This window comes from Cervus elaphus, chromosome 5 (assembly GCF_910594005.1).
Source record: "Cervus elaphus chromosome 5, mCerEla1.1, whole genome shotgun sequence".
NCBI lineage: Eukaryota > Metazoa > Chordata > Mammalia > Artiodactyla > Cervidae > Cervus > Cervus elaphus.
In genome coordinates this window covers 126,402,084-126,472,382 of record NC_057819.1, presented here as the reverse complement: position 1 = coordinate 126,472,382, position 70,299 = coordinate 126,402,084, and the positions used below count along the sequence as shown (strand labels likewise).

Sequence of the window (70,299 nt, the reverse complement as noted above, 5' to 3'; positions counted from 1 at the left end):
CTTGGGGGCTCATTGGTCAGAACTGGGTTACAAGCCCACCCCTAACCCAGTCCCTGGGAGAAGGACTGCCTTAGACTCGCCGGGTCTACCTGCTGGAGCTGGGGCAAAAGCCAGCTTCCCCTGAAGTCCCCTGCACATGGAGGACAGTGCGTGCCTGAACAGAACCTGGCTTTGGAAAGGAAGACGTGGTCAGCGGATGCTGGGGAGACAGTCTGCTGTAGCATATACTATTTTATTTACTTTTTAAAAATCACATTGATATTTAAAATTTTTAAATTACACTTGGACTTCCCTAGTGGTCCAGGGGTTAAGAATCCACCTGCCAATGCAGGGGACACAGATTCGATTCCTAGTCCGGAAGAATCCCACATGTTGCAGGCAACTAAACCCATGCACCATGACTACAGAGTCTGAGCCCTAGAGCCTGTGCCCACAGCAAGAGGAGCCGTGCAATGGGAGCCCGCAGACCACAACCCCCACTCTCTGCCACTAGAGAAAGCCCTCGAGCAGCAGAGAAGACCCAGCACAGCCAAGTATTAAATAAACAAATAAACGAAATAAATTACCCTTGTTGTGGTTAGAACCACGGCTGAGGAATTTGGCAGGAGCTATGTTGATGGGTCTCCTCTATTTATGAAAGCTTTCTGTGCAATCACGGCCTAAGCAGGAACAAAAGCCTTCTTCTCTTTCTGCTTCAGGGTATTGTTTTTTTCTAGGGACATCAAGAACTGAACAGATCCCAGCCAGTCATCATGGGGCTTGAATTTCCTTAGGTGTGTCTATCACTTGGGTCACACCAGCCAGACCACTGACTGGGGCTCCTTACTTTGCTAATAAAGTTCTTTTCTTAAAGTGTCATGACTCAAAATTAAGTTTTGTCTGTAACCATGAAGAGTCCTAAGCTTTTATCAGAAGTTATTTGATGTAGAGTTCTTAAACATCTAAAATTTTTAAAATTTATTTTATTGAAGTACAGGTGATTTACAATGTTGTGTAATCTTTGCGAAGTAGCAAAGTGATTCAGTTATATATATATGTGTGTGTGTGTGTGTATATATGTTCTTTTTCATATTATTTTCCATTATGATTTAATCACAGGGTATTGAATGTAGTTCCCTGTGCTGTATAGTAGGACTTTATTGTTTATCCATTCTATATATAATAGCTTTCATCTGTTAACCCCAAACTTCCAATCTATCCCTTTCCCACCCCCTTGGTGACCACAAGCCTGTTCTCTATGTCTATGAGTCTGTTTCTATTTTGTAGATAAGTTCATTTGTGCCATTATTTTAGAATTTACATATGAGTGATATCATATGATATTTGTCTTTCTCTGTCTGACTTACTTCACTTAATAAGATAATCTCTAGGTCCATCTATGTGGCTGCAAATGGCATTATCTCATTCTTTTATATGGTTGAGTAATATTTTATTTTATTGAGTAATATTATATATATATATATATACACACACACACACACACACAATGAATGGATTAAGAAGATGTGATCTTCTTAATCCATTCATGTCAGACTTCTTAAACATTTAAGGGCTTGGCCAAGATGAATGAAATGGTCCTGAAGATGACTTGGATTCCAGCATTGAAAGTCTGAGGGTGGGGATATGAGGAGCCACTTGTGGTTACCTCAGGTTTTCCTGCGTCCATAACTCCCTCAGCACTGCTTGCAGCAAGTCTGAACCAGCTGCAGAGACGTCATCGGTTCCTTTCAGGCTGTTGTACAGTAGCTAAACTGCTTAATGCAAGCGACACAGAAATTAAGACAGAGGGCTCAATGTCTTCTATCAGAGAACAAGCTTTGCTTTGTATCGAGACCCAAATTGACCTCAAAGTCTTTGCTGCTCGATGCATGAAAATAAGTAGTTGTAAAGAAAAAGCCAAGGAAAAGAAACTTTCCATTTTTTTCACCAAGTTAAGGGTACCTTTAATTTCATTCAGCATTGAACTTTACTGAGTTGTTTTTTTTTTTTTTTTTGCCTCCATTATGTCATGTTCTAGGCACTCAGGAGGTCGATGATTATAAATCTCAGAACAATGAGCGGATGGAAGAATAAATGGAACATTAAAAAGTCACACAGGTTACTCCCTCTGGCTATTTAAAGAATTTATGAGTCAAGCCTATTTGACTGCTGCAGAGGCCATATGGAAATACCTTAAGGCCAGATACATTCCTGGTTCATGGGCGCAGCAGAATGTCCTGGGATACACAGGTGCCTCTGTCCATCACGTGCTCCCACATGGCCAGTCGGACTACACCTGGACATCCACATGCCTACATGCTTAGGGGTGATGGGCTTTTCACTAAGACACCTGGGCATTCAGGTTTTGATCCTGGTGAGCTGGAAGAAAGAGCAAAAACACAAGAACTGGGGCTGAAGCAGAGAGAGGTTAATGCAAGGGAAATACTCCCGTGAGTTTTGGAGTCAATGTTAGGGTCACAGTCTGCCCTGGAAGTTACTTACCATGTGTGTGCCTTGGTGTTCCTACCTGCACAACGGGATCTTATGAGGACCTGTGATGTTGCATGTAACGTGCCTAGCACAACAAAGGAAGCTGTTATTAAACAATAACTAAATTAAATACAGCACCATATTCAATTACCATAGCAGGTGAGAGGTACTGCCCCCTGGATCCAAAGATCCGAATTCTCTGTAGAGATGAATCCAACAACCCTTCTATTACTTCCATTCCCCTGGGTGTGGAATAAGCCTAGGTCGCCAGCATCACAGGGGTTCCTAGGAGGCTCCCCTGAACTGTCCAGAGGCTGGTCTGCAGAAAAGCCCTTTGTGTTGCCAAACAGGTCCCAGGAAGCAAGTTCCTTTGCAGATGAACATGGTGAGCCTCTGAGCAAGGCCCAGCCCACATAGAGGCTGCCCTGGAGGCCCAAGGACAGCAGGGTCTTTGTTCTCTGACTCTATCAGAGCCTGGGCCCTAAACTGGACAGTAGTTCTACCTTGTCCTTCCTTTGGCCTCACTTTCCTTAGAGGCCACAACTGTTGGGGATCAGGCAAGAGCACATGCCCTTGGGGTCCTGGTGCACCCCCCCTACTCTGTGGGTTGCAAACACCTTCTTCTCACCTTTGGGCCGAAATGATGGTGGAAGGGGAGCGAGCAGTAAGTGTCCCCATCCCTCCAATGAGACTTCTGTTCTAGCCAACTGCAGAGGGTGGAATGGGGGTGTCCCTGAAAGATGTATCCAAGTCTCGACCCCAGGTAGCTGGGAGATGCCCTGATTTGGAAAAAGGGTCTTGGCAGATGCACTAGAGGGTCTGCAGGGGAGAGGCAATGGTCGTGGATTTTGTGGGGCCCTAGTAGCTCAGACGATAAAGAGTCTGCCTGTGGGAGACCCAGACTTGATCCCTGAGTTGAGAAGATCCACTGGAGGAGGGTGTGGCAACCCACTCCAGAATTCTTACCTGGAGAATAATTCTATGGACAGAGGAGCCTAGAGGGCTACAGTCCATAGGGTCGCAGAGAGTCAGACATGACTGAGCAACTAACACTTTCAACACTTAAATCCAATGACTAGAGTCCTCAGAGAAAAAGAAGAGACAGGCTTGACATTCGGAGAAATACAGGGGAAAGGCAGATGTAGAGACGGGAAGACACAGATGCAGCCCTAAGTTATGGAATGCCTGGGTCCCTGAGAAGCTGGAAGAGGTAGGACTCAGCTGCCCCTGGAGCCTCAGGAGGGACACAACTCTAGCTGGACCTTGATTTTCCTCCAGAACTTCTGGCCTCCAGATCTGGGAGAAAATAACTTTCTATTGTTTTAAGCCCCCAACCCTGTGGCAGTTTGTTATGACAGCCCCAGAAAACCAACACACCAGTGCCAGGTGCTTCCTGAGTCCATGTGGTGAACCTGCTGTGTGAAGTTCAGAGGTGTTGCTTGTGTCCTTCGGGAGTACAGAATGAGGGCAAGCAGGCTCCTGGTTTTGCATCGGAGTGGTTGCACCTTTCTGGGGAGCAGCAGAAGGCCAGCTGGTGTCCCGGAGGCAGCCAAGGGTCATGCCTTGGCCGGAGCACAGTGCCTGTCAGAGGTAACAGCAGGAGCAGGGCTGGCAGGCACGTCCCTGTTAGCATCAGTGATGCATTCACACTTTGGCGTTTGGTCCAGTGAGCTCTATGAGTCTGGAGGGTGGCAGGGACTGTTGCGTCCAGCCAAGCAAGATGATCATCTCTGCATGCATCCCCCGATCTCTTCAAGTCCGAGGTAATTTTAGCAAGTGGTTTCCCAAGAAAGACCCCTGTATTTTTCAGCATGTCTGTGTTTATGGCCATTCAAGAGAGGACTGTTCTTTTGAACAATACTCTTCATATTATTTTTCTATTTGGGGGAAACTGAAGATGGAGAAGTGTGTTAAAAAGTGTTAGTCACTTAGTCAGGTCTGATTCTTTGTGACCCCATGGACTGTAGCTCACCAGGCTCCTCTGTCCATGGAATTTCCCAAGCAGAAATACTGGAGTGGGTAGCCATTCCCTTTTCCAAGGGATCTTCCTGATCCAAGGACCAAACCCAGGTCTCCTGCATTGCAGGCAGATTCTTTACTGTCTGAGCCACCAGGGAAGCCTGGGGAGGGACTTCTCTAAATAATATAGGATGATGCTGGTAAGCAACCACAGTGGTAGGTAGGAAAACAATAATCTGTGCCTAGAGAATATTCCAGAGACAGAGCTGTGAAGGATGCCTGGCTGTGGGCAGCATTTGCAAACAGCCTAACCATTTCCAAAATGTTTTCACAAACATTTTCTTATCCAGGCTTAGCAACCCTGTGAGATATAGTTTTCTGACACCAAATTGCATCAACTTCCAATTAAAAAAAAAAAAAGTGTTTCTTTTTCCCCTTTAGAAAAGAAAAGTTGTTTTGGGCTACTGAGATGGCACAGAGAATCTGCCATGGTGGGAAGTGATGGGAGATGGATTTTCTGTGGGTGTGAAATGAGCAGAAGGGTGATTCTCAGCAGGATGTCACAGAATAACCTGGAGGCAAAGCTGTGAGATACCTGGCTGTGGGATACACCCCCGAATAAACACTCCCCCCACAGATAGGTGGTGCCTGCCAATGCAGGAGACATATGGGGCCCTGGTTCCACGAGTGGGTCGCGAAGATTCCCTGGAGCAAGGCATGGTAATCCACTCCAGTATTCTTGCTGGAGAATCCCATGGACAGAGGAGCCTGACGGGCCACAGTCCATAGGGTCGCAAAGAGTTGGACATGACTGAAGCGACTTAGCAGGCAAGCACACACCACAGACAAGAAGCTGTCAGGGGACAGGAGATTTGGGGGTCTGAAGTGGCCCTGTGTATCATCCACCTCAAGGAGGAAGTGGGGAGTTCTGACAGTGGGTCCTGACAGCGCCTGTCTCTTCCCTGTGCGGTCCAGTCTCCACCCACAGAACTGAAGGTAGAAATACTCTCATCCCTATTTAGCCCTGGGGAAAATGATTTACTAATCGGATTTGGGTGCTCTGCATCTTATCCTCACCGAGTCCCACTTTGTTCTGTGGCCTTTGGTCTGTCCCTTGTTAGCGCACCTTTCTGCGAGGTGACCCCACTCCACCCCAGCTGACCCGAAGTGGAGAAGCCGGGGGCAAGTTGCTGACTTGCTAATCTAAGTCCCCATCTAGTCTATGAAAGCACCACACAGCTGCACCCGGGTAGGAGAAGCAAGGACAATATTTTTTAAAAGAAACAAACCCAAAAGAAGTCTGATTGGGGTGCCTATTTTTATTCCTCTGAGCCGGAAGCTAAAAGGCCTCAGGTCATTGTTTCTTGTCCTAAATCTCATCGGATGAGCACTAGGTTTTCCAGGGCACACAGCTAAGCAATTCTCTTAAGCTAGGCTGCTTCTCTAAGCTCCACGTCCTCACTTGGTGACACAGCGGACAGCACAACAGGGGGAGGGGTTGAGCGCATCGCTCCCAAGGGTGCATCAGCTCAGCGTAGCGGCTGGAGAGACATGTTTAACACTCTCAGAATAAAGGCTTAATTTAAGACTCATCACTTCAACCCAACCAGTATTTAATAGGGTTCTGGAAAATGCAAAGTGCAGAGGCAGAAGAACATAAGTGGATGTGATCCCCAGAACCAAGCAACTTATAAGTGGAGGGGAGAAGCAGACCCAATTCTTTCACAAGCGCCTTTTTCCTTCCCCATTCCCACACCCCCCCTCCACTGGCTGCCACGCACAGCATATGGGATCTTAGTTCCCCCACCAAGGATGAAACCCGAGACCTCTGAATTGGAAGTGTCAAGTCTTAACCACTGGACCACCAGGGAAGTTTCATCAGTGCCTTATAATGAAAGTGCCAGGTGCTCAGACACAGAGGAGAAGAGGCAAAAGGAAAGGCTTTAGGGAGGGGTTACAGGGCTTACTCGATGGACACGAGTTTGCGTAAGCTCCAGGGGTTGGTGATGGACAGGGAAGGCTGGCATACTGCAGTGCATGGGGTCGAAAAGAGTTGGACACGAATAGGCGACTGAACTGAGCTGAGCAGAGCTTACTTAAACAGGCTGTCTTGTCACTGTTTACTTGTCAGTCCCATGCAGTAGGCTGAGCCCCTTGAAGGAAAATCTGTTTTTATAGAAAGGATCTTCCCACACTCCTGTGCTAAATATGGTGTCTGAATAAATTACGGGGCTGCATAAATGTTTGCTGAGTTAACAAAGGAATGAATAAGTAAGCAGATAAAGGGGAGATGAAAGTAAAATCATTCTGAACAAAAGAAAGATTTACAGAAGATCTCGGATGGCAGGCTTTGAAGATGAAATCTATCTCTGTTGCCACTGTTAGATTTTGAGCAAATGAGAGTCTGTGTGTGTGTGTGTGTGTTTGAAAGAGAAATTTGCCAGTAGCATGGAGAGTGTCTTGGAAGAGGGAAGACTTGGAGGAGGGAGAAGCCAATTAAGATACGGAGAGCTTTGCCTCTCCAGATTGAAATGAAATATTTTAGAAATATGTAAGGCCGGATGATAGCTTTTGCAGATCCGTCTTTTTGGCTTGAAGTTTTCCCAGGTTGGGAATGATGCAATGATATTAGCTCAAAACCATGGGATGGCTGCCAGTGCTCAATGAAGAAACTGTGCCTGTAGGGTAACCTATATTTTTTGTACTTTTCCAGGCCGGAAACTTTGCCAGATGGTCCACGTCAGGAGAAACTGTCAGGCGTTGCAAGGTTGCTTTTTACCCTTTTACTGCCAAATGAGAAAGTGATCTCTTCCAGAAGTGGGGGAGACTTGACATGTCCCAGGATCTGGCCAAGGTGGGCAGGGCATATGCCAAGGTGGGCAGGGCCACCAGAGAATCAGAGCCCTGTTGTGGTTTAGTCACTAAGTCGTGTCCAGCTCTTTTGCGACCCCATGTACTGTAACCCACCAGACTCCTTCGTCCACGGATTTCCCAGGCAAGAATACTGGGAGTGGGTTGCCATGTCCTCCTTCAGGGAACCTTCCCGACCCAGGGATCAAACCTGCATCTCCTGCCTTGGCAGGAGGATTCTTTACCACTGAGCCACCAGGAAAGCCTAAGTGCTCTCAGCACAGCCTAAATATTCCACTGACCTTGAGATTTAGTAACGTTCAAAGGAGTCGTTCAGACTTGCCTCCTGTTTATTTCACTGTTGCAGGCAAGAGGTTGGGCCTGAAATGTTAGCCAAGACAATCACTTGCCTCCCAGTGTCCTTTCTGCAATGACCCTTCCTTTAATCCATATCCCCAATCCTCTTAGGTGTCAGCAACTTCCTGATCTTTCCTTGAGATGACTCTTGATATAGTGCTAAGATGGATGGAGAAGATGTGGTCAGAGGGACCAGTAACTGTGCCCACAGCTCATGTTAGTCCTGTTGGGGAAGATGTAACGGGCCAGAGGGTCTGTGTCCAGGTTGTGGATGCCACAGCCTGTTGTCAGCCAGGGGTGACCACCAGGAATGGCAGTTTCAGACTCAGGCTCCTAGTGGGGACTCAGCTGAGCTACCCAAAGGAACCAGAGTGTCTTGCTGTGGATGCCAGAGCTCGGCCATCCTCTGTCTCCATTCCAAAGGCACCTGATAAATGGCCTATACAAAGCACCCATCAGGGCTTCCATCCACCAAGTAAGAGGGACACATACGCTCCTCAAGCCAGGGACTCAGTCAAGGTGTTTCAGAGACACTCATAATATGACCTTAGAGAGTCTGTCTGAGGAAGAGAGCCTGTGTGCACCGGAAGACAGGAGCAGCAGGATGGTCTTTGCTGGGGCACTGCTGCTGCGCCAGGCCTGTCCTTTGCTCTGCTTACACACACACACACATACAAACACACACACTACTGCACGCACACACACACTACTGCATGCACACAGCCTACTTCCAAGGAAGCATCTTTCAAGGAAGGATATTTGGTCTTCATCCTCTCCTCCTGCTCACCCCAGGTAGAGGATACATCATGACAATGGGAAAGCAGCAAGACAGAAGGAACCTATGTCCCTGATGATGAGACCAGAGGCCACCTGCATCCACATTCAGGTGGTCTTGGGGGAGTCGGCAGTTGACAGTGATCAGGGAGGTGTCATTCCCACCCTGGACTTTCCTGGACTTGATTCATGTTCGAGGGACACAGACTTCTATCTTGTCAAGGCACTTTTACTTTGGGCTTTTGGTCACTGGCAGCCAAATCTGATCCCGATATACTTTTCCACTGCTCACCTTTATGCCTCACCCAGCGTCTGACACATAATAAGAACACACTCCATGCACGTGTGTTAAAAGGACTGGATCTTTCTGCTTAACTCTGCAGCATGGTGTTCAGTGCTGTTTCTTATAGATTTTGGATATCTGCCCAATGGAACTGATTTTAAAACAATCAAACATACCATACCTTATGCATCTAGAGGAGTGTTACTCCCTTCCCAAGTCTATTCATCTTGGGAATCTGTTCATGTATCTTGATGATACTGCTTAAGGATACTGTTCATATATATATATATTTTTAAACTACCTTCTGTCACTGTACATGCACAAGGTTTCACTGGAGACTTATCCCTGGTTTTGCTCTTGGGATTGTGTGACCCAGAACTGGACACTGAGCCCTCTGGATCAAAAGACTGCTTCAGGAATTGGCATGTGATCTAGGTCAGGCCTGTGGGATCTTGCCCGACCAGGGATTGAACCTGTGTCCCCTGCTTTAGCAGGTGGATTGTTAACCACTGGGCCACCAGGGACGTTCACGTGAGGATTTCTACAGTTTGGATTTTCAAGAAAGTAATTTTATGTGTGAAAAAAATTTTCATTGAAGTATAAACATACATACAAAGCACACAAATTATAAGTGTATGGCTTAGTAAATTCCTCAGTCTCTTTTGATCTATAGTGTGGCCTTTATCCTATTTTTTTCCATTGTACTTTGATAAACAATATATTTGTCCTGCAGCATTCCCCATGATGAATGCTTGGCTGATAATTTCCCCCTTAGTATCATTTAACATGTTGCTCTGTTCTCTATTTCCTGTAAATTGGTGGTTGCATCTAGAGCCTTATCAGATGATGTCAATTCTGGGGTGAGACCATTTCATAAGTGCTATTGTTTACTGGGTTGTCTCTTTCTCCCAGCACCTTTTGAAGGTGGATGTGATTTTTACAAACAGGCAAAAGCCAGTTCCTAGATGAGTCTAGTAAGCAGGGTAGGTGATCATGTTGGAAAATGATGGTTTGAGTTGAAAAACAAGGTGTGATCAAGTAATGAATGATTTTCTTGTGTGACTGGTAAACTGGCCCTGAAGGGAATTCTAAAACAGTTTCAAAAATGTGCTCTGCCTTGGCAGCGTCAAATGCACAGCCACCCAGAGTGACTAATGGGAACGGAACAACAGTGACATTGATGGAGAAACTGTATGTTGGCTATAAAACCAGCCTTGTTGTGTGGGTGGACGTGCGTGCTGTCCCTCTCTAGTCATTAGCTCTTCTTAAGAACCCCCAGAGGTCTCAGTGTGTATCACACTTGTGCTTCGAAGTTGGAGCTCTCGCTGAAACTCCAGATCCACTTGGCTTAGTTCCATTGCACAGCCTGGACATGTTGACAAGATGCTGCTTGGTCCAACCCAGCCCCTCCCCAGCCCTGGTGTTTGCCTCATCTGCATTACTCGGCGAGAATGTGGTCCGGACGCTGCAGAAGTCAACAAAAAACGAGGAAGCTCGGAGAGCCTCCAGCGCCGCTCAGACCAAGGGCAGGGCCTCCGGGTAGGAGGCCTAGCCAGGGCCGTGGGCGCCGGCAAAGCCGGAAGGCCCCAGCTGTTCTGATGCCTCGCAGACTTCCCAGTTTCAAGTCAGCGGAACTCCCCCGGGTGCCGGCTCATCGCCGGCTTTTTTTTTGTCTCGGCCACCTCCGCTGGGCTACTCGCGGGCCCCGCCCCCTACTCGAGACACGCCCCCTGACGCAACCCTGGGCGGGGCCAGGCGCCTGTGGCCCTCAACGCTTCTGGGCGGACGCTGGTTCCGAGCTCCGCCCACGTCCGCCCGGCCCGGAGTCGGCGCCTGCGCAGTTCGGCTGAGTCCCGTTGTCAGCCCTTCCCCCCCTCCCTAGCAACCGTCCTCGCGCCCGCCTCCCCCCTTGGCCGCCTTCGCGCACGCGCTCCCCTTCCGGCCTCCTGGCCCCGCCCTCCCCGTCACCCGTAACAACCACTCGAGCCTCGCCGGGCCCCTCCCGCTCCCGCCCCCGCCGCCCCCCCGGCCCACTCCCCGGAACCGGCGGCGGAGCTGCTGCCGGCCGGCAGTGGAACGGCGACGGCGCCGCGGAGCCGCCGTCATGAGCGCCCTCGGCCGCCCCGCGTCCCCGGCCCGGCTTTTCTGACCAGAGGTAGGCGCGCGTCTCCGCGGCGGGCTTCGAGCGCGCCCCCCGGCCCGGCCCCTGCGGGCGGCGCAGGGCTCTCGCGGCCGGCTCTCCGCCTAGCCCACCCTTCCCCGGCCCCTCGGCTCCGCTCGGCTCGCCTCAGCTCCGCGACCCGGGTCGGGAGTGGGCCTTCCTCTTGCCCCGTCTCCCCCCCACCCCCGCCACGTGAGGCTCCTACAGTATTGGGTCGCCCCCTCCCCGCCCCCATCACCCCCGATCTTCCCACCCCGGAGACCCCCCTTTCCTGGGGGAAACGGAGTTTGGGTTCCCAGCCGGCCCCCCTGGTGCATCTCCCTGGCTCTCCCCCGGACTGGGGGCCCGAGAAACCGCCGCGCCGGGACTCCCCCCCCCCCCCCCGCGCCAGATGGAGCCGAGGGCCGGGCCGCCCCTCCAGCCTGCTTGGGGTGTACTCGTTGAGTCCGGCCATTGGCTAATTTTAAAGCACCGATTGTCATGCAATAGAGGGCTGCCCTGGTCCACGGTGCCGCTTGGCCGTTGTAACTCCAGATTCCCACGTAGAACGTTCGTTTGGACCAGAGCATCCGAAGCTGGGAACTGGCAGGAGTTCAGAAGCTCGGGAATTACCAGATTCTTGAGCGTAGTCGCTTCGGGTTCTGCCAGGCAGTGGAATCCCGAATAGGTGTTACGGAGTCTTAACCGCGCATTCCTCTTTTTTATTTTTTTAAACATTGTCTCCCCATCCCTACAATCCCCTTACATACCCAGTAAGTATCCTCTCCTTCTGTGGGAGATATCCTAAAATTAAATTTTTCTAGTTAAAAATTTAAAAGGTTATCGAATTCCTGCTGTGCACCAGCATTATCAGGTTGGCAAAACTAAACAGAACTCGATCCCAGCGCACCAGGACCTACCAGTCCCAGAATCAAGATTAATGACGGCATTCCAGTTGATTGTAGTGGATTCAGGAGTTTTGACTCTGAGTCTCCTGATTTTAGAGCTGGAAGTCTTAGAGTGTTGGATCTGAGTCCCGGCAAAGTCAAATGACTTGCTTCAGGTCGCCCCGAGTTACTCTAGCAGTTTTTCACACTGCCAGATATAGCTGTTTGCTGCCAGAACCTGGTCTTTCTGAGAGGTATGCGAAACATACCAGAGGAAGTTCCAGATCTGTTTAAATGTAATTAATATGGGTAGGAATCTTATGAAATAAAATATACCTTTGTAATTTTTTCTTTTGTTACAGCTAGACTTTGGGCTCCTTGAGGATATTCCGTTTTGTGCTTTTGAATATTCTCTCATTGTACTCAGCATAAAATAACTTTCTTAATGATTATCCTCAGCAGGACAGGTAGGCTCTTTGGATTTATTTTTCTTCCTCCCTTTTAAATAGGGAAGTGAAGTCCGTATAGAGGGCTCCAAATAAAAGTGTGTTTTTCAGAAAAATCCAGTTTAGGCTGGGGCCAGCCTCTGAATGTGCCCCTGGCAGAAGGATTCTTGACGGATGAAGTGGGCTTGAACACTTAGTTGATTGCGTCCTGGTATTACAGCTCTTTGAGGCTGAAAAAGTCAATGGAGCCTCTAGCCAGAGGGCTTTAAGAGTGTCTGCCATTTGAAGACTGGTCCCTGAAGTTGTTGTAGCCTGTGCAGTTAGAAAATGGAGATTGACAAGTTTCCCTTGAAAATAGCTTTTGAGGAGTATCCCATAATTTAAGAAACAGTAGTAGTTTTTTTTCCACTTGTATTTTTGTGTGTCCTGGGCTTAATATCTTGAAGTGCTACCATTTTTTTTTTGGCTTCTCATGGAAGTTGAAGAGAAAATGATTCAAGAACTAATTGTACGGGTTATTAGAATAATTGAATCATGGCATTTCACTTGCTGGAAAGGACCCAGGGCAGCCCCGGGAGAAGCGGTGAGGCTGGTAAGGTAACTGATCCTCCAGCCCTCAGACCAGCGCTCCTTCCCTGTCTCCACTTGGACTTTCTTCACCTTTTCTTCCTGCCTTCCTGTCTTCCCTTGCCCTTGTATAGTTAAGCATCATCTTTGGACTTGTGTGTGCATAGAATTGTGACCTATTGAGGTTCTTTAGACTGTAGTATGTTGTGTAAATGCAAATTTTTTCCCTATCATGGTTATTTATCACAAATGTTTGTGTTTTGCAGGTGTGAAAGGATTGCTGTTTTATTGCAATCATGGTGCAAAAATACCAGTCACCAGTGAGGGTGTATAAACACCCCTTTGAACTAATTATGGCTGTAAGTACTTTTCAGTTTACTCTCTGGCTTCTTATCTTCTTAGGTGTCCAAATTTGACTATCTGTTGCTCCGCTTTTACATATTCTGTTTTTATGCTTATGAACTTTAACAAGTTTGTGAAATTGTTTTTAAACTATAAGTCTCTGAAAATCAAAATCTGCATTTCTTTTTAAATTTATCTCAGGGTTATGTGTGAATTTCAGTCAATTCTCCTTTTGAAAATACAGAAGTGGGATTGTGACTAAATAATTCTTCCTCTGGATTTTGCTCTTTTTTTGTTTAAGTAGAAAAGGGATGTGAAGAGTGTGGTATTTTTCTTCTGCTGCTCATTTAGATTGAGGGTGAATTCACTATATGAAGCTGAGCACTGAAGGATGGAGCTTAATTTACAGGATTCTAAGGACTGTGCTGAAATGAGCTTCCTCCGCTAATATTAGATTCTTGAGTCATAATAGATTTCTACAAATGGGGTAATTAAAAGTCTTAATTTTCTTTGTTGTTAACCTAAAGAGATTGGCTCGAAATAATCATTTCATTAGAGGCCAAAAAAAAGAAAACCCCAGACAAACTTTTTCCAATCTCTTTTAGATTACTGTAAGGTACTCTTTCCCTTGGCTTCAGCTCATGTACTTTTTCAGCTGGTCAGAACTCTGGATCCAGTTTGACTTTATGGCATTTCTTACTGCGTTCTTTCAGTTTCTGAGTGAACAATTCTTTTTGCTAAGAGTTGGACATGACTTAGCAGCTGAACAGCAACAAATCCTTTCCCTTCCCTGTCTCTTTTGTGTTACTGTTAAGGTGTGATATGTGACTGAAGGATGCCTTGGTCATGAAATACACCCTGATGAAAGTGCCAGTCTGAACTAGAACCTTTCAGCCCAATGAGAGACCCTCAGCTCCTCCTGGTCCCGTGTAGTCAGCCCCTGTTTTGACTCTGACCGGAAATGATTTTCTGTGTCTGTTCTGTGTACAAAAACTCAAGTGTTTTTGCATCTGGCTGGCTGCTCAACATCGTTTGTGAGATTTATCCAGATCAATTTAGTTTTGGAAAACAAAACTCAAGTCCTCTCAAGGGAACAATTTAGATTTAGGGCGTCTGTTTCTTAAATTGAGGTGTAATTTACAGACAGTGAAATGATCACGTTAGGTTTACAGTTTGATCAGTGTTGACAGAGAGTGACATGGATCTCTGTCAAGATGCAGAACCATTCCCTCCTTTACCTCAGAAGGTTCCCTGGTGCCCCTTCTCTGTCAGGTGTGAGATTTGTGTGTGGGGGGGTGGTAATTTTTACTTCTGTATTTTCCTTCAGTTCTAGGACTGTTCACTGTTTTATGTTAATGGCTTACCGGGAAGGTTTGCTTCCTGTTTGCTGGGTCGGTCGTTTGGTCATAAAGAGCAGAGATCCACTGTGGCCTGAGAGGAGGGGATATTGTTGTTGGAACACACGCTGTGTGTGATGGGATCGTGCAGAAATCCAGGAATGTGAGCTTGCACGGGCTGAGCTCCAGGAACCTGGCTTGGGGAGAGGGGGTTGTTCCCAGAAGCAGTTGTCCCCGGAACTTCACCCTTCACCCCGGGACTCTGCCTTCACCACTGGCTGCTTCACGCTCTCCTACCTTCCCCTCTCCTGTGGTTTCAGCTCACATGCTTTTTCAGCTGGTCAGAACTCTGGCCCCAGTTTGACTTTGTGGCATTTCTTGTTGCCTTCTTTCAGTTTCTAAGTGAACAGTTCTTTTCGCATTTCCTAGTTCAGATTCTAGAGATACTTGATCTGATCCTCCCCGCCGCCCACTCCGGTCCCAGGATGCTGGCTGGCCTGTGGATTCCTTGTGGGGCTTGGTTCCCTGTCCCTTCCTGGTTGGCAGGGGCTGGTGGTGCTAGGAGATTAGTGTGGGGCAGTGGAGGACAGTGAGCCTGGGAGATGCCCCAGGGTGGAGGGGACAGGCGTGGGACTGGTGCCTTATGTTTTCTATTATGTTAAGGACGATTTTTAAATGTTGCTGCAACCCTGATCATTTGAGGCAAAAGCTAGTCTCTTAGGCAAACACTTGATAATAAAGAGGTATTTTGCCTGCCTACTGTTCAGCTTCCTTATTTTCCTTTCTTTATGGTTTTCAAAATGCTATAGTTTGCCTTGTCACATTTATGCAGGGATTTACAGAAGAATTTGAAATTGAACTTCTCAGCCACCCCTCAATCTTTTAAAATTAGCTGGTTTTTCACTCGCTTCTGTTTTAAGCAGTAGTGAAATTTTTTGACTTGGAAGAAATTATTTTTTAACCTGAAAATGAAATATATTACCCTTTTCCTTCCAGAGTTAGGTAGAAACTAGAATGTAAAGTCTAGTGATTTTTGTGGTGTCCCTTGCGCTTTTCTCACTGTAATTGTACGACATAAAATCCTCAGTATTTTCCTTGCTTTATTTTTCTCTTATTGAGGAAGAACAGAAGTACAAAAGAGTTACTCTAAAATATTCTTTTCAGTTTATTCAGAGTGAGCAGAGGCATTCAGTTAATGCAAGAACAGAACTATAATTTGAACAGAAATATTTTTGAGACCCTCCAAAAGTGACTGTGCTTCAGTAGTCACAGAAGTGGCAGTGATAGGAGTGTTGGTCAGGTGGTCAGTCTGTGGTATTCACAGGTGGGTCCAAGTCCTGATTTACAGGGTCCTGTGACGACCGTGGAAGGAAATGCCGTGCCATCCACTTAGAGCCTCTATTTCTCTTAACCGAGAGTTTTGCTGTAATTTAGAATTGCCAGAATATGAGGTGGGAAGTGCCTATGTCAGTAGTAGGTACACGGTAGGTATCAAGTAAGTTAATTATTTTGATTGATTTAATGACAATCTACCATTTGTTTTGGGGTCAGTATACTTGGTAGAATTAAAAAATCGTCTTGAGTGTTAATGGTAAACAAGCAAAACTGAAGTGAAGGTGTTTCAGCAGGCATTTGTGGCATCCGAGGGGCGTTCTATTGTCAGATGTGAGCCCAGAAACGATGGTTGACGCTTTGGTGAGTTGAAAAGCCCCCCGGCTGAGCCCCCTTTGAGGGTGAGGAGTCTGAGGCTCTGGGAGGAGAGAGCTTGCGCAGGTAGTTGGGATAGAGTTTGGTGTTCTTTTTATTAGAATGTGTATCCTGGAATGTTTGTGGAGGGTTCTTGTCCTTGAAGAGTGACCTTTCCAGGCTCAACCAGAAATGTGTCTCGGGGCTGCTCTGCCCAACCTTAATCCGTGAAGGGCATTCCAGTCGCTTGTGGTCTCCCCGGCCTAGTGAGGTGACCGCCGAGAATGGACTTGGGTGGCAGGTGTGGTTCTGAGATGCTTGGATTTGAGTGTTTCATTTGGAAAGTTCTGAGATAAAACACTGATTTCAGAGCGTAAACATTTTCAGGTCCAGCTTCCTTCCTCATGGCATTCATGGTGTTTCACAAGTGATACAGAGGAGAGTGCGTCCTTGGAGCAGCGTTCAGTGTGGGGTGTAAAGGGGGGGTCAGGGTGCAGGCGAGACTGAAGGAGAGGAGGAACCGGGAGCCATGCCTCTGGTCACGGCGGCAGGGAGGCAAGGACCCGGTCTCTGATGCTTTTCTCGCCCGGGACAGCTGCCCCTGGACTGCTGGAGCACGTGGTGGTGGAGGCCCTGCTGCTAATCTTGTGCAGCCCCGTTTTCTTTCTTTCTTTCTTTGGCTGCCCTGGGTCTTCCTTGCAGCATGCAGGATCTTTAGTTGTGGCATTGTGAACTCTTAGTTGCAGCATGTGGGATCCCATTCCTTGACCAGGGATCAAACCCCAGGCCTCCTCCGTTGGGAGCGTGGAATCTCAGCTACTGGACCACCAGGGAAGTCCCAAGCCCTGTTTCTCCGTGGGCTTCCTGTTACCTGACAGATCTGCTCATGTCCACTCCCCGAGTTCCCTGTTCTGTCCATCCTGTCGTGCGCTCCCAGACCCCATTGGCCATTTGGATCCCTAGCCGACGCATCTTCTAGATGGTGCCCTCAAGTCACAGCTCTGTGCCTTCCTCTCCTGAGCACCGCCTTCGGTCCAGCCTCTGGAGGGAGTGCCAGAGTTGTCCTTTCTTCACTCACGCATTCATCTCTTTGGGCTGTCCTGCATCCTCTTGCCAGACATGGTTTCCACCTGTCAGCCCTCCGGTGAAGTGATCGCTCTTATCAGTCACATCTGTTCTAAACCGCTTTGCATTTTCTCCAAGGCCCTTCATATCCTACTTTCCCTGTTGAAGCTTATTTCATAATTATGCCAGCGTGACTTCCCAGCCTGAATGTTTCCATCTATTCTGTGCTGTCCCTGTTTGCCACTGTGTCTTTTCCGGCCCCCCACCCGCTTCCTTTCAACACTTCCTTCCTTGCCTTAGATGTTCACCCCATCTAATCTTGATCTTAACTGGCCCACCCCTTTCCCTGATAGCAGCTGAAAAGCCCTTCATGTTTCTCTCCCTCTCCTCTCACTCCTCCTTCACGGTGCAATCAGGGGTAGGTAGGTAGTTTTTTGTTCTCCAAGGTGCCCGAGTATTGCTCTCTAACTACTGTGTATGTTCCTCAAGGGCAGAGACTTTGGTTTTTCCCTTGTTCCCTCCGGTGTTGGTACCAGGCGCAAGTGGGCACTCAGATATGTTTGATCGGCTGGTGTCCGTTTATTCACTTGAGCTTTCCGTGCGAGGACTTGGGAGGTAGGTCTGATGGTTGAAGCTCAGATCTGTGATCTGTCTTCAGACAAGGGCTCTATGTTTTCCCCATGGAAGAGAAGTAGCATGCTGTGAGCCTTCAATTAACCAATGCCTCCTGGAAGAGCAAAGCCCTTTTGTGATGAAGTTGGCTTTTTTTTTTTAAAACACCTTCATAAATTATGCAGAACCCATTTGACAAATTTTGTAGTAGTTTAAGCAGTATGCTTTTACAGGTTGAGTAACCAAAAAGCCCTCTTTAAGCGTGCACTTGCTGATGGAGTGGCTCCCACAACAGCATTTGCTTCTGTTCCTCTCATTCTCTTGCTTCCCTTTGGTTTGGTTTGTTCTCTGGTTTGTTCCCTTCCTTTCCTCTTTCCTCAGCTGTTTCATGTCTTGCCGCCGAGACTAGGGGATGAAAGGAGAAGATGTGCTGTGATGCTGGCTGCGGGGTTGGGCTCCGCCACAGACTCGCTCTGTAACCTGGGGACTAGGCTGGTCACTTGTGTAGACTGCTGGGAGGTCTGGAGACCTGGCAGTGGGAGCGGCAGGGCGTGGAAACCTCCGTGGCCTCCCCCTTCCCTTTCTGAAAGCCAGCCCCTGCCCCACGCCCAAATGCAAGGTGAAATGAATCAGCAGAGTCGCTTGTTGACATGTGAACTATGAATGTGTGTCTCTTTAAAATAGACCTTTGTATTTATATGTAAACTTTACTTCATCCATTCAGTTTATGCATCAGGACAGTTGGGGAGACGTGGGGGACCCTGAGGAGTGCTTGTGTATTGCAGCGCTGTTTAAGGAGGGCTGTACACCAAATGCAGTCCAGTCCGCTCTTTCTGGGGTGAGGGCAAGGTGTGCAGAAATCTGAGAGGTAGACCCACCCCCGTGCAGCCGTTTCCAGGCTGTTCCTCTGTCCTGCGGGAGCCCAGCTGGCTTTGTCCTATTGCTCCGAGGCAGGTGGCTGCCCCCTGAAGCCCCATGTGCCCATCCACTCCTCCTCCTTGCCCAGAGATACCGGGAGCCCCCATCCCCTCTTTCCTGATTTTGTTTTCTTCTACTGATCTGAGTCCCATGCATATTTGGTTTGTACCTTTACTTTAGTTATGAAATACTTTCATTCCATCTTTTGTTTTTCTTTTCGAAGCACATTCTCTGCCTCTCATCCTAGATTTTATCCCTGAGCCTTTTTATGCTTTCCAAGTTTCTGACAATTAGGTGTGTTGTTGAAATACATCTTTTTCATTAATGGAGGTATTGTTATATCTTCAGTCAGCCTAGTATGCAATAGAATTTACTTTTACTCGAAGCAATAAGCAGTCTGCATTTGGGGGTCACCAGCTTAAAAAGTTCTGTTCAGTCTCGGAGTGGGGAGAAACAGGCCAGTTTCTCTGTTGATGCATTAAGGATCCCGGTCAGTTTATTAATAGTGAGGGAGATTGTCCTCTTTCATTTATCAAGTTTTTGAATGCCGTAGTGTAAATTCTGTTCCATTTACTAAAACCTGGAATGTGGTCAAATTTACTTAGCTTTGACAATGGGCAACCATAGTGTGCTTCCATCACACACTATTTTGTACAGAACCAGGCTTTTTCTCTTCTCCTAAACCCACTCTCCCAACACATTTTGCCTCCTGACTTTCTTTTAATGTGCTAGGGTGAAGACAGCTGTGGTTCAATAGGGGATATTTCAAGAAGAAATAAAGCAGGATCTGATTCAGCTCCTTGCCTTCTTGATTTACCTGTTTTTGTTAAGGAAAAAAAAGAAAAGGGTAAACCTTGTCTTATAGAAACTTCAAGTATGCAGAAGTAGAAAGGAAGGTTTGATAAATACCTGCTTGCCCATGGCGTAGCTCTGAAAGCATCAACATTTTGCCAGTTTGTTTCATTTATTCTTTCTGCTTTCCTCCTGCTGGTGATAAAAAGCAGATTTCAGGCATCTTGTTAATTCATCCTGAAACATAGCTCGCACTGTAAAGACTGAAAAAAAATATTTAGCTGCGTCAAGTCTCTCATTGTGGCACTTGGGCTTCTTTCTAGTTGTGGTGCGCTGTGGGATCTTGGTTCCCCATTCAGGGATTAAACCCACGTCCCCTACACTGGACCACCAGGGAAGTCCCAGGACCTTTTTCTTTTTAAAAGGTAACCACCGTGTCATTATCACACCTGAGAAGAGTACTAATAATTCCTTGACATCACCCAGTGCCAAATCCATGTTTAGACTTTCTCTGCTAACACAATGTCTTTTTTTTTTTTAACCTTGTTTGGATCCTCCTTCAGATGAACCTTAGTGTTCAGTTATTATGTTTCTTCAGCCGCCTCTGTTCCCTCACATCCTCCTCTCCCTTTGTTTCCTTTTGTGTCATCGCTTTGTTTCAGAAACTGGGTCATTTGTCCTTTTCAATTACCTTAACATTTTGCTGATTTAATTGTTCATTATAGCCAGTTGGCACTGGAGGAGTCACAGACCTCAAGTCAGTCAGTTCAGCTACTTTTTAGCAGCTTTGTCTAAACATTTGCTGATACTGCTGATAGATATTGAAGCCAGCGATTATCCTTTGTAATTTTGAGTCGCAAATAGGATGCAAAGCATTTTTTCTCAAATTAAACTGGGTCTTCCCAAACCCACTTCGTTGATCCTACTGTCTACAGAGAGCAGTTGAAGGGAGTTAATTTATTGGCATATCTGACTAAGAGGCTCCCTATGTAGCGTCTGTGGTAAGCACTTGGGGACCACCGAGGTGCAAGGAGGGGTCCCAGGCACCCTGGCCTGTCCTTTGTTCGTGGTTTTTGCTTTACAGCCCTGGATGGAGGTGTCAGTCTGGTTTGGGAAGCACCCAGAGAGATTTGCTGAAGAGAGAATTTTTGATGGGCAGGTGTGATCATTGATCTTTCTTGATTTTTAATCTGTATGAGTGAAAACAGTTTTATATACTTCTAGTGGGATAATTTAACATGTTGCAACAGAAGGCATGTATTGCATTAACAATTCCCTTGAAAGGTACAGTTGATCTTGAGAGTACTGGCCTTCTTTTGTTGTTTTAAAGAAAAGTCTTTGTATGTAGATTTATGTAATTATCACCCTGTAAGATAATTGCTGTATATATCATGATGTGTGCTGAATCCTTTTTCCATTCAGAAATCTGCCATGTGTATTTCATAGCTCACGCCTACACAGTTTGCACTAGAATATTCCTAGTGCACTGTTCACGCATAGTGCGAGTCTGAGGGCTTGATGAGCATCTGGTTCCTAAATGTCTTGCGTGTTTGACTCCATGACTGGCGGTGGTTCTCTTCCTCCTGGGTCTCTGGCCCTCCCTCTGGTCACCCTTGCTTTTTTTCTTACTCCGCTCACCTCCTTGCCGCCTTGGGTACAGATGGGCTCTCCCTCTAATGATAACTTGTTTCGCTATTTCAAGGCCTCCTAGTTATTCAGCTAGTTTTGTGTTTTCTGAACATCACAGTTTTAACTTGTGGTTAATGCTGTATTATGAAAATGCAATTCTCTCACCCAACATCCCTTCCTGGCCAGCCTCATCTAAACCCGTGGCTTCAACTGTCAGTTTATAAACCAAAGCTCTCTGGGCTCACCTGCAGCCTACACACGGGCGCTTCCAGGCGTCTAGCCAGCTCCGTGCTTGGAGAGCCCCACCTGGCCATTCCAAGGCAGACTTAGTAGGTCTGGACAGTACCCACCCTTCCTCATGCTCACACAAAGAGCACACCCAACAGAACACACGCAAACACGTTAAAAACAAGAAAATTCCTCTGAAAAGCTCTGCCTTTCCTCTGCACTGCTGCTGCTGAGGAGTGCCACCGCATGTGCCGACCCTCAGACCCGGAGCCCGGGCACCCCTGAAAGCGCCCACCCCTCCAGCCCCCGTGATGGCCGGACCCTTGCCCGTCGAGGGTGTCTGTTGACTTGGGTCTGAATCGGCGCCTCTGACGGTGTGGGCCCTGCCTCTGTCACTGCTTCGTTCACGTCCTCTGGGCCCTGCATCCCAGCTCTGTCTGCCCCACTCGCTTTTTTCCAGGGTTGCCGCCACGGAGTCTCCCAGTTGGATGTCTGACCGCATTGCTTGCTAGTTTAAAATTCTTAAGTGGCTGCACCCCACCTTCAAGATGAATTCAGATCCTTAGCTCCGTCCTGGCTTCTAAGCCGCCTCTTAGCCTTGTCTCCACAGGTGAGGCCCCCACGTGCTCCCCGGTCGCGTCTCTGGGGTCACTGGCCGTTCCCCAAGTGTGCATCTGTTGCTGGCTTCGTGCTGGAGGGCCTTTCTCCATCCTTCCCTCACCGGTCAGATCAGTTCTCGGAGGAGTTCCCGCCCTGTGCCCTGTTGTCTGCCTGTCACCTGGCTGGTCCCTGCAGCTTGTCACCTCTCCTTTCACACAAGCACCTTCAGGGTGGGAACCAGAACGTTGTGCTTTTTCTCCTGAGCCTACAGAGAAGCCTCAGAAATGGATTTGTTTGAATAAGCGAGTCCTGAGATGCACACTCTCGCTTCTGCCATTACTTCTGCCTCTGGCAGTGAAAATTTTAACAGAAGGTCACATTGGAACATATTCTTTTGGTTGAATTTACTACTTATACTGTGTTTTGAAGGAATCTGATGCAAATTGGTTTTTGAGTAAAAGAGACTTTATGTTCAGTGAACTGAAGCTTATAATTACTATAGTTGTCTGAAAAACGTGTCCTGGTTTATGTATTACTTAGTGTTTGAGTGGCTTTTTTCCCATAGTGATGAATTTGTTCAGCCACTAAGTCATGTCTGACTCTTTGCGATCAAAAAACTTCCTTTCTGTGGTTCTCCTACAGAACGTAAAATTCATTAAAAAATTCTTGACTCTGATAGAATGGTATTCTAATTTTCTTTTTGCCATCTCTACAGGTTTAAACCTGAGCAGTTGATGATTACATGACCCTTTTTCTTAATGAATAAGTTACTCTGTAACATTAGGTAATTCTAATCATAAAATGTGTTTCTTTTCCTAGCTTAGCACCTATATATGTCTTAAAAACCAAGTCCAGAACTAAAAGCTGCAAGGTATATATTTTAAGAAGTAAATTAATTTAAGAGACAGTTGTATTGCAGTATTTATGCTATTAATATTTAGAAAGCTCGTCCCCAAACACATCCTATCTTTATTTCATTTAACACAGAGTTGGTTTGGGATGCAAATTGTGACGGTTCGAAATTGTCATTCTTGGCTGCGTCAGGATTTCCAGGGCAGGCCCAGCAGTCGGGTTTCACAAGCCCTGGTTCTGGTGCCTGCGCAGGTTGGAGGACCACTGGTTCAGATGTCCTTAATTTGATTTGTACCAAATGGAGTAGGAAGAAAGAAAATTGCTTTCAGTTATAACTTTTTCTTACTTGAAAATCTTCAAAAGGATAGATTCTTTTAACAGGTTGTATAATAGAGACTCTCGTAAATTATACTTTCTTTAGAAGGATTTAGTGTGTACTAAAAGGAGGCTGTTTGCTTCATGTGCTTCTCCAGAATGTTCTTTGTGCGTTTATTTAGTGATACCAAAACTATGTTAACAAGCATGTGCTTGTCTTAACTGAACTATTTATGTGGCTTTATTTGCTAATTTTCAGGTGGAGTATAAAAAAAAATTTATACTCTTTTTTTCACATGGTAAAATATACATAAGATTTACCATTTTAACTATTTCAAAGTGTACAATCTGACTTCCCTGATAGCTCACTTGGTAAAGAATCTGCTTGCAATGTAGGAGACCCCACTTCGATTCCTGGGTCAGGAAGATCCACTGGAGAAGGGATAGGCTACCCACTCCAGTATTCTTTGGGCTTCCCTTTGTGACTCAGCTGGTAAAGAATCCGCCTGCAGTGCGGGAGACCTGGGTTTGATCCCTGGGTTGGGAAGATCCCCTGGAGAAGGGAAAGGCAACCCACTCTAGTATTCTGGCCTGGAGAATTCCATGAACTGTATAGTTCATGGGGTCACAAAGAGTCGGACACGACTGAGTGACTTTCACGGACATTCACAGGTTGTGTGACCATCTCCACCATTCATCTGCAGAACATTCTCATCTTCCCAAATGGAGACTCTGTCCCCATTAGACACTGACTTCCCATCCCCACCCCTTTCTACTTTCTGTCTCTATAGATTTGACTATTCTAGGTACCTCTTATAAGAGAAATTACACAATATTTATCCTTCTGTGACTTGCTTATTTCACTTAGCATATTGTCCTCACAGCTCGTTCATGTTGTAACATGTCAAAGTTTTTTTTCCTTTTTAAAGTTGAATAGTCTTATGTTTGTGTGTATACACACTACAGTTTGTTTATCCATTCTTTCATCGGTGGACAGTTAAGCTGTTTCTACTTCTTGGCTGTTGTGTTTACTGTTTAAAGTCTAGTTGACTATTATATCAGGCAAATATAAGTGCACATCTCTCTAGATTTTTTTTTTTGTCTTTGAATTCAACCATTGTATTTTATTCCACCTGTTCAAGATACAGCTTTAGTTTACATCTCACGGTTGCCTTTGCCGTTAGTTCATAACAAAGAAAGAACAGCATCTGAGAGCAGGTGTAGAATGATGCGCTGGGGGGATGCGCTGTGGGGGGGCTCCCACCATAAAGGAAGGGATGTGGTAGAGAAAACAGAAACGAGCACTTCAAGGTCCATGAGGCTCAACTTGTATAACAGGCGTTTAATAAACGGTGCTTGATAGATATTTTCCTGATGGATTAAACCGACTCTTGCTATCAGCCTACTGACGATGGCGCTTTTATTCTGGTTCATGAGGCCGGATAATATTTCCATAGCTCATTACATTCTTTTATGTGGGCAAACACATGGCATCTATAAAAGCTGACAGCTGCAAGTCCCTGGAACACCAAATGCTCTTCTGAAGTCCATGGACTCATTTTTTACACTCTGGAAAAGTGAAACAGCGCTCTGCCAAATCCAACTTCATTTGAAGAAGAATATGCAAAACTGCTATTTTTATTGTCACATATACTCAGTTTGCTATCTATTAGAAAGTTTTATGGATTAGGAATAGTTTTGGAAAGTCCTGGCATGTTTTGGATTCTGTTGGATCATGGATCAGTCACTTGACTTTTAAATTAAGAAAACTTAAGAGAAACCCTTTGTAACACTCCAGGCATTCTTGTTTGCCTAGGGCTTGAGTAATTGTGGCCTGTGAAACATTTGTCCTTCAAGATTTATTGACAGTGACAGATATCTTAAGTATAAAGATCTACTTAAAGATGTGTGTATCTCTGTGTTTTCTGACTAGTATCCTTTAATTTTCTAACTGGGATTGGTTAATGTGCTTTTTATTTTGATATACCATTATCTTCTTCATCCATTCACCTGTAATGGACATTTAGGTTGCTTCCATGTCTTGGTTATTGTAAATAGTGCTGCCATGAACATTAGAAGTGCACATATCTTTTCAAATTATAGTTTTTTCCAGATACATGCCCAGGAGTGGGCTTGCTGGATCATAAGGCAACTCTCGTTTCTTAAGGAACTTGCATCCTGTTTTCCATTGTTTTTGCACCAGCTTACATTCCTACCAACAGTGCAGGAAGGTTCCCTTTTCTCCATACCCTCTCCAGCATTTGTTATTTGTAGACTTTTTAATGAAGGCCAATTCTGACTGGTGTGAGGTGATGTCATTGTGGTTCTGATTTGCATTTCTCTAATAATTAGCAATGTTGAACATCTTTTTATGTGCCTGTCGGCTATCTATGTCTTTGAAGAAAATTAGGTCTCTTGAGGTCTTGTGCCCATTTTTTTTTTTTTAAGTGTTGTTTGCCTAACAGTACTGTTTTAATGGTTGAAAGCAAATACAAAAAGAATAGAGGTGGAATTAATATGTAAATGATGTGTTTGAGCCAAGTATCAGCTAAGTTCCTTTGCTGACAGGGGCTGTACAAATAAAGACTTAAATAGAGAGAAGTGGTAGGAGTGGTGAATCCCCAAACAGCGCCCCTGGGTGAGGGCCTGCCGGGCTTGAAAGCAGCTGTGCCCTTCTGCTCAGTCCCGTATTCATGTTGGAGGAGGACTTCGTCTTCAACAAATTGTCATCCTTCTCGTTAAATGTATATTGTGTTAGTTTGAGTTTTATAATGGTATGAGTTTTTGCCTAGTTCGTACATATTTAAGTAACATTATAATGAAAAATAACAGGTCAACAATAAAGGTCCAATGAAACATCTATCTTTTAAAAGGAATTACTCAAGCCATTTCTCTTGAGTTAGAGGTTTGGCTATATTTTCATGAATTCCAGATCCATCAGCTCCTTAAATTGGGTTTTGTTTGACACGCAACCAAGGTTGAAACCAACCAGAGGTTGGAGAGGGGGATAAACATTCAATTGAGTGGCTTGTTGGCTCAGCCGTTATCAGTGGTAGTGAGCAGCCCTTCCACATGGTAGGTCATGAGTGATAGCTCTTTGACAGTTGTTTTAACTGAGTATTGACTGGTGAGGCTAAGAGTGGAAACTTGGGATGGCAGTGTCTTCAACTTCCGGGTCTGACTTAGAGCCGTGGAAATTGACACTGCTTCATCACCCTGCAGGAGAATGGTGGGGGGGAATGTCCTTCTGTAAAGTGTGTGATTCTCATGGTCATGGTTCTTTCTCGTGATGGAAATTTTCGATTGTGAAGTCCTCAAATACCACTGTATTATGTTTTGAACTTGAAGCTTAAAACTTCTAAGTCTGTTTCATTGGAGATTGTTAGTTGTATAACCAGAGGCAAAGTAGGGCTGGAGCCATAGAGGGACAGTAAGCAATTTCCAAACAAGTTCTGCCTTCAGGGGTCTTATCTCTGGAGGGGAGTGGTAGAGCAGGCCTCTGCACGGGGCTTTTGGCACCCCGTGGGCAGCTGAACCCAGGGTACAGCCCGTTGGGGAGATTTGGTTTCTAGGCCCCCTGGGGGTCCCAGAGCTGAACCACCGTTTAAGAAACACTTAAAGAACATCTAAGAGATCCAGGATTAAAGATGAGCTTGTATGGGGTGCAGTGTGCTACTGTCTCACTCAGTCACACTTACTTTGTGCCGTAGGCTCTTCTCCCCACTCTGCCCCCTTTGTTGAGCTGTCATTGACATATAACATTGTGTGTGTTTGTGTGTGTGTTAAGTCACTTTGGTCATGTCCGACTCTTTGCGATCCTATGGACTGTAGCCCACCAGGCTTCTCTGTCCGTAGGATTTCCCAAACATGAATACTGGAGTGGGTTGCCATTTCCTTCTCCAGGATATCTTCCCGACCCAAGGATCGAACTCGTGTCTCTTATGTCTTTTGCATTGACAGGTGGGTTCTTTACCACCAGCGCCACATGGGAAACCCTTAGTGTTTGTTTAAGGCGTGCAGTATAATACTTTATGTACGTTGTGAAATGATTACCATAAAAGTTGACATCCATCACCTCACAGTTACACATTTTTTTCCCTTGTGATGATAACTTTTAAGATCTCTTAGCAACTTTCAGATGTACAATACAGTGTCGTTAAGTATAGTCATCCTGCTGGATATTACATCCCCAGCACTTAGAACTGGGACTTACAACTTTAGAGGTAGGCGCTTCTCTTATCCCACTGTACAAATGAGGAAACTGAGATTTAAACTGCTTGCCAAGTGAGCTGGCAAGCAGTTTGCCCTGACTGCCTCGCGCACTGTCAGTGGTGCAGGTGCCATGGTTCTGCGTGGCCGCACACACGCCCAGACTACCTGCAGCTTGGCTCGCCTCCACACAAACCCGGATCTCGCTTGTCAGCAGGACAGCCACGGACCCTGGGCTTTTCTGATTTTGGACAAAGCCAGTTTGCATTCTTCGCTTTGAGGTTCCTCCCCAGTCCTCCTCCCCCAGCCTCCTCCTCCCTCCTGCCTGATCTGTGCTGACCCGGTTCCCAGCCAGGCAGTAAGCTTCCCCTCGTGCTCCATCTTTGGTGACTTGCAGCCATTCTCCCTCTTTTCTGTAACAGAAGGCTGGTGCTTGTAGGTGGTACCACTGAGATTCAAATCAGGGCCTGCTGATACATGAGCCCAGGCTCTCCGTTGACTGCCTTCTGGCTCCCTGGTTGGTGTCTGCGTCCTGAAGTGACAGTGCTGGAGGCGAGGAGGGAAAGGACGCTGCGGGCTAGCTGAGTCCAGTACCTGACAGTTGGGTGGCGGGGGTAGGGGAGGGAGTGGCTTGAAAGTTGCTAGGAGCTGTGAGTTTAAAACAGTTTGAGGCCATGCATGCTGGTGCACTTGGGTGGACGGTTGTACAAGGTTACCCGGAGAACGCTTTGTCCTTGAAACAGTAGGTGACTCTCCCGGGCTGTGGGAATAGTCTAATGTTTACATTCATTCAGGCCGAGATGGGAGCTGAGCCATTGGTTTCCTGACGGAGGTTCTTTCCTGTCCAAGTATATTGTGTTTCTTCATTCTGTGGAACATGTTACTACCATTACCATTAAGCCTGATTCAGGGTTCCCTGTAACCAAAACCTTTCAGGGAACATCTTGTTTCCTCAGCAGTCCCTCTCCCCCCACTTATCTTATGAAAGTTCTCTTTCCAGCTTTGGTCATGTTAAATCATCAGGGCCATATCTGCTTCTAGCAATTGAGTTAAGTGTAGAATTAATGAGTTATATAACTAAATATATTTCTTGTATTTTCTTCATACTACAGAGGGACTATTTTACTCTCAATCCCTAAGTTGAAATGGTGTCATTTCTATCTTTATTTCTGTTGACTTTTTCTTTTTCCTTATAGAAGAAAAGAGACCTCTATGATATTATTCACACCTGGTTCCTTTTTTTTTTTTTTTTTAAGTGGGCTAATTATAAACTTAAAATGGTTTCCAGCCAAGTCTCATGTTATTTACATCTTGTGTTTCTAGGGCCATGGAAGGTAAAATTGTCATTTTAGCCTGGTGAGCAAGGGTTTTGAGAGTGATTTTTTTTTTTCTTAAGCCATTCACATTAGATTCTTTTCCTCTTTCTGTGCCAAGCTAAATCAGTTCCTGGACTGTGGGTGGCAGTGTCTTTGCTTAGTGATCAGACGCCTTTTTCCTCTTTTTTTGAGTATTGTACTTACTCTGTGTCAGGGCTGCCAAACACTCTTCCATTTTCTTTTTCTTAATCTTCTACAATTCTGCACATCAAAAATGAAGAAACTAAGATGAAATTGAAGATGAAGAAGATGAATTACTCAACAATGCCGAGTAAGCTTCCCAAGGCGCTCTCTGGGTCTTGAGCTGGGTCTTCTCTCCCAGGGCCTGTCCCCTGAGATGTGACGCTGCTCTGGGTTCAGATTCCGGAACTTGACTTCTCTCAACCTCTGTTTCCTCATTAAAGTGGGGAGAAGCTCATTTGTTAGGAAGAGTCTGCCTAGTACGTGCATTAACCTTTGTGAACCCACTTGCCATGCGGCTGTGAAGGCTCCCCCTAGGCAATGGTGCTGGGGGCTGCTCCTGCCTTGCTGGCCCCTTCATGAGAGCCCTCGGCGGGGACGGCCCTGGTCTTTCCCTCCTGCATCCCGGCTGCCTGCTCTGCAGTGCCTGTCGCTGGAGAGAATGTTGAATAAAGGATGTTATGAACTTCTCTAGGTTCTTCTTAGAAGAACTTTTAAAAAATTTTCCAATAGCTCAGGTAGTTAATAGGCTGTTACCTTTGGCCAAGGTGTTACATGACTCCCTTTCTTTCATATTTAATAGGTTATACTTTTTAGAGCAGTTTTAGGTTTACATTACGGAAAATTGAGCAGGTAGTATGGAATTTCTATATACTCCTCTGCGGCTTCCCCCGTCCTCACGTCTTGTGTGGTGTGTTTCTTTTGTTGGTGAGCCAGTGTTTATATGTTGTTATTAACTAAAATCCATCGTCTCTCCTAGGATTCACTGTGTGTTGTACAGGCCTTTGGGTTTTGACAAATGTCTATTGTCCTGTGTCCATCAGGACAGTGTCCTCCGAGTGGTTTCTCTGCCCTAAAACTCCTCTGTGCCCCACCCTTCATCCCTACCTTCTCTCCCCAACACTTGGCAGCCCCTGGTCTTTTTATTCTCTCAGTAGTGTTGCCTTTTCCAGTTATCAGATAGTTGGTATCATTTGGTCTGCAGCCTTTTCACATAAGCTTCTTTCAAAGCTATAATCGTTTAAATTTCTCCCACCTCTTTTTGTGGCTCGATAGTTCATTTCTCTTTATTGCTGAATAAGGCTCCATTGTGTGGATGTACCACGCACAGACTGTTTATCCATTCACCTTTCGTAGGACATCTTGGTTGCTTCCTGTTTTTGGCAGTTATTAATAATGCCTTGGTGCTGCTTTCCTTTTCACTTAACCTGGAGTTTTCCTGCTGTGCTGATGACGGTAAATCAAGCTTCTTTATCAGGAAATACTGGTCACTATTAGAAATGCTTCCTAGAGTTGGCCTGCCAATTAAAACTATATGTATTTATGTTTTTATTGTTTTTCCCCACTTTATTGAGATGTAAATGACAAATAATAAACTTTATCTTTTAAAGATATATAATTGGATGAGTTTTGACATGTGTGAAACCTGTGAGACCATCACCATAGTTAACATTGTGAGTCAGCCAAGATCAGAGCAATTTCTTGAACTTCAAATGTGGCTAGTGAGACTGAGGGGCTGAATTTTAATGTTGTTTAATTTTTAATTAAATTTAAATAGCCACATGTGGTTGGTGGCTGTAGATTATAGAAGAGGTGAAGAGGTGGCTCTAGAGCGCATCTGTTCATTGAGTGGAATGGTGAGAATTACCCTCCGTATTCACATTCATGTTCTCCTCTCCTTCCCACTTATTTCTTGAGTTAAATGTATGTAGTCAGATTTGTGTGCATAAGTTAGAAGTGCATAACTTAGAAGTTGAGACCCCGTTGTGTAACAGAGAGCAGTTAAGTACAAGTGATAGTCCATTGGCCTTATGATCCTTCGTTTTATTTCAAATTTTTATCCTTCATGGTTTTGACTGGTTGGCATTTAAAATAACTCCTGAGTTTTGGGGGAAAATAATTAAATGGAACCCCTTACAGTTAATCACTTGGATCAGGAGTAGGCACACGACAGCCTGCTGTCTGGTTTTGTTCAGTTCAGTCACTCAGTCGTGTACAATTCTTTGGGACTCCATGGACTGCAGCACGCCAGGCTTCCCTGTCCATCACCACCTCCCAGAGCTGACTCAAAGTCAAGTCCATCAAGTCGGTGATGCCATCCAACCATCTCATCCTCTGTCATCCCCTTCTCCTCCCACCTTCAGTCTTTCCCAGAATCAGTTTTCCCAGTGTCTGTTTTTGTACACCAGCTAAAATAGGTCTTTATGTTTTTTAGCAGTTGGGAAAAATTCAAGATTATCTCATGGCATGTGAAAAGTGTATGAAATTTCCGTCTCTATAAATACAGTTTTATTGGAACCTAGTTCTATTCAGTTTGTTCACATGTTGTCTGTGGCTGCTTCTGTCCTCAAAAGGCAGAGTTGAATATTTGTCACAGAGACCTGTCTGGCCCAGAAAGCTGAAAATATTTACTGTTTGGCCCTTCACTAACGTGAAAAGTTTGCTCACCCCTCTTAGATTTTTCAAGGCCTTTATGCAGAAGTTGGAAACCTAACTTGAACACTGGACCTTTTATATTTGATAGAAAGTTTGATAGTAGAGGATAATCAGTTGGATTGAAGCTCATTTGTTTTCATTTTAAAAAATACAATTACTGATTGATTTGCTACCTTGGGTCTTAGCTGTGCACCCGGGCGCTCATTGTGGCGCACAGGCGCAGTAGTCGTGGCGCGCAGGCGCGGTAGTCGTGGCGCACAGGCGCTCATTGTGGCGCGCAGGCGCGGTAGTCGTGGCGCGCAGGCGCGGTAGTCGTGGCGCGCAGGCGCTCATGGTGGCGCACAGGCGCGGTAGTCGTGGCGCACAGGCGCTCATGGTGGCGCACAGGCGCTCATGGTGGCGCACAGGCGCGGTAGTCATGGCTCGTGGGCTTAGTTGCTCTGCCACATATGGGATCTTAGTTCCCTCATCAGGGAGCGAACCCTTGTCCCCTTGCATTGCAAGGTGATTTTTTAACCACTGGACCACCAGGGAAGTCCCTGTTTGTATTTTGAATAATGTATTTATAGGCAGAGGAATTTGTGAATAAATGAATAAAGTTTAGAGCCCTTGGAACCACAGTTCCCAAAGTGTGTTCAGAGGCACCCCAGAGCACCCGTGGGCTATAGGACAGTTTCAGTGTTTGAGGAAGCACTGTGATAGTCCACATTTCATAAACACTGCAAACTCTTAGTTCAGGGTAGTTCGCAGTTTCGGGACCACACTGCATTTCCTCGATGGTGTTGCATCTTTATGTGGCTGGGGTTTCGTGGTGGTTTCTGTGCTCGAAGTCAGTGTGCCGCCCGAACTCAGAGCAGCGGCAGCGTGAGTCTAAGAGGAGCACACACACGTCCTCAGATCATTCTGGCTATTTAGGACTGAAGCAAAAACATTTTCTCCTACTTAATAAGTGATTATTTTTCAAATGGTTACTAAGTTATTAAGACCCAAATGCTTTTTAAATTGTTTGGACCCCATAATCTAGTAAGTGGTATTTCCTTTGGCCTTGGGGCACGGTCAAAAAGTTGTTGAGATTCCAAGGGTGCCATGAACCAAAATTTGGGAACCTCTGGCATTCTGCACCAAGTAACAGTGCTTTAAGGACAGATGACTCCAGATGACCAGTCAGAAACGTCACACATGATTGTCTTCGAGATAATAAACCCACTGGAAGTATGGAGGCCCCAGGCTCTTGTCTGAAAGGTCAGTCTTGAGATCTTTCAGAAACAGGAAGTAGTTTGGACAAGAATGGGCCATAGTTTTCTAGTATGAATTAACATGCACAAGATGCAGTTAGTCAAGCATCCTGATTATCCTTTGAGTTTTATTTGAAAATCCAGTAGCTCTGTCAGTCTGTTAACAAAAGTTCTTATCCTTTAACAAAAACATTTCATGTTTAGAACTCTTGGAGCAAAGGAGTAGATGTGAGTAAAAGCAACTGTGATGTGTTGATGCAAAATCCCTCAGCATTTCTTCCAGGGCTTGCCCGTCCCCCTCTGTTGTGTAGAATAATACACGATGAAATGGCTACTTTATCAAAAGTAAACAGAGCTGGTTAAATCATTGTGTGCTAACTGTGAGGGTAGGTGTTGGGAGAAAAGGATGTGTTCCTGGTTTAAAAAAAAATTGTCTAAAATATTTGTAGTTGCGAGCGTTTTGGTGCATTCTGTGTGTGAGCCGTGCTCTCACCATCTGTTCTTTCAGCCATAATTGTGCCTTCCGCAGTCGTCACACAATTGCATTTCAGTGAGAAGGCTCTAGCAAAGAAATCAGCCTCCTTTGTTGGGTTGCATAAGTCTCTTAAATGCCCTTTCCTTAGATCTGTGGCACCACGGGTTGACCTGAAGTCTTTCAGACTAAATACTACCTCTGTAAAAAGTGTGTTATTGGGATCGTGGAATCTGAGGTTGTATAAGATGAAATTCATAATTTAAGCTTCAGATATGTTTTATCTTAGAGGGAAATGGCTTGGGGCACATTAAATTTTTATATGTATCTTTTTAGTTTTAGTATATTCATTATATTTTCTTGTTTGATCTTACTAGCAGGTTTCAATCCTCTTGTTATGACTTGATATATTGGGCCATCTGAAGACTGGGAATTGAGGGAAGTGACTTTGGGATGAATATAGAACTTACCTAATATAGTTGTGTGTGCCATTTTACCATTGTTCATTTGCTAATCTTGTACTGCTTTGAAGATAGCTAATCTGATTGGGTTGTCAGTAAGTAATTGGATGAATGAAGTATATGTTATGACTAACTGATTTATAACTTTTCCTTCAAAGGGCACAGATATCCACAGATTTTGGTTTTGTTACTATCTTGTTATGTATGAGCAGTCATTCACAAATAGCATCTGATTTGGAACCTCCGTTCCAGGTGGACCGCGAGGGCCCACCAGGGCTGAATTGTGACAGCACAGGGCCCCTGGGTTCCCTGGGCCGTCGTCACTTTTCGTATCTGCAGTTGGCTTAGATGGTCATCTTGCGTTTGAGTTGCAGCCACTGACTCATCCAGCTTGGCTGACTTTTGGTTCTACTCCTGTTCCCCCCAACCCGGAATGTTCCTTTCTCTGCTGGTTACTTCTCTAAAGCTGCCCGCCCTTCAAGACCCCCTGCAGACATACTGCCTCCGAGAAGCCTCTGGAGCCAGCCAGGCAGGGCGTTGTCCTTCAACCCACTCCCTGTTGCTCACCTCTCCTGGGGGGCCCCCTGCTGCCTTGTGACAGTTGCATGTTCCTATGTCTTCCACTTGTGTGGTCTCTAGAACCTTGGCGTAGGGCTGCATATACAGGCCCTCTTTACATATGTGTAATTTCAGAGGCAGAATTAATAGAAATACAACTCTGAGGGACTGGGTCCATTTTCTTGATGGGTTGTATATTTTTTTGAGCACCAGCAACCCGGGTTCGATCCCTGGGTCGAGAATGTCCCCTGGAGAAGGAAATGGCAGCCCGCTTTTGGTATTCTTGCTCAGAAAATCCCACGGACAGAGGAGCCTGGAGTGCTGCAGTCCACAGGGCTGCCTCTAGTCGGACACAGCTGAGCAACTAATGGGTCACTTCATGACTTCAATTTCTAAGAGAGTCTAAAGCGACAGTTAGCTTTTTCACTCACTGATTCTTCCAGTGTAAACCCGACCTCTTTATGAAGGTCATGTCTGGTGCCATAGGATAGCCAGGTTTCTCCAAGGAAAGCAGCTGGCTTAGTTTTTTGGCTAAATTGGGTATGAACAGAGTTCAATTTAAAGGTGGGTTCTTTAAATGGAATTTCTTTCAGATCTGAGTTTTCCTGGCAGAACACAATGTTAAGCTTATTAATTCACAGGTTGAAATGTCTTCACTGAAATATGGTTTTCTTTAGCACAGTAATAGCTTTTAGTATGTCATAATTGCATTCAAAGTTTGGTTAAAAACTGAAAGTACTGTTGCCAAGCTCCCAAATTGCAGGCTCAGAAATCCCTTTTGAAAGAGGAGGGGTGAGTGTCGGAAGGTAGGAGGGAGCTGTCACTGAGAAGCGGCCCTCCTCTCAGAGGCGAGTGGAAAAGGCTGTAAGGCTGCTTTTACCGTCGAAATGACCGCTGTGTTAGAGAGAGCCAGCAAATGACGACAGTGGTTATTTTTCTTCCAAAAGTAATTTTTTCTTTTAAGAGGAGACATCAAAGAACATGCCTCTCCCTCTGAAGCAATTACTTCTGGAAGAGTTACTTTCCTTCAGCCTTTCTTGGTTTTTGTATTAGATAAATATTGAGTGTGATTAGGAAATGACTTGATAATACTGCAGATAGTAGGCAAAAAAAAAAAAAAGGCATTTGAACATTCCCTTGGCTTTTCTTTCTGATACAGTGATTGGAACCTGATGATGGTTGAAACGTGGGGTTCTTCCTCACTTCTGGAGATTTCCTCCTGCAGAAATAAAATTGAAGGCCTGCAAGTGTGGGCTCTTTGGCCCAAACAGGGTTTTAAAAATAGGGTCACTTCGTAAAATCAGGATTTAGAAACCAGAAGCTTGAGTTCCCTGGGCCTGTGTCTCACCTCTGAGCGATAGCAAGCCGCTGGGGGAGGAGGCCCCATGAGGGGGGCCCCCTGGACTGCACACCTGACCTCTGCCTTGGGCTGGGGCTGCGGGCACACCTGACCTCGTATACAGTTTCACGTGGGAACTGTGACAGTGTTGTATTTAATCAGTTATGTGCAGAGGCACTGTTGGTTTTCATGTGAATTTTCCCTGTTAATATTTTTCCCAACTTTCTATTTTGAAAAATTTCTATTAAAAAAGTTGATAAAGTGTAGTGAGCATCTGTACACCTGTACACATTTCACCTAACATGTTGGTTTTATTTTGTTCTTTCCCACACATATACCATTTTCTTTTCCGTAGAACCACTTGAAAGTAAGCTGTGTATATCTTAACACTTTCGCCCTAAATACCCTAATAGGAGAATAGATGTTCTCCTATGTAACTGTAATTATCACAACTGAGAAATCTGACACTGATAGAATACTACTTAATGTGTAATACATGGTCACATTTCCTTAACTGTTCTCTGGAGCTATGTTTATTCCAGTCCAGGAGCCAGGGCAGCATTGCTTTCGATAACCCTGTCTCTTCAGTTGTCTTAATTCTAGACACTTCCCTGCTTTCTTTGTTCAAGACAGTGACAGTTTCTCTTTTTTTAATTTTTGGCCACTCCCATGGCGTATGGGATGTTGGTTCCCTGACCAGAGATTGGATCCGCGCCCCCTGCATTGGAAGGCGGAGTCTTAACCTCTGCCCCGCCGGGGCCATCTGACAGATTTCTCCTTAAGCTCTGGCTGGTGGTTGCGGGGCCCGCGGGCGGGCGGGCCTGGCCGCCCCTGACCGGCTGGGTCCGCCGGCGGCGTCGTGAGGACTCGTGCGTGCGTGTGCTCCCGTTGCACCCATCAGATTGTCACGTGTTCCCAGACAGTCATTTGGTGAAGGTGGTGTCTACTAGACCTTTCCACGATAGCGGTTCTATTGTGCCTTTGTCACTCATAACCAGCAGGACCATAATTTGAGGCTGTGGTGTCTTCCAGCAACCCCCTTTCTGTAGCATCCCTTGATGATCCTTGTTTGAATCAGTTGTTATAAACTGATGGTTGCAGAATGTGGTTTTTCTAATTCTGTCATTCCTTCTGTGATAATTAGATGATCTTTTTCTGTTAAATTTCCTTCCCAGCCCATTTTTCTTGAGTATTTCTGTATGGTTTATAATGCTTTATCACCTTTTTTCTTTCTGGTGCTCCAGTTATCCAGGGATTGACGAGGGGAACCCATTCAGGCTGGTTTCCCATCAGTCATTGAGCACTTTCTTAATTTCTGGTAAGAAATGCTTCAGACTCACCTTGACCTTTATTTGCTCCAGACTGGTAATCAGCCTTTTCTCCAAGGAGCACAGCTTCCTTTTTAGTAGGGAGTAGTATTTGGAAAATAGGAACTGGATGCTAAGTTTGCTTATTGTAGCTGAGGTGTCATATCTTCTAGGCCCTTCCAGATAGAGCTAGAACGTAAATGCTTTAAATAAAATATTTTTAATAGAATTAGAATGCTTCTAATTTTCAGAGGCTTCAGAAACTTTATAGGTTATAGTTTGTGCTGAAAAGTAGGGTGGTGGTGGCGGTGGTTTAGTCACTAAGCCGTGTCCTACTCTGCGACCCCGTGGACCATGGTCCACTCGGCTGCTCTGACCATGGGGTTTCCCAGGCAAGAATACTGCTGATATCCTAAGCAATCTCAGAGATTATAAAGTGTTGTCAACTTCTTTCAGTCTTCCTTTCCCTTAATCCTCTAGAAAGTTAGAGTTTTCTGTGCTAACAGTACACAAAATTCAATAGCTTCACATATCTCCTAAAGATAAGCCAGGGTGAGTAAGCACAGAAACAAAAAGCTGGGCTCATTGATTTATTTAGGAAGCTCTTCTTCCGTATTTCAAAAAATGTTTATTGAACAGTGACTCTGTGTCAGACATTGAGTAAGGTCCTTCTTCTTGATAATCAAAGAGAAGTAGGACTTGGTCTCTGCCCTGTAGCCGAGGGGAGGGAGGAGGCTAGATGCTTACTGAGCACTTTCCACACGGACAGAGCTTTGGGGGGGAACATGTCGACTCCTGTGTTAGTGGCTCTTTAGCCTGGGTACCTCAGATACCATCTGGTTGGGGCATACTGAGGTGAAAATGAATGTCTCTGCAAATACGAGTCTATGTGGAAGGATAGATTTACAGGGAATGGAAAGTTTTTTCTGTTTTAAATTCAGGGCTAGCCTGTGTGGGTAATGCATTATGCTGACCACTCTATTTCAGGAATTTAAAGGATGTTGTGGGTATTTTGCAAATGATATAATAGGTACTTAAGTGGTAGAGAGCCGAGTATAGGTTGTTTCTTGCTAAGGACTTACTCTACCCTTTATGTAACTTAAGAATTGTGTTTTTTTTGAAGCCCTTGTAGTCTCAGTTTCTTGACGTGTCATAGTGCTGGAATGTACAAAGCCATTTTGTTTTTAATGTAGGAAAATTTAAACAGTGTCAGTGTGTAGAACAAAGGATACTCAGCAATTTTTTTTTCTAGAATTGTTTGTGTGTGCAGTACCTAATACTAACAAATTTTAGGGCCTCATTGAGGCCTGAATCATCTGAGGTATGATCTCAGCAGTTGAATAAACTTCTTAAATGTTGTTTATTATAAAAGGCATGAAGAGAATTTTCCTGTGATTTATATCGCATGCTAGCAGTTACGGGTTTCAGAATATATTTGAATGAAGAGGAGTAGCTAAGTATGAAGAATGTATTTTCAAGTCCCAAAGTAAAAACATTTAAAAAGCAAATACAGTTGGTCACCACATGAGTCCTGCCTCCCTTCCAGACCATCCGGTCACATGGTGGCATCCCCTCATTTCCCGCGAGGAGGGCAGCTCCAGGAAGGCAGGCCCTTCTGTTGGTCCTGGTCCCCCACCGCACACACACACACGTGCACCCACCCTGGGGGCCTGGCCACGTGGTCGGTGCCGAGCAGGAGCGTGACAGTCACAGTGTCGCAGGTCACACTGTCGCAGGCCAGTTCCCTCCCCTGCTGGCCGTGGGTCCCTGCTCACCCCGAGGTTTCCTCAGAGTCGCACTCCTGGGTTCTCTTTCCTGAAAATGCTCTCCGCTCATCGCTGACTGTGCACAGACCTTTCCACGCTGAGGCCCAGCGTTCATACCTCTTCTCCCTTGGAGCCTTCCGAGGCCTCCATCCCTCCAAGCTGTTTATTCTTTTCTCCTTGAGCCCTTAGAGCACTTGCCTATTCATAGGACACTTGTGTGTTTCCCTGATTCCATTTCCTGAACTGTCTGCTTCCTCTTCCCCTCCCGTATGTTGCCTGGCTTGGTGCCTTGTAAATAACGCGGACAGCAGGAGTGCGGCATACGTGTTTCAGACTGGGGAAACTTTATAATGTGATGGAGAGAAGATGAGATACATGCAGAAAACCGAGTCACTTGGAATGAGATGGTCATGAGCATCCTGAGTGAAGGGGCTGCTCCGTCGCTCTGGTGTTTCATGGGGTCTCTTGTGACTGCTTGTGGAACTTCTCCAGGAAGACTTTTTAGCATGATAATGCTCTGAGACTGCTCCCACCATTTTAGAGGTAGAGTCAGAGCAGTGTGTGCCACTTCCACACTCAGATTAATCTTTTCAGCACCATAAATTTATTCCTCAGGTCTTTGCCTGGTTGTCATTAGTTTTAAGATGGGATGTCTCAGTTCCCCTTGTCCTGTTTCTCCTGCAGCCTGAGAGGGGAGTGGCATCTGACAGTGCCTTTCCTAACTCATGGGGAGCAGAACTGAGAGGCGAGCCCTGGGCTTCATTTTTCAGGTTTCTTCTCACTGACAGAAACTTGTCATCCCCCGTCCTGTGGTTTCCTGCCCATCCACGCCTGTGAGCCATTGGACGGCTTCAGTTCTAGTGTGAATTCAACAGTATCTTTAGATCAGTAGTCTTCACAGAGGGCTATGGAGCAAACTAAATCTGGTGCCTATGTGCATTTTCTAAAAGTTTGGACAAATTATATAGCAGATCTTCTTTCTTTTAAGTTTTTGTATTTTGAAATAATGATAGACTTATAGGATATTAATAGCATATTATTCCCAAGAAATATTATGGAGCAATTCCACATGCTCTTTACCCATTCCGCACCCACCCCCCGCCAGTAGTTACATCCAAAGAGACTGTCACATCAAATATGTCAGCATCACAACAAATATGATGGTTCAGCATCACATCCAGGATATCAACACAACACAGTCAAGAGACAGAGCATCTTCCAAGGGTTCCCCTCCTGTTACCCTATTACAGTCACACCCACTCCCCTCTCGCCCGCTGGCAACCACTAATCTGTTCTCCATTTCTATAATTTTGCCATTTCAAGAATGTTACAGGGACTTCCCTGGTGGTCTAGTGGTTAGGACTCTGTGCTTTCCCTACCGAGGGCCCACGTTTCACGTTTGATCCCCAGTCCTGGAACTCAGATCCTACAAGCTGCATGGTGCAGTCAAAAAATAAATTTTTAAAAATACCTTACAAACATATTTAAGTTCATAATCCATTTTGAGATAGTTTTTAAAAGTATGGGGTTCATCAAGTTCCTTTTTTCCCCCTATGGATGTGTAATTTCTCCAGTAGTATTTGTGAAAAGGCCATCCTTCTTCGTTGAATTGCTTTAGCAGCTCTGTCGGGGGAACACCAGTGGGGGCACCTCTGTGGGGGTCGGTTTGTGGCTCCCCGCTCTGCCCACCAAGCTCTGTGTCTTTCCTGCCACCCCTGCGTACAGTCTGGATTCCTGTAGCCGCAACGTGAGCGTTCATACGGAGATGGGAAGGGGTGCTTCCCAACATCGTCTTCTTTTTCAAAAATGCTTTAGCTATTTTCGTTTTTTCGCCATTCCGTGTAAGTTTTAAGGTACTCTTGTCCATAAGCTGTGAAAGAAAATCTTGCTGAGATTTTAAAGGAATTACGTTAAACCTCTGTATCCATATGGGGAGAACTGACATCTTTACTGTGTTGAGTCTTCCAGTCCGTGCACACAGAATGTCTTTTTCTGTTTTCAAATAATGAAAGTTTAAGGTGTAAAGATGAAAGTAGCTGTGATATAACTGTTGGTGTGTATGAAGAGGTGCCTTTATTCCAGGGAGACCATCAATGCCAGACTGCCAGGCTGTATCTTTGTTCAGTTTCTTTTTTTTCAAACTTGTGTTCACAGGCCTATGAAAGGAGGTTCCCTACCTGTCCTTTGATTCCAATGTTTGTGGACAGTGACACTGTGAATGAATTCAGGAGTGAAGATGGGGCTATTCACGTTATAGAAAGGCGCTGCAAACTGGATATAGACGCTCCTCGACTGCTGAAAAAGGTACCTGGAAAGAACACCTTAGAAGGCAATCCCCCCAAAACCAACATGGATTTGTGCTTATTGCTTGTGTTGCACTGGGGTGTTATTATTCATTAACCCTTTTTTCTTTCTGTTTCTGTTTTGAAGATTGCAGGAGTTGATTACGTTTATTTTATCCAGAAAAACTCACTGAACTCTCGGGAACGTACTTTGCACATTGAGGCCCATAACGAAACATTTTCTAATCGGGTCATCATTAACGAGCACTGCTGCTACAGCGTGAGTAGCTGCACCCGGGAGGAGGAGGGAGGTGGGGGCGCGGTCTTCTGAGAGCCATCGGCCCTCGCGTTAGGCAGTGCGTGTCTCTGTGAGGGCAGTTCTCCGTCACACAAAGCCACTGGTTTCTGATGCGTGGGATCAGCAGGGTGGCAGCTGGTGTGTCCTACGGAATGGACTGCATTGTTGTGGCAGTTAAGGTGGCCAAGCGATGCCCTGATTTGTTCTTTAATATGAGTACACCATGTCGTTTCTGGCCCACGCTAACACTTTTGAAATGTGTGTCCCTCTGAGATTGGATCTGAGTGCATTTATCTCCCTCCCGTCTTCCCTGCTCACCACCCAGGGCAGGAACTTCTCTGAGCAGAGTATTGGAATAACCCAGTAGGTCTCTCGCTTCCCCCCTCACCTTCCTATAATGTATCCTTGACACGGAATCCAGAGTGATCCGTTTAAAGTGTGTCAGATCGCGTCACGCCTTCTCAGGGCTCAGAGCTCTGCCGTGTCTGCAGTTCACGCAGAGGAAAAGCCCACGAGCCTCACGGTGGCTCACGAGGCCCTGCGCTTTCTCTGACTCTTCTCCTCTGTGTCCTGCCTGCCTCGTGCGCGGGCCTGCCCGCTGCCTCACGGTCTCTGATCACGTCGGCGTGCTTCCCTAAGGGCCTCTGGTCTCTGCTCCCTCTGCCCCCAGACCTCTGCTCGACGCCCATCCTTACCTACGGGCTTCGCTCAGATCTCCCCTTCTCGATGAAGCCAGCCCTGAGCATCCTATTTAATTCTGTAAACCGCTCTCCAGTCCTTTTAACCCTGCTACCAACTTTGCTTTTCTCCATGGCGCTTATCCTCCAGCATTGACATAACTTCTTACCTATTATGTTTATGGTCAAATGTCGGTCTTCTGCTAGACTGTAACCTTCGCAGGGCAGGGGTATTGGTTTTGTTTGTAATAGAGAACACTACTCGATAAATATGGTGAATGAATGAATAAATGAATGACACTACCAAGCATGAAAAGAAAGCTTTCCTTTTAATAGTCATTTTTAGAATATTTTAGAAATATTATTTGAGTCTTTTCATAATTCTGAACCTCTCTAATTTTTCCGTCTGCTATTTTCGTGATAATAACATTGTTAGTAAAATAGGTGTTTTTTTTTCCCTTGGTACTAGTGAACTGAGGAGCAAATAATATTCTCAGTTGTCAGTATAATTAATGAAATACTTTCTCTTTTACCTACAGGTTCACCCTGAAAATGAAGACTGGACCTGTTTTGAACAGTCAGCAAGTTTAGATATTAAATCTTTCTTTGGTTTTGAAAGTACAGTAGAAAAAATTGCAATGAAACAATATACCAGCAACATTAAAAAAGTGAGTGTTCCTTGGGGTTTTATGGAGAGGGGTGGGCAGGAGTCTCTTGAGATGGTCCAAGCTGGAGGTCCCTTCAGGAGCCTGGGGGTGGGTTAGTCAGGGGTCCCGGCGAGTGAAAGGGGAGGGTCGGGGCCACAGACCACGCTGGCTGCTGGTGGAGGTCAGGGGCGAGCGTGCAGCCGCCGGCTGTGGCGCTCCTTGCTGGGAACTTCAGGGCGGGGTGGGGACCAGGGTCCGCGGCCCGCTGAGGGAGGCCCTGCTGTCCTGAAGAGGCACTTTGGGGGAGGCCTCTTGGGTCCCAGGCCTTGGGAGGTGAGGTGCGTCTTCCCTGGAAGAAGCTTCCTTCTTGTTTTCCTGCTGCTGCTCATCAGCTTGGCATTTTGGTGTCAGATGTATCATATGGGCTTAGGGGGTGCTTCCCAAGACTTGTTCTCAGTGCTGCTGGAGGCATCTGGACTGAGACACAGAGCACTTCCTGTGTACCAGGGGGTCAGGCAGTGCGTGTAACTGGTCGCATAAAAAATGCCATCTGAGACACGATCTCCTAGATCTCTAGAGAAGAGGAAGTAAAATTATGGGGAAAAACCCACAAGAGCATTTGGCTTTTCTTTTTCCTGTTTGTTCTGTAGTCACTCAGTTTTCATCATGGTTTTCAAAACCCATGAGGAGTGAGTGACTTCAAAGCTCAGTGTAATAGTACTAACCTTAAAACTGGCTCTGCTCCCAAGGGCAAGGAAATCATTGAGTACTACCTTCGTCAGTTAGAGGAAGAAGGCATCACATTTGTGCCCCGCTGGACTCCACCTGCTGCCGCCCCCTCTTTGGAGACGTCCTTGTCCTGCAAGAAACCAGCAGCGTCACTGACCGTCGTCGTGCCTGACCCCGCGCTCAAGGAAGGGCTGAGCAGTGAGCCCCTCAGCACCCCGAGCGGGGCACCCGAGCCCACTGCAGGGACCCCAGACGGTGAGTCTGCAAGGGGCCTCGTTCTGAGGGCAAGACTCCAGGCTGACCTGGAACCCTTGTCTCTTGGGACACGTAGCTGTGACACGAACAGAAAATGGATCTTGTTATTGTCCCCTTGCCTCTGGCTTCCATAACACATTCATTTTATTTTTTTCTTAGAATGAAGAAACAGTTTTTTTAAAATGGGCAGGAAGGGGTTAACACAGTTATATCATCAGCATACCCATTTTTGGCTTCGTAGATGCCAGGCACTGTTCTGAGCATTTTGTGAATGTTTGCTCATTTAATAATAGTCCCTTTTAGGTAAGAAATGCTTTTGTCTTTGTTTTATAACTGAGTTAATAACTAAGGCTCAGAGGAACCAAGTGACTTTCACGGAGAGACACAGCTGTAGGTGACAGGCTCCACGCCTTTCTTGTGTGTCTTACACACACGCACACACACACACACCCTTTTTAACTGCTCAGTGTCATGCCCATTTTAAAGTAAGACAGTACAAGAAAATTCTTCCCTCAGAAGTTCTGTTGAATCATTGGCATTTATTTTTCCCTGCCTTCTCTGTGGCTCAGCTTTGCCCTCTGAATTAAATATTATTAAATATTGATAACAGCCGTGATACCATGAATAGAGTTGATACTTGGCAAATAGAGGTGACCTGGTGGCAGTTGGGTGTGTTGTGGAATGCGCACGTTTCCGTGTGACTCTGCAGTGACTGGGTTTAAAGACAGTCGTTGGGGGTCCCTTGGGTGGCTGGTTAGAGTCCACCGTCTCCCGTGGCTTATTTATCTCTCAGACTCCAGGAGCACATGGGAGTGTCACTGAGTGGGGCAGTGTGGAAGCCTTCAAGCCCCAGTGTTCTTACTGTTAAGAATATCCCATGATTTATATTGCAGACAAATTAGACGCAGACTACATCAAGAGATACCTGGGCGACCTGACCCCACTGCAGGAGAGCTGCCTGATCCGGCTTCGCCAGTGGCTTCAGGAGACCCACAAGGGCAAAGTGAGCATCTGCCCGAGTGTGCATCCGTGCACGCGTGCATCCACACACGTGTGCAGGGGCGCCGCTGTTCAACCTTGGATGCCTGGTCCTGTTCGAGTGACTCACAGTCAATGTGCCCGATGGCCGTAGGTGGGAATGTCCCTCCAGTCAAAAAGTCACTGGACCTGTGACTCCGTGTGTGGCATCTGAGTCCTTTGTAGCAAGTTAGGATGCCCTGCTGTGTATAATTAGCTGTGTATTTGTAGATGTTACAGAGAATGGTCTGAAAAACAATTACGTATCAAGTTACAAAGCAATGTTATATTCCAAATATTCATTCATTTTACTTTTCAGGAGGTTTGGAAGTAGTTCACAGTGTTATTCAGAGATTAGAACTGTTTGGGGTTTGGGACTTCCTTGGTAGTCCAGTTTAAGGTTAAGACTTCACCTTCGCCTTCCTTTGTCCTCTTCCGGGGACGGCATCTAGAGGCATTCAGGATGGTGCAGCGTCTGACATACCGCCGTAGGCTGTCCTACAATACAGCCTCTAACAAAACCAGGCTGTCCCGAACCCCTGGTAATAGAATTGTTTACCTTTACACCAAGAAGGTTGGGAAAGCACCAAAATCCGAATGTGGTGTGTGCCCAGGCTGACTTAGAGGCGTTCGTGCTGTGAGACCTAAAGTTCTCATGAGGTTGTCTAAAACGAAGAAACACGTCAGCCGAGCCTATGGTGGTTCCATGTGTGCTAAATGTGTCCGCGACAGGATCAAGCGTGCTTTCCTTATTGAAGAGCAGAAGATCGTTGTGAAAGTATTGAAAGCACAAGCACAGAGTCAGAAAGCTAAATAAAAAATGAACCATTTTTGAGTAATAAATCAAAACGTCTCATAAAAAAAAAAAAAAAAAAAGACTTCACCTTCTGGTGCAGGTTCGTCACTGGTCAGGGAGTTAAGATCTCAGGTGCCTTGTGGCCAAAAAACCAAAATATAAAACAGAAACAGTATTGTTACAAATTCAATACTTAAAAAAAAAGGTCCACATCAAAAAAAAAAAAATCTTTAAAAAATTACCTGGGTTTTGATTTCGAAGTTTTTGGTGTAAGTAGCCTCATAAGGAATTAAATTTTTTGTGATCTCACGGGGGACCACTGTGGGACAGAGGCATATCCGTGTGTCTGGGTAGTTCCTGGCTTCCTGCGCTGGTCTGCTCTCTAATTCTGTCGGTCTTGGTCACCAGCGTCCAATATCCAAGGACCGTTGTATCTGTTCACAAGAACACGCCCCCTGTGGTCAGAGCTGCCACTGTTGAGCACTGACCGTGCATTAGACTCTGGTTTGAGATCTTTATTAAATCTTCCCAACAGCCCTATGAGCTGGTGCTACTTTTATCACCCCTGTTGTGCACACACAGAAGATCAGTAACTTGCTGGGTACCTTAACGTCTAGTGACTGCTGGGGTCAGGCTTTGACTTTCCCAGCCACTCCCATGTAATGGTAGTCCTTTCTGAGAGGAGACTGTGCCATCTCAGTGCTTTATTTTCCCAGGAGGGGGGCAGTCAGGGGTGCCAACTGCACGCCCCCCTCATCTGTGCACCAGCAGCATGGGCACGTGGCCGGGGACGAGGACAGCTGGTGCACGGGAGACCCAGACACGGCCTTGGCCTTCTGTTTGACTCAGGGAATCCTGTCAGACTTGTCAGCTGCCAGGAGTGGAACCTGGAGAAGGTTCCGGTATGTCAGGACACCAGCACCACTATCAGAACCAACAGTTCTGCTCTGTATCCTGCATTTCTGTTTGCGTGTAATACATGTATCGGAAAGTGCACAGATCATAGAAGCTGGTAGGTTAGCTCAGTGAATCAAAGCAGCTGGTGTTTAAGAAATTACTTAGGCCTTCACTCCCCTTTGCTGAAACTAAAACGGGAATAGTGTAAAGATTATTCAGACTAATAATGCAGATAAGCATTAAGGAAGGTATTTCTGGTAGTGACTAATTTTAAATAGTGTAATAATGCAACTCGCTGTCAGTAAGAAGTGAGACTTTTTGGAGTCTTATTCCCTTGGTAACTTGCTTTTTCCCCTTAGCAACTTTTCACATTGCTTAGAAACATCTCCTTCTCTCAATAGATCCCGAAAGATGAGCACATTCTCCGGTTCTTACGCGCCCGGGACTTCAACATTGACAAGGCCAGAGAGACCATGTGTCAGTCTCTGACTTGGCGCAAGCAGCACCAGGTGGACTACATCCTCGACTCCTGGCAGCCCCCGCAGGTGCTGCGGGACTACTACGCGGGCGGCTGGCACCATCACGACAAAGGTAGCCAGCGGCCTGGTGTCGGGGCCCGTGCCGAGACAGGCAGGGCCCTTGGGTGTGCCGTCCCTCCCCCTCCCCGCCTGGACGAGCGGGCGCCTCTTTTATCGCTGCTGCCTTGGGGGTGCCCCGCCGAGTAGAGAGGGAGGGCCCGAGGCCGCTGCTTCCTGGCCACTTGCTCCCTCTGCCCGGCAGCTTGCTCCCCTTCATTCCTTAATCAGGTGGAGTTTGTTTGACTTATTTTAAAAAACTTTGAAGGCAGAGTTTTTTGAGGAGCAGAGTGCTAGTAAAGGTACTTTGCAGTGATGTAACCCAGTATCTGTAACAACGTGTAGCCAGGTTTTGTGCATCACAACAGAATTTTCAGCTCTCCCTGGGGAGTGAACAAAACATAAACCAATAGCAGCATCCCTGAATGAATGATCCAGTGTGGGGCCATCGATCAGACCGCTCTGCACACCTGGCAGGACAGGCTTCCTGGCTCAGCTTTGGTGGCAGGCGGGGTGGTTACTGCCCCGAGCCCTGCAGTGGAGGTGGTCAGTGCACGGGGGCAGAGCCAGAGGCCGAGCTCTGCAGGGCTCCGCTCACCCTGGGTGGGGCATCTCTGGGGCCCTGCTAGTGACCTGCTCCATCCATTGGCTTTTGTTTTCTCCTTTTACATTTCTGGTGGGAGAAGACCAGGTGGGCCTCCTCTAGGCACCGCCAAAGCCAGCTGCTGCTTCCCAGAGCAGGAGAGTGCCTGGTGCCCCATTGGCATGCAGGGCGCCCGTCCCCCAGTTTGGGTCAGGAGCAGGGCTGACGGCGCCTGTCCTTCCCCTGCAGACGGCCGGCCCCTCTACGTGCTCCGGCTGGGGCAGATGGACACCAAAGGTCTGGTGAGAGCCCTCGGCGAGGAGGCCCTACTGAGATATGTGAGTTCTGCCCGCTGGCTTCACTTCCTTCTGTGTCGGCGGCGGTGGGAGAGGACCGCGTTCCTGTCACTGCAGCATGTATCGCTTTCATAATTAGCAAGGAGGATCTATTCATAAATTTTACAAACTTCAGAAGAGGGCCCCAAAGTTAAAAAAATGTTTTCCGTGGTGGGGAAGCATGGGCACAGCCGCGCAAGGTGCCGCGGGGGCGTGGACTGGGCGCCGTCCCCCACCCCAGGCCGATTCGGGTCCCGCCACCCCACCCTCGCTCTGCTCTGGGGCCCCCTCAGGTCAGACCTCTGGGTGGTGCTCTCTGCACCGGCACAGCGTGGTCCTGGCTCCGAGCGTCCTTTGTCAGGGCTGTAAGTGCCTCCTTCCTGCCTCCCCACCCCTCCCGGGCAGTCTGCACAGCGTGGGCAGTCACGAAGAGAAGAACATTGACCTTAAAGTAGAAACAAGCGAGCAGAAGCCTTAAAAGGCACACGGAGAAGCACCACCCTGAATTACCCACCGTGGGCATCTTGTTGCCTCTTCTGTGGTGCCCACCACTGTGCATGTGCTTCCATGGGCGCTTCCACACGTGTGCACACAGGTCTCTGGGTGGACTGCGTCTGTTGGGGAAGGGCTTGTTACTCCAGCTCGAAGGGGTCCCTTGAGCTAGACTTGAGGTCGGTTGTCACACTGCCCTTTCTCTTAGCTGGTGCGTGAGGCCCCACAGTGTAGCCACTTAGCCAACACTCACCTCTGACTCTTCCAGACGCGCTCGCTCTGGATGTGGATCAGCAGGTTGTGCCCTCCCCGCCTGCCCGGTCACCCCTGTCATCTCGGGGAGCTGTCCCCTGGACCACAGAGGACAGCACTCCTGCCTTAGAGCAAGCTGCTGCTTCCGTGATACGTTTTGTGCATACGACTGTGTTAGGCTGTAGTGGACGTTTGGCTTACACGCCTCCGTGAGGCACATGGTGCTGCCGTCACCCACGCAGCCGGATGCAGCCGTGTCAGCCCCTTAGACTGATGGGAACGTCTCTGGCTCTTGTACACAGGTTCTTTCCATCAACGAAGAAGGGCTGCGGCGGTGTGAAGAGAACACAAAGGTCTTTGGCCGGCCTATCAGGTAGCTGTGTGAGCCCGTTCTCCCTCCAGCTTGTTGGGAATAGGAGTCGCGTATTTCTAGTTGATTTTTAAAAAGCCAGAATCGGCTTTGGTTTTTAGGACCAAGTCTAAGTAGTTACTGTTTTCCATGATGCCCTAGGAGGTGGGACAGATAAACACGTGGGACGGGTGCTGTAGTCAGCTGTGAGGGCAGCTGCTGGGCTTTGGTGTTCCTACCGCAGGCCTTGCTGTCCTCCCCGTCTGCCTGGGTCGACCTGTGGTGGTTTCATGGTCCTTGGGAGTCCGGGGTCACAAGTGCTTGGTTTTTGCTCTTTTTTGGGGGGGATGCTGAGGAGGTGGGACAGAAAAAAATGATTCTCTGCTCTTAAACCAAACTTGCAGTTATGGTGGACTGTTTTGAAGATGTGCAGTGGTTCAGAGGTGGGCCCTGGGAAGGGTCTGGATGGTTGACCAGCACAGAAGTCCCAGGAGGGCAGGGACTCTGAGGGCTTTTGTTCACTCCTGTGTTCCTGGCCCCTGCCGCAGTGCTTGACTCGGTAACATTTGTCAAAGACCACGGTGCTGCCATCCAGTCACACGTGTATTTAAATGCCGTACACACGCCCCGCTGGGTCAGTAGAGGGGGCTCAGCAGGCCCAGGGCAGCAGGTGGCCTCCCTTGATGGACGGCCACACCTTTGATCTGGGTCCCTTAGCCCTTGGTGGCTTTGGTATTTTGGGGATTGGCCCTACTGCACGCAGCCCATGTCTTAATACAGGCAGATAGTAGAGTTCATTACCCTGTAATTTTTAAAACCCAGTGTATTTTTGGAAATGGACACTAGTAACCGTATAGAACATAGAAAAGGAAAGCCAGTCACTCTGGGCCGTGGTCTGCCGAGTGTGCACGTGCTGAACGGAGCTCGTCTCGCCTGCAGCTCCTGGACCTGCCTGGTGGATCTGGAGGGGCTGAACATGCGGCACCTGTGGAGGCCGGGCGTGAAGGCGCTGCTTCGCATCATCGAGGTGGTGGAGGCCAACTACCCCGAGACGCTGGGCCGCCTGCTGATCCTGCGCGCCCCCCGGGTGTTCCCCGTGCTCTGGACGCTGGTGGGTCTCCGTGGCAGGTCATTGCCCGGAAGGCATGCACACTCGTGTTCATGTCCCTGTGTGTGTTTGTGACTCCAAGTTTCGTAACTAGTTAACAAGAAACAAGACGAGTGTGGAGAGATCACAGTGTCTCAGATTATTTAAGGGAAGAAAGTTTTCTCGCGTGTCCTCATGTCATATACTTCAGACTTTACAGAAGGAGCGTATCAAACTTGAATCCCCCCCACTCCCCCAATATCGGCGTGTAATTTTCACCCTTGAAGTGCAGCTAGCAGAGCAAGTATAACTGTGTGGTCTTTTCTAATTATTTATAGGTTAGTCCATTCATTGACGACAACACCAGAAGGAAGTTCCTCATTTATGCAGGAAATGACTACCAGGGGCCTGGAGGCCTGCTGGATTACATCGACAAAGAGATCATTCCGGATTTCCTGAGTGGAGAGTGCATGGTATGTACGTAGGCAGGTAACATGTCTGACTACTCATGAGGGCAGGGAAGTTGGGTGTGGTTGACACAAATGATTTTCAGAACTTTTTGTGTGGATTATTTGTCTTTCACTTTGCTGGTTTTGGCTGGCATCTGTCTGATCCTGGGTTAAACTAAACAGAGTCATTTAGGTAATTTTTGATAACATACACATTCTTCATTGTTAAATACGAATGAGAGCTTGTTTTAGAATCAGTGTGACTGCAGCTCCCTTTATGTGCTCAGCTTTGCGTGAATTAGATGCTGTAACTGTTTCAGAGCAGCTGTGCATGTCTTTAAAACGTTAAAAAATCAGATTGATTCTCCAAAGAGGTTGCCCCGTTGACAATGTCAGGAACACATCTTAAAAGGGGTAATTAAGGGAGCTCGTCCTCTTTTATGTAATGCAGGATTTGAAGTACACTGCGTGGCTGGGTTAGCAGGCAGAGGGCTCCACTTCTGCCCCTGTACTGTGATGAGTGGGGCGTGTGATGAGTCAGAGAAGTTTAGCTCCTTGAAGACCGTGTGGCCCCGGAAACAGAAGCCTGGAGCAGTCCAATTGCCTTGTTGACGTGGCAGGTGACGCCAGCAGGGAGTCCACTCCCCTTCACAGAAAATGAGCCTGTGAGAAGTGGAGGTGCGGCCACCCTGGCAGGCTCACATGTTCAGCTGCTAATGGGAACTTGGGGCGACCTTGGGGGATTCTTAGAGGAGTTTAGAGCTGAACTCAGTTCTCAGGCCTTCAGTCCCTCTCCGAGGAATCGCAGATGGACCCACAGTGCAGTTCTGGGAGCTAGTGAGCCAGGGGACCCCCACCCACCCAGCACCCCTGACGTTAAAGCTTGGGGTCAAATCTGTGGAGACACACAGACACAGTGTATCAGAGCCCGACTCCGTGAGGTTGCTCCTTCCACTTGGGATGAAAGCAGCCGGGCTGGGGTGGGCGGAGACTCCACTCCCCTGTGCATTTAAGAGCAGAGGTCTCCCCCCCGTAAGAGCAGAGGTCTCCCCCCCGTTAAGAGCAGAGGTCTCCCCCCCGTAAGAGCAGAGGTCTCCCCCCGTTAAGAGCAGAGGTCTCCCCCCCGTAAGAGCAGAGGTCTCCCCCCCGTAAGAGCAGAGGTCTCCCCCCGTTAAGAGCAGAGGTCTCCCCCCGTTAAGAGCAGAGGTCTCCCCCCCGTTAAGAGCAGAGGTCTCCCCCCAGTAAGAGCAGAGATCTCCCCCCCGTTAAGAGCAGAGGTCTCCCCCCCGTTAAGAGCAGAGGTCTCCCCCCCGTAAGAGCAGAGGTCTCCCCCCGTTAAGAGCAGAGGTCTCCCCCCAGTAAGAGCAGAGATCTCCCCCCCGTTAAGAGCAGAGGTCTCCCCCCATAAGAGCAGAGGTCTCCCCGCTCAGGCTGAGAGGTTTCGGCCAAGGCTTCGGCTCGGCTCTGCTGTGCCACCGTCGGAGTGGCGCCGAGAGGCAGCGCTCGCCCCAGTCTGCCCTGTCCGGCTTGCTGTCACTGCAGCGGCCTCCCTCGTCCTGCTGCCCTGCCCGCTGGAGCCGGCCACGCTTCTTCTCTGTGTGGTCACCTCCCAGGGCAGATAACACAGGAAGCACTTGGATTTTAAGAACTCGAGGGTTAAGTCATTATATCCGGGTCAATTAGGACATTCATGAATGTGCAAATTTTAATTCAGCCTGTTTGAAGCAAATTCAAAAGTTGCCACTCTTTATTGGTTTTTTGGCTGGTGGTGTGGACTGATCATTTGACCTGGGGTAGACACTAAACTTTCTCCCTTAATTATATATCTTGCCCATACTTGCATATGATAGAAATAATGCCTGTAGCTGTAGAGAATAAAACTCTTCACATAACGTTTTTCCTTTGCAGCACAATATAAATACCCGGCGATTCTTAAACAAACCAGCTTCAGTAACTGGATGCTGTCCCACACACGTACTACTGTGAATGTTGTGGCAAATCAGCTTCAGCTTGTTCTCATTTACTTAAAGCGAGACACATGTGTTTAAGTGGTTTTTCTCAATTATTTTGCCTAAGTAGTGCAGGGTATTTTACGAACCGGCCGGTATTTACCATTTCCTAAGCGGTTCCACGGAGTCGTGCATGTCGGGTCGGCCTGTGGCTCTCGGGATTGGCCTCCGTGGGCACTGCTCTCAATGGCCGTGTTTACGTTTCCAGTGTGAGGTGCCGGAGGGGGGCCTGGTGCCCAAGGCCCTGTACAGGACCGCGGAGGAGCTGGAGAACGAAGACCTCAAGCTCTGGACCGAGACCATCTACCAGTCCGCCAGCGTTTTCAAAGGGGCCCCGCACGAGGTAGGCGCCAGGCCGAAGCCACGGGGCCCGGGTCTCCCCTCCCGACAGGGTTCTTCTGTGGGTCTCCTAGTAGGGGGTCGTTTAGGAGAATCAGATGCTTTTTCCCGACTTGGTCTTTAGGTTCATGTTGACACTTGGTCTGCAGTTAAGGTAGCTGTCGATGTTGGCGAGCAGGCTCTCGCAGAGCAGATCTTGGCTGCCCTTGATCAGGGCCCCAGGAAGAGAGTAGGCAGGCGTCTCCACGTCCGCTTCACTCGAGACCCTTGATACGGGTGCGCCTCGCAGGTCTCCCCCTGGGGGGGAGGTTTGTAACTCCTCAATTTAATGTTTCCAGTCAGCAGGACCAATTGCATTTTCTGTTTTTTCTTGGCTGGGTTTGGTTATTTATTATTTTTTAAGGAGTTTGCCCGTCTTTGTAGTCTGGTGGAGTGAGGAGAAACGCGCGTATGTTTTCTCTCCCTGCTGTCCTGTGGTGCTGCGTGAGCAAGAGTGTGCCTGTTTTCACACACGTGTGTGCTCTGGTGTCATGAGCGTCTCTGCACTAAGTGGGCTGAGTGCCCTGAGTGGGCTTAGCCCGTCCTGGGCTCCGGGCCGAGGTTTGTGGCTCAGGGTCATGGGATTGAGCCCTGGAATGGAGCTGCCAGCCGGGCTGATGCTGGCCAGGCTGACCCTGCACTGCTCCTCCATCCTCCTGGCGGGAGTGTCTCCCTCACCGCCGCCCGCGCCTCCTGGGGTGAGCGGACATGATGCTGTGGTTTGAATGAGCAGAGACAGGCTTGAGGTGCCTTACTCACAGCCTCTTTGGGAGGAGACAGCTGCATCTCAAGGATTACTTGTATTAATTTCTTACTTGGAGGCCAGTAGGCTGAAGGAGGCCGAGTTCTCGTCTTCCCTTAGGTCATGGTCGCGTCGTCCCAGATAGGGAGCTCCGTGTGCGATGTGTTCTTGTGGGTCACAGGGTTATCTGTGAGAGGGTTTCTACGTCAGAACACTGAAAACTTTGGCTCTGCTTTGGGGGTTCAGTAGGGCACACATCGAGGACGAGGGTCTTGTGAAACAAGGACCGAGTGCCTCGTCCCTGCAGTGAACGCAGGCGTGAGGGGCCGGTCCGCAGAGGGGCTGGCGTCCCAAGGACGGAACCCGCTGTGGGACAGGGCTCGTGTGCGTGTGGAGTCTGCCCCTCAGGGAGAGTCTGTGTAGCTACAGGGCCAAGGCAGTGAGAAGTGGGGGCGATGGGGCCAGGGACTGCTGGCCGAGAAGCTGACACATCGCCCGCAGCGCTCAGCGAGCGGCTTCCAGGGTGGGTGGGGTGCGGGGCCTGGCTTCTGCTGAGATTTTTTAGTGAATACATAACTTTCTACAGCTGGTTTTAATTCTCACAGTAATCTTTGGAAACTATAACTTTGATCATTCCCTGCTGAGAAGCTGTATGGGCGCTGCATGAAATTCAGCTTTTAGATTGGCACTCGACACCCAGCGCCTTCCCCACCCAGGCCACGTGGCTCCCTCTTCGCACCCAGCTCTGCGGCCGCGGGCAAAGCCCCTCAGCCTGTGCTCGCCTCCCTCCTCCCCGAGAGGGTGCTTCCTTCCCGTCCCTCCCGACCTCTTTACTCTGGGACGTTCTCTGTGCCCTTCAGCCAGAGCAACCCTCGGAACCACTTCTGTGGTATCGAGTGTTATTTCTGTTTTGTATTAAGGCCTTTCTTACAGCCAGGACCCGGTAGCTTAGAATGGCGTCTAAAACTCGTATGTGGGGACGCTTAGGCTGCAGGTGGAGCTGAGAGAGCACGGAGCTTGGTCGAGTGCGGAGTCTGGCTGAGATGGCCCGCGGCTGTGACCCCCCCTCCCCCAGCTGAGAAGAGAGCTGGGGGGCAGCAGGGACGTGCTGCCATGACGTCAGCTCAGAGGCTCGTGTTCACCATGGCGGGCTGATGCAGCCAACCTCTCCTTCCAGATTCTCATTCAGATCGTGGACGCCTCTTCGGTGATCACGTGGGATTTTGACGTGTGCAAAGGGGACATCGTCTTTAACATCTATCACTCCAAGCGGTCGCCGCAGCCCCCCAAGAAGGATTCCCTGGGGGCGCACAGCATCACTTCCCCAGGAGGGAACAACGTGCAGCTGATAGACAGAGTCTGGCAGCTGGGCCGGGACTACAGCATGGTGGAGTCGCCGCTGATCTGCAAAGAAGGGGAGAGCGTGCAGGTAGGGTGCCCTGCGCCTGCCCACAGTCTGGCTTTTCTGTCTGGAGAAGGAAGTCTCAGGGCGGTGGCCGGGTGGCTCAGTGCGTCCTCTCAGTTACAGTCAGGGTGATTCAGGAAGCCGAGTGACTCTCAGAACGCAGAGCTCAGCAGAATCCAGGACTTGTGTCTGAAGCCATGAACTATTTCTGGAGGTGTTTTCATGGAAGCAAACGAAGGAAGGACAGGGCAGGCAGTGCACTTGCAGAGCTGGGATTCAGGCGGCTGCTAAGATGACCTTTGACCCAGCGGCCTTCGTCTCCTTCAAGAAAATCTCTCTGAATAGAAGTGAGATGAACAAGGACAGAGGGAAGTGTTAACTGTCATTACCGAGCATTCTCATTTCTTTGCAGTGTTCCATCAGTTCATTTAAAATGTTGGCTAGTTACTCCGAGTGCCTGAGCTCAGAATGGTAGTTCTCAGGAGCTTCTGGCCTTCGTATTAGACGCATGATTTTGCTGCCTTCACACTCTTCAGGGATAAGCCTGTCAGTGTTTTCGTGGTCTTAGAAGCACTGAGAGACAGTATTCAGTTTTAAAAATAATGAACATTTGAAGCTGAATCACACAGTCTTTAGTTCCAGAATTAGGGGAGAAAGCAGTTTTCACAGAATGGTCATTCTACTTTAGACTGACATCCTTTTAACCCAGGATATGCTGGTAAGGTCACTGGAAGCACGTCAGAGTGTTGGCTGGTCTAGGAAAGTTTTTTAGACCCTACCCCCTCAAGGGTAAGCAGAGGACCCCCCTGGGGGCTCCCACCCTGGGGGCGCCTGCTTCCTCTGCAGGTGAAGACCTGGGGACCAACAGCCTCTTGGGGTCCCTCCCAGGGCCTCCCCAGCTCCTGGCAGGGGCCTGGCTGCAGGGCCCACCCCTGGAGGCAGCATTGGACTGGCCCCGATCATGAACCAGGGTAGCAGGCCCCTACCCCATCGAGAGGGCTGGTAATCGATGTTGGATCTGAGTGGACAGAGATGTGGTCCCCTCGGCATCTGTCGCCATTGTGGGGCTCCCGGGAAGCAGGTGGTCCTCAGCTGTGCCCTCTGACTCGCTCCAGGGCTCCCACGTGACTCGGTGGCCGGGCTTCTACATCCTGCAGTGGAAATTCCATAGCACGCCGGCCTGCGCCGCCACCAGCCTGCCCCGTGTGGACGACGTGCTGGCCTCCCTGCAGGTCTCCTCCCACAAGTGCAAAGTGATGTACTACACCGAGGTGATCGGCTCTGAGGACTTCAGGTACGGGAGGCCAGGTTCCGGGCCGGGGCAGCTCGTGACGTCACGCGAGGGGGTGGGGGACCGAGGGGAGCGAGGGGGCAGGGTCCAGCCGGGAGGCAGTGGGCGGCCACCGTGGGTCCTCACGCCTCCCCTCCCTGTGCTGCCCGCAGAGGCTCCATGACCAGCCTGGAGTCCAGCCACAGTGGGTTCTCGCAGCTCAGCGCCGCCACCACCTCGTCCAGCCAGTCCCACTCCAGCTCCATGATCTCCAGGTAGTGCCCACTGCGCGGAGGGGACGGCCCACCACCTCGGACCGCCGCCCGCCCGCCGCCGAGCGGCCACGTTGTGTGAACTGCTCTGGCCCTCTAGGTAGCAGATAGCTCTGCAGGTGGTAAACGTAGTCACTGACCCCGAAGCTCTCTGGACAGGTAGCTGTAACTCTCACTGAATAGCCATAGATTCTGTACACAGTGCTCACAGAGCCCCGGCAGAGCACAAGGGCTCTCTCCAGAGGAAAGCGGTTTATGTGCCGGTTAAGGGGCTGGCTCTGTCTCAAATGCGGACACAAAAAAACGATCCCCGCCACCTCCTCACTGTCCCTCAGAGGATGAAGTCCCTCCACCACCCGTCCGCGGTGACCCGCCTTCCTCCATGGAGCAGAAGCTGCCAACCGGTCCCCCGCCCGCAGCTGGCCCCCGCCACCTCCTGCCGGTAGTCGACGCGCTCTGAGGACGGTGACCGCCCTCCAGGTTCCTGTTCCTCTGAGTAGTCGCTGCCTGACCGGAAGGACTCAGAGGGAGCCTGTGGGTGTCCCGACCCAGCTCTGGGACCAAACAGACCCGCTGTTGTAAAGTGGGTGCTGGGGGCTCTCGGGGACCCCCCATGACGCCAGGAAGAACACCGCCATCATTAAACATTATTTTCTCTCTCCTCCCTTCAAACCTTTTGGTACTTTGAGAGCAGACCCTCTGTCCGTGAACATGGGCCAAGGGCGTCCCCTCCCTCTTCTCCTGGGGTGCCGTTCTCCTCTCTGCATGGGTTACTTCTGAGCTCCTTCTCCACTCGCCTCCCTGGGCCGCTCACAGCCTGGTGTTTCAGGGACAGTGAGGCCCACTCGCCACTTTGAAACTGTCCCACGTTCACTGTAGCTGACCAGCGTTCTCCCCACGTGGCTGTGTCAGGACCGCCTGGGGAGCCCAGCTTCTTTGTGAAAGGAAGTTGTGTGTGCACGCAAGCATGTGTGTCTGGGGGTGGGTGTGTGGCAGTGGGGAATGGGGTGAGTAGAAACTTAGTTCAAGTAGCAAAGGAGTCGATGTCCTCGAAGCAGATCAGAGTATGAAGTTGGTTTGCATTTAATTTTTTCTCTTTGATTCCGATCACCAAGCCTGGTCTACCTTTTTATTGGCCCATCATTTTCTCAGCTTTTTATGGGAAAAGCAGGTTTTCTGTGAGTCTCTCCAGTTGTTGCTTTGGGTCAGTCTCCACGATGAATGAAGGCGTGTCACGTGATAGTGTGTGTGGCAGAGGCTGTGCTTTTTAAGAATCTGGGCCCGGAGCCAGGCACCATCTTCAGCATGAGATGGCCTCAGAAATCCCGAGTTGCATTGTGTGAATCTGCCCTGGAGGCGTTAGGTGGGTGCCTGTAGGTGGAGCGTGTGGACCGGGGTGTGCCCGAGGGGCGGGGTCAGGAGGGCTGGGAGGGGCGGAGCCGGGCTCCGCCGTCCTCGGCTTTATGGGTGCTTCCTGCTGAGACTCTCCCGCCTCTCCCAGGGCCGCGGGCCTGTGTGGAGCACAGCCGCCCCTTGGCACCTAGAGGCTTCTTTCCAGAAAGCACAGGAGGGCTAGTTAGTGGATCCACGCTGCTTCCTGTCAGTGCTTCCTGTTTCCGGATTCTGAGGACCTGAAGATGGTCCCCTCTCTCTCTCTCTCTCTTTCTCTGTGTGTCTCAGATGGCGATTTTGCTGACAGCTGCCAAGAACACGCTTCACTCAACAGTCCACCTCAGCCCAGGGATGTTTGTAGGACTGTTTGAATTGCAGCCACCCCCTCCCCCAGACTGAAGACCAGTTCTTTCTAAGTTGACTCAGAAGTGGCACTATTTTACCCCCAGAGTTGACTGCATCTTTAAGAGTCAAAGCACATCCCTGCACACACCTTCCAGGGTCCTGGGAGGGGCCGGGGGCGGGAGCGGGAGCCGGGGTCACGGGGTTGATCCCATCCCGACTTCAGGGCCCTGCTCCCTGCTTTCAGATGCTGCTGTCATTCCACCTTTTTCCAGCACTGATGGTCCTTCTGGTTTCCCCTCTGTTACTAGTGTCTTAATTCACCTTCTTTCCTAATTTCATTATTTACGTATCCAATTCTGTAAATGTTTTTGTAAACATATTACCTCACTCTTGGTAATACAATACTGATAGTCTTTAAAAGATTTTTTTATTATTATCAATAATAAATGTGAACTGTTTAAAAAAAAAGTCTTTTTCTTATTGTGAATGGCAACCTCCTTCGAAGAGTATGAAGTTCTTAGGACACTAGAGATTAGAGGAAGGGGAGATGCTGGAGCCAGAGGGTGGCGCGGATCGAGGCTCAGTACATACAGCTCAGCGGCCTGTGCCCCCTGCCCCCGCCCCAACGGAGAACAGGCTGCAGTTTTCCTCAAACTCCAGGAAGTCAAACAGGACTCAGGCTGGACACTTGATAACCATGTTTCTCTTTTACATATATACTAAATTAAAACTGTTGACTAAAGAACACTCCCCAGAACACATGATCAGATGGATTAGGTCTACATTACACATAATGCAACTGAACATGATGATAGTTTAACATGGAATGTCAAAACAGTATTTCTCATTGTACAAAAATGTTTATGTAGTTGACAGGCAAGAAGACACGTATGATACTTTGCATTTTCACTAATCATCTGTGATGAAGTTTAAAAAGGCCTTGGAAGAAACTGGGAGATTTCTTTAGTAACAAAATGGGTCCTTTGATCAGGTGGCCAGTATGGACCTTCAGAAACCTGGGCTGCGGGATGAGGGCGGGGTGGGCCCAGGTACAGGAGCAATGCTTCCCCCATCAGGAGCCGGGGGCTCTGCTCTTGGTGGGAGTGCCCACAGGGAGTGACCAGGCCTCAGGGTGGGGTGGGTAAGGCCTGCAGGTGCCCACACGCCCGCGGCCCGGCCTGGGTTGTGAGCCTGCCCTTCCCCTCCCCCTGGCATTCAAGACAGGCTCCAGTTACCAGCACCTGCAGTGAGTATTGCTGACTCAGCCAGCCTGTCCCCGAAGGGAGGGAAGACTTTTGCCATGGATTCCGTCCTGCTCTGCTGTCTCCTGAGCCCACTTTACAAGCCATTAATGTAGCGGCAGCTTCTCACAGTGGCGGCTGGAGCAACATGAAAAGCAGGTGAGGCTGGCAGCACCTGTCCCCTGCCGCCCGTCCCTATCCTCAGAGCCTCTGAGAAATGGGCATCCTAGCAGTGGGCGGTGGGCTTTTCTATCAGGCCACCAAGTCGTAACATGTATTGATCCGTGTTGATGTTATATATGTGTGAATAAGTATATAATGTGTATATATTATGTGTACGCACACTCCAGGGGCTTCCCCATTGTCTCAGTGGTAAAGAATCCGCCTGCGGTGCAGGAGACCTGGGTTCGGTCCCTGGGTCGGGAAGATCCCCTGGAGGAGGGCATGGCAACCCACTCCAGGATTCTTTCCTGGAGAATCTCCATGAACAGAAGAGGCTGGCGGGCTATAGTCCGTGGGGTCACAGAGTTGGACACAACTGAAGTGACTGAGCACGCACAGGTTTTCCAAAATTCACCTTACACCGTTTTGCTTTTGTGAAAGACCTACATTAACACCCATTTTCAGTAACAGAAATCCGAAGAGGATTTTTGCTTGTGTGTAAAAAGGCAGAGTGAAAATAGCGTTCAGTGCTGGTTTTGCGGCAGCGCACCTGAGGAGTGAGAGAGGTCCCCCCGCCAAGCTCCTTCCCAGAAACCACCCTTAGCGTCTCACCATGCAGCTGCCATAGCTGTGAACTGTGTCTCTGAGTGTCTGTGCTTTATCTCAGTTTATTCTGTGCATCTGTTTCCAAAACATCCCTAAGGTAATTGCTTCTTCCCTTAATGCCATTTTGACTTAACGAAGGGTTTCATAGGACCATTGTATTTTCAGACAATGGGGAAAATATACATAAGCATGAAACCATGAGCAACCCATAAACACTGAGAATCCCTAGCACCTGGATTATGGTCTTTCAATACCTTTCCTCACTAAAGAAACAAGCCATTCTTGGAGACATGGCTGGTTCTAGGTCTGGTACAGGAAATTGACAAGATGAGCCAGGGATATCTTGTCTCATCAAAGAGGAAAGAAGTGATCAAAGACGCTAGGTTCATGGCACAAGGGCTCAGGAGCTGACGAGGCTTTCACTGGTCAAGAAGGCAACACTTTGGGGGACTTCCTTGGTGGTTCACTGGCTGAGACTCTGTGCTCCCAACACAAGGGGCCCAGGTTCCATCCTTGGTCAGAGAATTAGATCCCACGTGCTGCAACTAAGTGTTCCTGTGCCACACCTAAAAAAGGCCCTGCATGTCACAGCTAAGACCTGGTGCAGCCAAATAAATAGAAGGGAACACTTTAGATTACAATCAACTTCCAACCCACTGACTGTGTTAAAATCCATGAATTCATAATTCTAAGTAATTTTCATATAGAATTGATCCCCTTTGGAGGATGATAATGAACAGTTTCGAAAGCTTGTAAGTAAAACAGAAGCTGAATCTATCCTGCCTTTCCTAAATGGACAGAAGCTAGAGAGCAGTACCCATGAATGTAAGCAAACTAATGCTAAAGGAATAACAGAATAATGCCATTTTGCATAAGTGAACAGATACAAGCGTTCAGCATCTTCAGCTGCTCAGTTCAGTTCAGTTGCTCAGTCATGTCTGACTTTGCGTCCCCATGGACTGCAGCACACCAGGCCTCCCTGTCCATCACCAACTCCCAGAGTTTACTCAAACCCATGTCCATTGAGTCAGTGATGTCATCCAACTGTCTCATCCTCTGTGGTCCTCTTCTCCTGCCTTCAATCTTTCCCAGCATCAGGGTCTTTTCCAGTGAGTCAGTTCTTTGCATCAGGTGACTGAAGTATTGGAGATTCAGCTTCAGTATCAGTCCTTCCAATGAATATTCAGGACTGATTTCCTTTAGGATGGATTGGTTGGATCTCCTTGCTGTCCAAGGGACTCTCAAGAGTCTTCTCCAACAGTCTCCAATAGTCTTCTCACAGTTCAAAAGCATCAGTTCTTCGGCGCTCAGCTGCTAAGGTCACAGAAAGAGACAACTACATACTCTGCCCCTCTAGAGACCTGCAGCCCTGTGAGTTCCTCAGCCTGAGCCAGGCTGTGGGTCTGGCTGCCGATTTGTAGGATGTATAGAAGATGGGCAACAGTTGAACTGCACTGTGAGAAACAGGTCAAGAGGCTCAGGTTCTTCAACAGATAAATTGTGAGGGGAAGAAAGGAATGGAGGTGGGGGAGTCCCATAAAGAGATTTTCACTTAACAAGCAAGACCAAACAGTATTAACTGGAGATGCACATAGCCACGTGATGGTTCTTTCTGGGGATGCAGGCCAGGTTACGGGGGGGCATGGGGTGATCTTTCCACCAAGTCGTGGATTTGACTATGCTCTTCCGTGTCTCTGGTTTATCTTATGGTAGAAAGGTTTATCATTGTTTTTTTTAGTTAGGGCTTTAGGTGGGTTGCTTTACTACAAGGAAAGAAATACTGGTTCTTTGGGAATTTCCTCCTTTTACCTGGACTTCTCTGGTGGCTCAGATGGTAAAGAATCTGCTTGAAATGCAGGAGACCTGGGCTGGGTCCCTGGACTGGGAAGTTCCCCCAGAGAAGGAAATGGCAACCCACTCCAGTATTCTTGCCTGGAAAATCCCATGGACAGAGGAGCCTAGTGGGCTGCAGTCCATGGGGTTGCAAAGAGTCGGACACAACTGAGCAACTTAACACTTCTGCTTTCCTTTTACCCAGATCACTAGCTGGGGGCTGCTTGGGGCCCAAGTTCCGAGCCCGGAGATGTACCCTGCGTTTGTGGTGTCCATGCCCAGGACAGCAAAGCAGTGGCAGCCAGCTGGCAGTAAGTGACAGCTGGGCTCCTGGGGTCCTCCAGGAGAAAACCGGAGGCCGGTCCCTTTAAAGCTCTGCCCCTTGCCGAGTGCTGCCCATGACCTGTCCTTTCTCTTCCTTCAAATAGAAGCAACCAGACTTTCCCACTGCGACCTTGCCTTTGGGTTTAAGAGTGCAGTCAGTCACCAGGACCTGTTTTGACAGCAACAGGGAGCCAGTTATGAGCCCTGGGGTATCCAAATTACTGAGCCTCTGTGCCCCAGCCCCAAACGCCCTGTGCCAGAGTGAGACACAAGGGCAGAGTTGTCTCTGGGCTCTTTCTGGGAGCCTCAGAGAGCAGAGTGCCTGGCTGCACGAATAGAAGCCTCCAGCTGCTCCCATAGAAGGCTCCAGATTCCCATGGAATTGTCGGGCTGCCGAGTCCTGCTCCTTCCCTTTTGCAAGGCTGGTCCGCAGCCCTGCTCAGAGTCCCTGCGTTCCAGTCAGAGAGCAAAACCCAACCTCAGCCCCCAGCGGGAGCCCCCTTCCGGCCAATGAAGGTGAGTCACGGCTCCATCCAGGGAATTGCGTCCGTGGGCGCCACCTTGTGGCCATGCGGGAGATGTGCGTGCCCCTCACCGAGCTGGGCCTCGAACCTGTCTGTGCTCCTTTCAGCTCTGCCCCTGGAGTCCCAGCCGTGGGAGGAGACTCTTCAGTTCCCACGTCTGCCGAAATCTTGCCTCGGAAGAGGTGTAATGGTTAATTCTATGGGTCGATTTGGCTGAGCCGTGGGGCCCACGTATTTGGTCACCATACAGTTTTGAGTGTGTCTGTGAGGGTGGTTTTTTTTTTTTTCAAGATGAGATTAACATTTGAATGGAGAAGGAAATGGCAGCCCACTCCAGTGTTCTTGCCTGGAGAATCCCAGGGATGGGGGAGCCTGGTGGGCTGCCGTCTGTGGGGTCGCAGAGAGTCGGACGCGACTTGGCAGTAGCAGCAGCAGCAGCATCTGAATGGGTAGGCTGAGTAAAGCAGATGGGCCCCATCCAATCAGCTCAAGGCCTGAAAAGAACAAAAAGGTTGACCCTCCCCCAAGTAGGAGAGGATTCCTCCTCCCCAGTGGCCTTGATCTGGGACACTGGCTTTCTCTCTTTTGGACTGGACACCGGCTCTTCCTGAGTCTCCCAGCTGCCTGCCTTCAGATAGGAGTCAGGCCGTTGGCTCACCTGGGTCTCCAGCTCAGCCACTGCAGGTCCCAGGACGTGTCAGCCTCCATTATCACATGAGCCAGTTCCTTACGCTAAGTCTCTTTCTGTACAAATACGTCCTGTGGAAGCTTGACAGATTGCAGAAAGTTTGCTCCAGTCCTGGTATTGCAAAGCCTTTGACATTTACCACTGACAACAACAAAAAACCTGATTAATCTGGAATCTTCTCTCCTTGGGGGGTGTGTGTGTGTATGTGTGTGTATGTGTGTGTGTGTATTTTGATTTGGGTTTTCCCCATCAATAGGCTTATCCTTTATTTTACGTAGAATGAAAATCCAGGCTGTCAGAGCTGGGGAAAGAGCTTAGACTGATCTGAAAGTAAAAGTCGCTCAGTCATGTCCGACTCTTTGCGACCCCATGGCCTATACAGCCCATGGAATTCTCCTGGCCAGAATACTGGAATGGGTAGCCTTTCCTTCTCCAGGGGATCTTCCCAACCCAGGGATCGAACCCAGGTCTCCCACACTGCAGGCAGACTCTTTCCCGGCTGAGCCACAAGCTCTTACAGCTCCAGATGGTGCAGCCCAGAGGAGGGAGGGGGTGCTCCCAGAGCAGCGGCCGCGAGTCCAGCCGGGAGCTCCCACAGCCCCGGTTCTCACCCGCTTGCTGTCGCTGATGATGAAATGGGAGGAAGCAGGTTATCTCCTCAGGTCGCTGTCAAGATACAGCCAGCAAGTGGTTATCAGAGTGGGTCTGCCAATGTGGGGGTGCAGGACAGCTGGGACGCACCAAGGACGTGGGGACCCAGCCAGGGCCCAGGTCTGAGGAGACACCAGTGCCTGCGGGGGAGGGTCCGCCGCTGGGAGAGGGACGAGCTGGGCATCGACGGAAGACAGGCCACCAAAGGCGGGATCAGAAGGCAGGGGACGCAAAACAAGAAAGCTTTGCGGCACCGTCTCTTCCCATTTCAGGGAGGAAACCAGATAGCCACAGGGGTGATTATCGCTGACTGTGCCCCTGCTCAGCCGCCCGTGGGAACCGGAGGACAGCCAGCCTGCTGTGGAGGGAGGTGGCCGCCAGGGACAGCTGCTCCCGGGCCTTCCAGCACCTTCTGTCTTTCCACCCCCCACCCATCACCCTGTGCGGGGCTCAGCACGAGGCCTGGGGTGGGGGCACAGCCCCCGCACTCACGGGGGAGGGGGCTGTGTGCTTGGCCCGCGGCTCCGTCCCCGCCGGGGCCAAGGACAGCACCTGCCGCAGGGCAGACACCCCACAATATCTATGCAGTGAAAGGGGAGTTCTCCCCGCTCCCGGCCTCATGTGTGTGCTAAGTCATCACAGTCGTGTCCAACTCTGCGACCCCGTGGACTGTCGCCGCCAGGCTCCTCTGTCCATGGGGATTCTCCAGGCAAGAATTACTGGAGTGGGTGGACATGCCCTCCTCCAGGGGATCTTCCCCACCCAGGGATTGAACCTGGGTCTCTTACGTTTTCTGCATTGCCAGGCAGGTTCTTTACCACTAGTGCCAGCTGGGAAGCCCCAGGTGGAGGCTGTCTTCTCCATCAGACAACGTGAGGGAGGACGTTTCACGGCTGGAGGCATAAAAGTGCACGTGATGCAGTCTGGATTCACTATACACTCAGCACTGGGACAGTCAGCCTCTGGTGGCCGCAGGTTTCACATCCACAGATTCAGCTGACCGTGGCTGGTTCGAGCCGCCCATGGGAGAATCTGAGGACTTGAAACCCGTGGCTGCGGAGCCCAGGTGTTCCCTGGATGCGCTGGATCAGGGCGCCACAGGGGCGCCTGGAGCCGCTTCCCCACCCCGGAAATCAAGGGACACTGTGCTCATGTTTCCTTCTGATTTTAAGAAAAATTAAATTATGTTCATGGGCTCCAAGAAGAATCCTGGGCCGGCCTCCAGGGCCTGGTGGGGAAGGTGGCCGTGGCCCAGCCGTGGGTGGGGCGGCCCCGAGGGCAAGGTGAGGCACCTGCCCGGTTTCCTGAAGTCCTGGGTCAGGAGCCGCCCACTGACAGGTAAACCTTGAGCCCTGCCCAGCAGCCCTGTCCCTGCCAATGCTTCTCAGAGAGGATGTCGCCACCCTTGCACCCCCTCGGGCATTGGCGTGTGTAGGCATGCATATGTGTGCAAGCGTGTGTGAGTGCTAGGTCTGCGTTGATACTGCAGAGGTGTCTGGGGGATCCATGCTGTATAGACGGTGTGGGAGAAGCCTGGAGGAGGGGCAGGGTCCCTGGTGGTCAGTGGGCAGGGGTAGGGGTGGCGCTCAGCTCCCTGAGACCTGGTCACCTGGTTTCAGAACCTCTCTCTGCTGACCCACGGACAGATAAGCAAGTGGGAGATCCTTTGTGTTCGGAAGCGAAATAGAGAAAGTCTGAGTTCCGCTCGGGAAACTGAGTGAGGACGGGCATCAGGTGTGTCGGTGGCAGGGCACCTCCCTCACCTGTGCCTTGATTCTGCCGCCGCAGGACTTGGCTGTTGGGGACAGGGACCCGGTACCGAGGAGGCGAGCTGCCCCTGGACAAACTCAAGGGTGACGGCCCAAGTCCAGGATGGACTGCATCCCCGAGCCACCATGGGGAGTGGCCTCTGCCTGCCTCTCACTGGACTTGGTGTGAGTGGGAGTAAGTCCCCACTGCATGTGACGTCAGGGTTTATCCGTCACCACTGCAGAAAGGGGCTTGTCCTGACAAATACAGGGAGGAGGTCAGAGGCGGGGGGGAGGGGCAGCTGGGTCCCCAAAGGCCTTATGGGTCCTGTGAGGCCACCAGCTTTTTGGTTCAAGCTCTGAATAAGATGGGGCAACTGTTAATCTTTATGAGGTCAACTCTATTTTCTTTTCCTTAACAGTTACTGGGTTTTACATCTTGCTTAGAAAGCATTTCCCCATGCTAAGTTTTCCTATATTGTTGGGGCGTTCCCTGGTGGCCTAGTGGTCAGGATTCCAGGTTTTCACTGGAGTGGCCCGAGTTCACTCCCTGGTTGGGGAACTGAGATCCTGCAAGCCACACACAACACGACAAGAACAACAAAAATTTTCCTACATTCTTAAGTTGTTTTCATGGCTTTATTTTTTTTTAATATTTAAATCTCTGATGCATCAGATGTTGGTTATTTTTAATTAAATTATTTTTGTTTATCCTGATGCTGAAGCTGAAGCTCCAATAAATTGGCCACTTGATGCGAACAGCCACCTCATTGGAAGAGACCGTGATGCTGGGAAAGGTTGAGGGCAGGAGGAGAAGGGGATGAGATGGTTGGATGGCATCATTGACTCAATGGACATGAGCTTGAGCAAACTCCAGGAGATGGTGAAGGACCAGAAAGCCTGGCGTCCATGGGTTCACAAACCGCTGGACACGACTGAGCGACTGAACAACAATTTTTGTTTGCGCTGGGTCTTCGTTGCTGCACCCAGGCTTTCTCTAGCTGCGGAGAGCGGGGCCTACTCTCAAGTTGCAGTGAACAGGCTTCTCACTGTGGTGGCACCTCTTGTTGCAGGGCACAGGCTCTAGGCTCACGGGCTCACGAGCATGCAAGCTCGGTAGTTGCGACCTGCTAGCCCTGGAGCATGTGGATTCAGTAGTTGCCGCTCGAGGGCTCTAGAGCACAGGCTCAGTAGTTGGCATGGGCTCAGCTGCCCTGCGGCATGTGGAATCTTCCCGGACCAGGGATCAAACCCATGTCCCCTGCATTGGCATGCGGATTCTTATCCACTGAGCCACCAGGGAAGACCCGATGTTGGTTTTTGTGTAGTGACTCCTGATTCCTCTTCAGTGACTCTCGAGATTCAGCAGCTGCAGAACCAAGCTCACTTCCAGCTTTTTGAAACCCTTATGAGAAATCCTTTAGGGACTGGTGCTGAGTGATGGGTAGGAAGGATGTGGAGAGAGACGTGGACAGTAGCAGGTCCTCACAGAGGGCCAGGGTCAGTTGAGCAGCCATCTCCAGACAATCAGACAACAGTAAGTGTTGAAAAAATCACAGCCCTGGGACTTTGCTGGTGGTCCAGGGGCTAAAACTCTATGTCCCCAAGGCAGGGGGCCCAGAGATCGATCCCTGGTTAGGGAACTAGATCCTGCGCACTACAACTAAAGATCTGGCATGAAAGAAAAAAAAAAAGATCTGGCATGCCGCAGGAAAGATCGAGGCGCCCACGTGCTGTGACCAAGACCTGGTGCAGCCAAATAAATAAATACGTTTTTTATAAAGAAAGAGAAAAAAGGAAAATGGATGCCCTGATTCCAGGGGGCTCCGGGGTTGACCCTGGACACGTCCATACCCAGCAGCCACGCTCAAGAGCGCCCTCGTGTGGACACAAAGCCGGCAGCATTCCCAAGTCAACGCTGAGTCCAAGAAACGCAGCACTTTAACCCGCGTTAAAATAACCAACCAGCTGTCGTTGGAGAACAAGTGATTTCCCTTATTGCCTCATTTTAAAACACTTCGGTATGTGTCCTAGGAAGCTGTCTGGTTTAGAAAATCACAGGAGGAAGCTGAAGAGAAAACGCAAACTAGAGACAAGTGGGGAAAGCTTTGCCCGGCTCTTCCCTGGAATCCAGCTCGGCTCTGCTGGGGTCAGTTGCTAGGGGGTCAGTTTTGGGTTTCTGGAGTGGGTGGCCATCTCCTGGGCAGGGTCTGACTTCCAGGACAGATCTGAAAGGGGAACACAGATTTTTATAAATGAAGATGAATGTTGGCCCCACTGCCTCTGGAAATAGGCAGAGAATGTCTATCAGGTTAAAGGGACCCCGCCTGTCTCTGAAGCTCCGAGGAGACGAACAAACGAAGGCGGATGGAGCAGAGAGGGCGGGTCCGGGTCTCATCACCCCACCCTCTGAGGAGCCCTGAGATGACGTTTTGACCCCGAGTTCCCAGGATTCACAGTCACAAGTTCCAGGCTTGGCTGCCAGCTCCTCACACCTCCGCTGTTCCCAGGGCCAAAGGGAACCCACTGGAATGTCATTGTGTTCCCTGGACAGCTTCAAGGACGGGGGAAGAACTGGGCAGCGGGCCTTCTCCACTTGAGTCCTGCTTGGCCAGGGCCGGCCTTGGTCCTCTCCTGTCATCTGGACAACCAGCATCAACTTTGGCCCCACTGACATCATGAAAGCGAATGTGTCAGTCATTCAGTCGTGTCTGACTCTTTGTGACCCTGTGGACGTAGCCCGCCAGGCTCCTCTGTCCTTGGGATTCTCCAGGAAAGAATATTGGATCAAGTAGCCATTCCCTTCTCTAGAGGATCTTCCTGACCCAGGGATCGAACCCGGGTCTCCTGCATTGCAGGCAGATTTTTTACCATCTGAGCCACCAGGTGGAGTTTAGGGCGAGTTCATTCTTTGTGGTGGGGGCTGTCTAATGCACTGTATGGTGTTTGGCAGCATCCTTGCCCCCTACCTTCCAGGTGCCAATAGCAACCCTCAGCTGTGATCACCAGGGATGTCTCAGACTTTGCCCACTGTCCCCTGCGGGGGCAAAACCATCCCCAGCTGAGACTCACTGTTCTAAGCCAACACTCTCATGACTGGGAGGAACAGAGTGAGGTCCAGAGAGGTGAAGACATTTGCCCAAAGTAACACAGCGAGTCCATAAAAGCAGAGCTGGAGCTCGACGTCTGGCCCTGCACCCCTAGATTGGTGCTCTGCCCATTGCAAATGCAGCAGCAGCTGTGAGGAGCATGGTTTTGATGAGGGGTGCAACGTGAATTCCTCCAAAGTCCAGTTCTCCCACGGCAGTCACTGAGACTCCAGACGCCCAGGCTGGGCAGAAATGAGCCTCCTTGGCTGGACCAAGGAGCCAAGTGCATTTGGATTCCAGGCCTCGACACAGACTCTCCCCCGCCTGGTCCCACACAGAAAACACAGCCTTGCAGATCCGGGCTTGGACATCTGGACCAGAAAGTGATGGGCTCACCTCCGGATGATGCCCAGATAAGTTCCAGCTGTTTCGCTGAGCCTCACGGACTGTCTTCATTGTCATTGTCATCAGCAAGATCCAGACATGACCACAGGCTCCTCAATAAACACCTTCCCAGTCGGCCAGATCAGATTTGAAGACATGCTCTGGGAAAAGGCTGCTGACAGGAGCCCCCGGCCAGAATCCTCTAGGAATGTCAGATTCCCTTGTGATTACTTCCTGATTTTGTTTTAATAAATAAAATTAGACATGGTGTGGAATTTCCTAAATCACAAACACATTTATTCAGGGGACAGTGATAGAAGTGTGTGCGTGAGGTGTGAGGCCCGAGTTCGCCCAGAACAGGGCGTGTGAATCTGGTCACACATTTGACTTTGTCACCCTGGGGTCAGCGGTCCCGCACATGACATGCACGTTGGAGGGGAGTTGCCTGCAAATGGGAAGAATGTTGCTTCTGTTTTCAGCCTATCCTCTGACTCCCTTGGAATGGCCTCATCAGAGCCTGATGGGGGTTTCTCATCCTCCTCCAGGCGAGTCCCGCAGCCTTGGGGTCTGCTCCTGTTCTGTCTCCCGCCTGCGGGCTGGACATCTGCAGACTGAGCTGCAGGCACCCCGGAGTCAGGGGGCCAGCTCTGCCACAGGCTGCCTGCCTGGCGCTGGGGAAGCTGTGGGACCTCTTTAAATCTCAAGGTTTTAAGGGCATGATGGAACTTCCCTGGTGTCCAGTGGCTAAGACTCTGAGCTCCAAAGTCAGGGGGCCTGGGTTCGATCCCTGATTAGGGAACTATGCCTAATCATAGATCTCACATGCCCTGCTATTAAGAGTTTGCATGCCACAACTAGGGTCCAGCACAGCCAGATAAATAAATTAATTAATTAAAAAATAAAGTGTATGGTGTACTTTGTTAGCATTGAGCCTGTGTTGAGCAAGCGTTCTATAAACATTAGCTACTGCAAGGAGACCAATGATGATGATCACGGTGACCTGGGGACCTTTCAGTCACAACCATGGTTCCCTTCTTTCTCAGATGTGATCACAGCAAGTCAGGCTGGT

The 70,299-nt window shown here is 48.7% G+C and overlaps 1 protein-coding gene and 1 pseudogene across 2 annotated transcripts; both read left to right on the top strand.

Moving 5' to 3' along the window:
- The first annotated feature begins 10,684 nt into the window (after positions 1 to 10,684).
- Positions 10,685 to 58,627, top strand: SEC14L1 (SEC14 like lipid binding 1). 2 transcript variants are annotated; one of them, XM_043905406.1, is made up of 17 exons: positions 10,685 to 10,847; positions 12,082 to 12,186; positions 12,999 to 13,091; positions 40,602 to 40,751; positions 40,878 to 41,009; positions 42,244 to 42,372; positions 43,101 to 43,335; positions 44,229 to 44,338; positions 46,447 to 46,636; positions 47,453 to 47,541; positions 48,585 to 48,655; positions 49,571 to 49,742; positions 50,057 to 50,191; positions 52,385 to 52,519; positions 54,474 to 54,725; positions 55,817 to 55,995; positions 56,145 to 58,627. In XM_043905406.1, the coding sequence occupies exons 3-17, from the start codon at positions 13,029 to 13,031 to the stop codon at positions 56,248 to 56,250; spliced, it is 2,148 nt and encodes a 715-aa protein (XP_043761341.1). In that variant the 5' UTR covers positions 10,685 to 10,847; positions 12,082 to 12,186; positions 12,999 to 13,028; the 3' UTR covers positions 56,251 to 58,627. The 2 variants fall into 2 exon arrangements, with proteins under 2 accessions (XP_043761341.1, XP_043761339.1); XM_043905404.1 differs by lacking the exon at positions 12,082 to 12,186.
- On the top strand, positions 44,766 to 45,195 carry LOC122695468 (annotated as a pseudogene).
- Positions 58,628 to 70,299: the final 11,672 nt, after the last annotated feature.

What these genes read in the sequence shown, in the direction of transcription:
- SEC14L1 (XM_043905404.1), top strand. Translation starts at nt 13,029, where the DNA reads ATGGTGCAAAAATACCAGTCACCAGTGAGGGTGTATAAACACCCCTTT. An exon ending in CTCCTCGACTGCTGAAAAAG is followed by an intron (nt 40,752 to 40,877) that starts GTACCTGGAAAG and finishes TCTGTTTTGAAG; the next exon opens with ATTGCAGGAGTTGATTACGT. An exon ending in ACGAGCACTGCTGCTACAGC is followed by an intron (nt 41,010 to 42,243) that starts GTGAGTAGCTGC and finishes TTTTACCTACAG; the next exon opens with GTTCACCCTGAAAATGAAGA.